At 37.9% G+C, this 52,260-nt stretch overlaps 4 protein-coding genes across 4 annotated transcripts; 3 read left to right on the top strand and 1 right to left on the bottom strand.

Moving 5' to 3' along the window:
* Window positions 1-11,611: 11,611 nt before the first annotated feature.
* LOC115920230 (calcium-activated chloride channel regulator family member 3-like) lies at window positions 11,612-14,993 on the top strand. The gene is made up of 4 exons (XM_030975546.1): window positions 11,612-11,791; window positions 13,583-13,706; window positions 14,435-14,727; window positions 14,988-14,993. Exons 1-4 carry the CDS (start codon window positions 11,612-11,614, stop codon window positions 14,991-14,993), a joined length of 603 nt encoding a protein of 200 aa, XP_030831406.1.
* A 1,921-nt stretch (window positions 14,994-16,914) lies between these two features.
* Window positions 16,915-25,299, top strand: LOC752990 (calcium-activated chloride channel regulator 4A-like). Its single transcript, XM_030975545.1, has 9 exons — window positions 16,915-17,195; window positions 18,249-18,470; window positions 20,010-20,306; window positions 21,033-21,284; window positions 21,875-22,006; window positions 22,611-22,761; window positions 23,355-23,471; window positions 24,067-24,306; window positions 24,738-25,299. The coding sequence occupies exons 1-9, from the start codon at window positions 16,956-16,958 to the stop codon at window positions 25,232-25,234; spliced, it is 2,148 nt and encodes a 715-aa protein (XP_030831405.1). The 5' UTR covers window positions 16,915-16,955; the 3' UTR covers window positions 25,235-25,299.
* Window positions 25,300-34,120: 8,821 nt separating this feature from the next.
* Window positions 34,121-36,813, bottom strand: LOC592297 (insulin-like growth factor-binding protein complex acid labile subunit). Its single transcript, XM_030975544.1, has 3 exons — window positions 36,806-36,813; window positions 36,584-36,748; window positions 34,121-36,265 (listed from the first exon to the last, which is right to left on the bottom strand). The coding sequence occupies exons 1-3, from the start codon at window positions 36,811-36,813 to the stop codon at window positions 34,207-34,209; spliced, it is 2,232 nt and encodes a 743-aa protein (XP_030831404.1). The 3' UTR covers window positions 34,121-34,206.
* A 625-nt stretch (window positions 36,814-37,438) lies between these two features.
* On the top strand, window positions 37,439-43,295 carry LOC115920229 (calcium-activated chloride channel regulator 1-like). Its single transcript, XM_030975543.1, has 3 exons — window positions 37,439-37,460; window positions 42,101-42,340; window positions 42,770-43,295. Exons 1-3 carry the CDS (start codon window positions 37,439-37,441, stop codon window positions 43,264-43,266), a joined length of 759 nt encoding a protein of 252 aa, XP_030831403.1. The 3' UTR covers window positions 43,267-43,295.
* Window positions 43,296-52,260: the final 8,965 nt, after the last annotated feature.

The raw sequence follows: 52,260 nt of genomic DNA, 5'->3' as shown, positions 1-52,260 counted from the left end.
GGAGGAGAAGAAGAAGAAAATAAAGGTATACCATTTCGACGGGGGGGGGGGGCTAATTGCCCCTAGCTGTTGCAGTGCCCTGAACAGTTTGAGGGGGGGGGGGACACTCGCCTATAGTTGGTAGGCCTTTATTGCATAGCGCCGTATACGTTTTATCCATAACAAGGGAGGCTTAATTTATGTCTCAAACATTTTTTCCGGCCCGCGTATATTTATGTTTTATTTTGTTAGGTGCATTATACCCCCACGTTGTATTTCCGAACAGGTTGTGTATCCGGACAGTTGATTTAAAACGGTATTTGAAGAAGTCAAAATTTAATTTTCATAAATCTTCTATAACTATAATGTTCGAAAATACCATAAAGGAAAACTGAAGCATAACCAGGGCCCAAATTAAATTTGTGTCCACGGGGGCTCTTCAAAATAAAAAATAGACCCCGTGAACCTTCTCACGGGGGCTCTTTTAGTGCTGACGGGGGCTCTTATTTTAATACAAATTTCCATTGGATGAAACTCCTAAATTCCTTGGTATTTTATCATTATCATTTATTTAAGTCGGCATTCTCCCTCTTAGAAATTTACTTGTTACATAGCTGTATACTTTTATCCCCGTGATCAGTGGCGGATCCAGGGGGGGGGGGGGGGCGGGGGGCCGTCCTACCCCCCCCCCCCCTGGGAAAAAAGAAGGGGGAAAAGGGGGAAATTTTCTTCTTTCTTTTTTTTGAAAAAAGAAGTGTTCCTTTCCCACTTGTATCACAGAGAAACAACAATTTAAGTTAAGTCTAACGTTAACGTTAATTTGTTATTAAAATGTAGAGTACAGCCCTTGGCCTTAGACCTAATTTAGGTCGTAACTGTTACTGTTTGAAAATCTAAAGTAAAATTAGACAGTTTTCATGGTTAGACCAAGTAATTGAGAAAAAAAGTTTACCCGTCACTGAGACCAGGTCAATCAATCTTCTAGATCCATTATTAGGGTCTAAAGTTAGTAGATATAAGGTAGATGCAGGCGCGGATCCAGCGGGGGTGAGCGGGCCTTGCCCCCCCCCCCCTCTTCCGCAAAAGAGAGAGAGAGAGAGAGAGAGAGAGAAAGAGAGAGAAAGAGAGAGACGGAGAAGAGGGAAAGGGAAAGAGGAGAGAAAGGGAAAGAAAGAAGAGGAAGAAGAAAAGAAAAGGGGGAAGAAAAGAAAAGAGGAAAGAAGGAGATCGGGGGGGGGGGGGGCCGAAAGGGCCTTGCCTCCCAGGCTGTTGCCTCCCCCCAATAAAACAAAATAAGAGAGAAGGAAGGAAGGAAATGGAAAGAAAAAAGGAAAAGAGGAGATAAAGGGAAGGAAAATTGAGGAAGAAGTAAAGAAAAGAAGGGGGATATCATGCAGTTACAATTTTCCCGCCAACAAGTTGCTGATGGGGGTGGGGCAAAAGGCCTTTGCCTCCCCCGCCCCCGCTAAAAAAAGAGAGAGAAGGAAGGAAAAGGAAAAAAGGAGAGCTAAAAGGGACCAAAAAAGAGGAAGAAGAAAAAAAAAGGGCGAAAAGAATTTCGATGCGGTGTTCGAGTAGAATTCTGTGAGATGATGATATACTTTCTCGTAGCTTGATGCTACGAAGTCTCTCTATCCAGATATCTGTTGATAGTATTATAGAATATAGAAGCCTGATATGACCTTCTGCTCGTAACCGACAAGTCACCGCATTAAAATTAAATTGCAAAACACGATGGTGGATGAAACTTTCTAATATTCGAAGATATATGACCTTCAGACCATATTGTTTCATTATTTTTTATTCAATCAATCAACGTCAAAGAATTGATTTATCATCGCACTTCAATTTATTATTTCACCTTTTAATGTACTTTTATTCTTATGCATCACGAAAGAACACTGAATTGGATTCTTCAATGGTTGTTTTGATTAATTTCCTCCCCTTTCCTTCTCCCTGTTTAATACTGATAACATGTTCAATTTTTCTTAATCAAGACAAAATATTATTTTCATATTTTCTTTATGCAAGACAGGGAGAGAGAGAGAGAGAGAGAGAGAGAGAATATGTTAAGTGAGTATTATCGAGTACAACTATCAATTGTATCCTTTTCAATATTATTTAATTCGCTGAAAATCTTTATTTTATAATTGCACGGGGGCGATTTTGAATTTTGCAATCGCCCCCGTGGACAACGTGATGGGGGCGATTATGGAGCTCACGGGGGCGAATCGCCCATCGCCCCCGTGTATTTTGAGCGCTAACTGCATAACTATTAAAGCATTTGATAGGGTGAATCATGGATTGTTATTCAAGAAAATGAGTAACAGGGGCATTTCCCCGTATTTGATTAGAATATTGATATATTGGTATGGTCACCAGACTATGATGGTGAGATGAGGTAACTGCCTCTCTGGCACATTTCATGTTGGTAATGGTGTTCGGCAAGGAGGTATATTTGTCTTCATACTTATTTAATTTGTATTTGGATGATTTATATGTAAAATTGAATAACTGTGGTACTGGCTGTTCTGTTGGTAGTACCAAAGTTAATAATTTAATGTATGCTTATGATGATCGTGTTATGTTTATTCCATCATCTGCAGGTTTACAGAGCTTGCTAAATGTTTGTTCTCAGTTTGGTATAGACATGATGTTAAATGTAATGCGAAAAAGAATCAAGTTATGATTGTGAATTGTAAAGAACATTGTAAGTTGGTATTTCCAGATTTTTATTTGTGTGGTGCTAAACTTGATATTTGTAAAGAGGCTAAGTACCTGGGTCATTATTTAACTGAGGATCTGTGTGATGATAGAGATATTTAAAAACAGTTTCGTAAACATTATGCACAGGGTAACACTTCGTGCAGAAATTTTAAGATTGAATTAGTTTGAGCTTATTGTACACCGTTATATACTGCACATCTTCTGAGTAGGTATAAAGCTGGTATAAAAAGAGCAGTATAAAGAAGCTTACGGTAGCCTATAATGATGCTATGAGGATGATGATGATGATGGATACGAATACCGATACAGTGCGAGTCCAAAAAAAAAGTTTACACCTAGAAAATTGCTAATTATTTAAAAAATCACCAATGAACATTAAATTGTTATATGTCTTATGAAAGAGTGTTTTCTCCCGAATCATTTGGTACCATTTTTGTGTGGTATGTGTTCACGCTTTGATGAACAGGAGACATTGTTTGCGAGAGTGCAAAAATCGACTTGCGCCAAAGTTGCTTATGTGATGTTTGAATAAAACAATTGGGATATGGGTATTAATTCGGTCTTTGCATATCCAAATAACATCCCTAGCAAAATTGATCATGCCACACATATCAAATATCGAATATCGAATATCAACGAACTTTTATTCGCGCGTGTGTGGGTGTGTGTGACTTTGACCTTTGCAAAAAACATATGCAATGCATTTCATTTGATAGATTCAATTCATTCTCTCACTCCGCTAATCCCAATATAATACATACTTTAGACATCATTTTGGCGCAAGTCGATTTTTGCACTCTCGCAAACAATGCCACCTGTTCATCCAAGCGTGAACACCACACAAAAAAGATACCAAATGATTTGGGATAAAACACTCTTTCATAAGATGTATAATAATGTACTGTTCAAAAATGATTTTTAAAATAATTAGCAATTTTCTAGGTGTAAACTTTTATTTGACTCACATGCACGGTATGTGAATGTACCTGCATGTCAAGCTGTTGTAAGATATATAATTTTCAAGTTTATTCAGAGAATTGACTGACACTTCAGAAAATATGGATTGTTAAAATGCAAAGCAGTACAAGGTTCACCTCAGATTTATGGAAGTTCAGGGCCCTGTTTCATAAAACTTGATATCAATAACAAGTTACAAGCTACTGTTATAAGCTACTGAAATCATGGCCGCATCTGGATTGGCTGAGAGCAAATTTGTCATAGAAATCATTTTGTCACAGATAACAAGTTTTATGAACCAGGGCCCTGCAGTGGTTCAGTAGCTTGTTGCCCAGGGGTCTCAGTCAAATATAAATACTGTAAGCAAGCGTGACCAAGAAAACGCGTGTAAAGGGGTGTTTTTATGAAATTGTTAATTGGTTAAAAAACTTCAAATTTTCAAGAAAAAGGGTAGTTTTTCAAAATACTGCTGTACGCGTTTAGCGGTATTTTTCTAGATCCCGACTCCGAATTTAAAGCTGGTCTGGAAGCTGGTTATCTATAACCTTCGGTAACGTAAGCTTGCCAATGTAAAGAAACCACTATAATTTCCGTACCAGCATGTGAATTGCTTTTTTACGACCGGGGTTTACGACGACCCCGAAATGTAATCATTTTTTTTTTGAAGCCAAGGACTTATGGTGGCTGTGCATTAAATCCAATGCCATTTGGAAGTGGAAAGCTAGATGATATTGCTTCTATACTGGAATAGATGTTTACATTGCTAATTTTACATCTGAAGCGCAATTTGATATTTGTATATTTTGTACATTGTCTACAACTTAAATGGTAATCCCTATCGCGCCGTTCAAAATGCTCAAGGCCGGGGCTACACTTTTACAATACTTGTTTAGGAGTACACTTTTGTGAAATACCCGTTTAGGGTGTAAGTTCGGGGAGAAAAACACGAGAAATCCTCGTCTAGGGTGTATTTTGGCTTCTGAGATATAGAGGGTGTCTATATGACTGAGACCCCTGGGGCTTGTTGTCACAGTCCCAGGCGCGTAGCAAGGGGGGAGGGGCGGTGAGGGCGGTCGCCCCCCCCCCAAAACAAAAAGAGAGAAAGAGAAGAAAAAAAAGAAAGAGGACGTAGGAAGAACTTCAAGGGAAAAAAAGTCGAGAACTATACAACGAATCGTCTTCTTTCTCTAATAATTTAATGAAACGTCAAAGCTTCCGCGCTTCGCGCGGGATGGGGAAACTGAGTTCAAATTAAGGCTTAGGAGTCGAGAACGGTACAACGAATCGTCTTCTTTCTCTAATAATTTAATGAAACGTCAAAGCTCTGACATTTCATTAAATCATTAGAGAAAGAAGACGATTCGTTGTACCCTTCTCGACTCTTAATCCTTGTCTAGATTCAGTTTCTTTTGACGTTTCATAAAATTATTAGAGAAAGAAAACGATTCGTTGTACCGTTCTCGACCCTTAGTCCTTTTTCTTACTACGTCCTCTTCCTTTCTTCTTTCTCTATCTCTCTCTTTTTTTTTTGGCCGGTGTTTTTTTTGGGGGGGGGGGGCGACCGCCCCCACCGCCCACCTGGCTACGCGCCTGTCTCCTCTCTCTCTCTCATTATCTCTCTCTCCCACTCTCTACTTCTTTTTTGGACTTTTGCGCTTCGCGCTTAACATTTAGCTCGTTGCTTTAAACGCTGCGGCTTTGCATTTGGCGCACGGCATTTCTATGATGCTGTTGATTGAATAAATTGAATAAATTCATCAATTCCTGATGAAGCCGTGAGCGAGAATTCAATTTATTCTTGTCTCATATACGGTTGTCTCATTTACTTCGTTTTCTCCTTATATATATTCATGTATTCAGGGGCGTCGCTAGACCTTTTTCAGTGAGGGGGGGGGGGGGTATAGAGGCCAACGATTACCGACAAAACAAGCCACCAATTACCGAAAAAATTAAATGTCCCAATATCTACAAATTTAACCCTATAAACCCGGGGCCGAAGGCTAAATTGTTATGCGCAAATGGTCATTTTCGTCGACGACATAAATATACAAATTAGTTCGTCAACTTAGCTTTATCATAGCTATATATTTTAATGCAGGCGCGTAGCTACGATCTTATTTTAGGGAGGGGCGGTATTGAGCAAGCGAATCACTTAAAGAGCGCGCAAAGCTCGCTCCCTAGGTGGGGGAGGGGATGGGTGAAAGGCCTCCCGCGCGAAGCGCGGTTTTATTATGAAAAGAAGACGATTTGTTGTACCGTTCTCGACTCTTAATCCTTGTCTGAATTCAGTTTCCCCCTCTCGCGCGAAACGCGGGAGCTTCGAAGTTTCATTGTCTGAATTTTTCAAAAACGTTTCTTTGTCCTATAAAAATTCACAGTTCAGCGGGGAAAAAATTGCTGGCCGACCGACATAAAAAATCCCACCAAAATTGTACCCCCCCCTTTAGCGACGCCCCTGAATGTAGAGTGGCCAGAGCGGGTAGGCACAGGGCGTGGTGCTAAACTTACGGAGACACTTCGATGAAGACATACTTATTTCATGATTGCGTGTGTTGAACTGCCCTGGGCTTTACAACTTAAACCTCCAGGGTTTACTTTGCATATAGGTATTTACATGTTCATTTATATAATAAAAGGAAATAATGAATATTCAAATATCATAGGTAGCAAATAAAGGATGACTAATGGGGCTTTCACATATACACTCCGGGGTCCGTACGGCGAGTAAAAACAGACATTTTGGGAATTTTCGGCCGGTGTCCGGCCGGCTGCCGACAAGTTCCTACGGGCGCCGGGACAGTTTTCTAAGCCGTACGGGCCCCGTGGTGCTGAGTTGGCTGCTCCCAATTCTCCCGGCGTTTTTAACTGACCGTTAGCCCGTAGAAAACCCGTAAAGGGCCCGTGAGGCACCTTACGGGTCCCGTGCGGGCTCCGGACAGTGCCCGGACGGGCCCCTTACGAATTTGTTCTTCAATTTTAATAAAAAATATTTACGGGCGCCTTGCGGTGCTCAAGGGTTCAGTACGTGTACCCTACGGCGCCCTCACGGGCCCCTCAAGAGCCCCGGGTGATATGCACAACAACAGGCGTCTGCCGTCCGGGGGCCATTTAAAATGAATATTGCCCGTGCGGGTCCCTCACGGCGGCATCTCGAAATGTAAAACGCAGATTTAAATACAGGAGGTACGGATACCAGAGGACACATACAGAGTGAGTCAGAAAAAATGTCCCACTTTTTAAAAGTTGTATTGTTTGAAGTATGAATATTTAATGATGAGTTTTATGATATATGTCTTGATAGAGTTATCCTCCCAGTACATTTAGGTACCATTTTCATTTGAATTTCTGCATGCATGACTGAACATCAGACAATCTTTAAAAGACTGACAGATCTCACTTGTGCCAAGTTGCTAGGTGAGGAACAAAATAATGTTTTGAACAAAGACAGCCATTTTGTTCAATTATCCAATCAGCCAGACAGACAAAAACACACAAATACACGCACCCCCACACACACACACACATATATATATATATATATATATACGAACATGCACAGGCACACGTCCACAAATGAGCATTCCATTCCCGACAAGGCCTACCAAAACTGTTACTTTTTGTCGGGAATTCTTCTTATCGTACGAAAAGTTGAGTGGCCGCTGTCCTCTTGGTGCGTATTGGCGGATGTTGTGCTAGATGATGATGATGGTGATGATGATGATGATGATGATGAAGATTAAGATGATGACAATGATGACATGATCGTGGTAGTGAATGTGTTTAAAAGGGAAAGATTTTTACTTTAGGGTTATGCCACTTAAACATTCAGCGATCTTGATAAAAATCAATGCTCAATCAGAAAAGGGGCAATTATGAAATAATTGTCACCGTGTGTGTTGTGTGTGTTGTGTGTGTGCGTGTTGGTGTGTGCACGTGTCTGACTGTCTTTGTCCAATGCATTGTTTTATTCCTCACCAAGTAACTTGGCGCAAGTGAGATCTGGCAGTGTCTGATATTCAGTGATGCATGCAGGGATTCAAATGAAAATGGTACCTAAATGTACTGGGAGGATAACTCTATCAAGATATATCATGAAACCCATGATTAAATATTAATACTTCAGACAATACAACTTTTAAAAAGTGGGACATTTCTTCTGACTCACTCTGTAGTTCAGTGAACCGCACGGCACCCGGCCTGGCGCCTTGAGGACCCCGGCCGGGCCCCGGCAGGGCACCTTCCGGGAGCCATCGGTACACCTGCTCATCGGACGGAGCCCGTAAGGTTACCGGTCGGCACCCTGCCGGCACCTTGCCGGCACCCTGCCGGCACCCTTAAGGACGCCTTGCATTTCACTCGACCAATTTTCTCCGGGCACCTCCCGGGCGCCGCATAATATGTGACCACACATGCCGTAGAAATGAAAATCGGACGGTTCCCGTACGGTCTCTAAATCTACGGCAAGCCGCCGGGTAGGGAAAATCGTACGGGGCCCGGTTTATATGTGACCTAGGCATTACAGAGGAATGAAAACAAACATATAGGAGAGGACGATCAAGCACAATGATCTGCACCAATCTATAAATGTGAATTACTAAGTAGCCTGTTCACACTATAGCTCTACAATAAAAAAGCATTTGTAGCCTTACTTTTAAGCAGTTGAGGAAATTAATAAAAGTAGGCCTACTTGAAGAAATCGATGAATTGTAAGATATTCAGTGTATTTTTATTAAGTAAGACAAAGTACTAGGTGTTAAAATAACACACGTTTAACACCTTTGGAAAAATAATACCCAGGAACGTGAAAAACAGAACTTTTATTGTCACACATGCCTATAATCGGACATATTTAAAAACTGAAATGTGGCACCACCTAAAAAATATAATTCTGAGATCCTCCTTTGTCTTTAATTTGCACCTGGAAATAAATTCTTTGTTCCTCGTCTATGTCATCGCGGCGAAAAATTTCAGACTTTTCTTCTGTTGAGGAGCACATGCAGCCTCAGACAAATGTGCCAAAGAAATTTTGTCTTCTTGTGTATCTGGAAACAAAGTTTTGGGCAATAGTTTTCAAGTCCAGTTTATCTGTACGAGATTTATATATGTGTAATATTAAGCTTTGGTTGAGCTTCCTTTGGGTCATTGTACTTATCAGATAACTTTTGATCCGTTTCAAGACAGAGAATGTTCTCTCGCAAGTTGCCGTTGTAACCGGGATGGTAAGGTAAATGAGAAGAAGGATGTGCATCTCTGAGAATGATCTCTTATAGATTGGACTGTTGTTGAAAATCTCACAGATTGTTTTAAAGGGATAGTTGAGTTCTGTTGCAGAGGGCGCTACACAAAATAAAATGTTTATATTTGAATGGTAAGTCTGTAGATTATAGATATACATGAGTTTCATGCCTAGAATATAATGATTGGGGAGGAGGGGGGTTAATGATATCCAATCCCCGCAATAAGTATCGGGGGCGGCTCAATGATATCTGAGCCCCACTTAAACTATTGGGGGCTCAATGGTATCTTAGCCCCTAAGGACTCAATGATATCTGAGCCCCCCAATATATATATATATATATTTTTTTTTTTTTTTTTTTTTTTTCCCCAAGCCCCCCGGTTCCTAAGCCCATGTACAGGTCAATGAAGTCTACTTTTTGAAACTTAAAGGGATAGGGTAACTTTGTCTCAGGTTCTGAAACAAAATCCTGGAATGATAGTTATGGCTAGTTCTGACCGGAAAATGACTCAAAGTATGGCTAGCTGCCCCAGGGCCTTGTCCTATATACGGATCAGGGAAAAAAAATACTTCCAAAATTTCGGGAGCTACTTTTATGACTTTCGGGGGCTCTTTTTGGCATTTCGGGGGCTAATTCACCCCGAGCCCCTGATACGGATAAGTGAGTGCCCTGATGGGTCCACTTCTAACTCGAGTTTTTAGCCCTTCTTTCTTTACTTTTTCCTTTCCATTCTTTTTCGTTCCTTTCCTTTCTTTTTTTTTTCAAAGAGGGGGCGGGGGGCGGGTCCGTCGCCCCCCCCCGCGCCTGAGTGACACCCACATAAACTAAACTTATTTATTACCGAACAAAAAAATGAAGAAAGAGCCCCTCGACACCATAGGTGTAAGTATTCAGCCAGTTGCTACCCCGCCCCCCCCCCCCCCCCCCCAACCAAAATAAACCTTAAAAGTGATTTTTTGTTCTAATTCGATACCAGTGATTTACAGATGTTGCCCCCACCTTGGGCCCTAAGACTGGCCCCTGGATGCTCATCTGACCTTAATTTCAATGCCTAAAACCTCTGCGCTTCTGGGGGCTCCGCCCCTTGGACCATACGCCAATTAGTGACCTGCCAGTGACATGAATAAGGTATTAAAATATGCTCATCTGACCGTAATTAAATGCCCCTACCCCCTGAGCATCCGCCCATTTGTGCTACGCTCTACCTTATCTTAAGGACTCTAGCCTCCCCCACTCACTTTCAACCCCATTTTTAATCACTTTTATTTCCATTTAACTCCTTCATTAAACCTCGAAACGCCCCAAATACTTGGGGCGGGGCCTGGATCACGAGTATCAGTAGTGAGTTGGTTGAAGTACGAAGCCACGTACAAAAGTATAATCGATTACAACAGTTGTGGGGCCGATATCACGAGTATGCCTTCATAGAATAAAGGTTTTAAAGAAAATATTCACTTCTACTTTCAAAAGGACTGGCCCATTTGCATTAAAAAAAAATTGAAGAGAGTTATTATTATGTAATTTCTAGAAAAAAATGTCAACCATATGATTTACAATGAGTCTAAATACATTGATTTGCCGATTTGCTTCCTTTTATCAAATATACACATACAACAACGTGAGGACAGACTGTGCGGATATCAAACCGCACGGATCGTCCCTCGGACGATCCGTGCGAGCAGAAAACCCGCATATTATGTCTGACGGACAAACGAAACTGGTAGGACAAACGGCGCGGTCACACCGGATCACGCCTTTTCGCCTTCTCGGACCAAAAAAGCCGAGAAGACGAGGAATTATCTCGTCATCTCGGTGGCACTTTTAAGCTACCGTAGATAACCCAAGCTGAAACTGCGCTATTATACATCACATTCACAAAGCTGTTCTGCTAATTGTTCATGGTTCACTAACAACAAAAGCAGGGATGGGCGGATCCAGTCGGCGGCAGGGGAGGGGGCCAAAGAGGGGTACCAATTCGTGAGCAAATATTTAACGGCGAAAAGGCCAGCCGGTAAATAAGCGGGGAAGGGGGGGAAAGGAGCACTTTGTTTTTTGCCCCCCCCCCCAAAAAAAAGAAAATTGCGCAGGCCGATAATTCGCTCAGAGGGGGGGGGGGGGGGGGGGGGGGGGTAGTGAACACTATTTTTTTTTTAAAGGCCCTGGAAAATTTGAAAATTGCACCCCTCTCTTGAGCACCAGGGGAGGGGGCCCGTCTCCAATAAAAGTAAAATAAACGTGTTTTACCTGTTTTTACCCCGCCCCCTTGATCCACCACTGTGGGCGACAGTAACTTCAGTTTTATAGGGCCACGCGAAGGTAATGATCGAGCTATTGCGACACACGAATAACTAAGGGGAACTTATCCTCATTAAAAAACCATCTGCAATGATAACGACACGCACGTGCACTTTTAGTTCCGCAGAGCATTGTTAAAGATGTTTTTATCGCCAATCTATAAACGTTCAGCTTGACATATCTTGTCTTATACTTCGTGTTGATCTGCGAAAGAAATATCATCATCTTGATTCATTTCTTCAAATCATCTTAGAGATTGTAGAGGTCTAAAACAGATAAGTGACTCCAACATTGATTGATCACAGTGATTAAACAATTTGTGTAAATATAAGACAAGCACTATAGCTTCTGATTTTTTAATGTACACTTTGTATTAAGATACTCTACTTTATTCGACATCAAAAAGCTGCTAAGCAATGCTGGTCGAACGCCCCAGTTTGTCGTTTTATCTCTTGGTCTGCCTGATGGGAACCAAGATCTGCAAGGCACAACAGGATACTAATCCAATCGAGCTAGAGAATGGAGCTTATAACAACATACTCATCGCTATACACAAAGATGTCGAAGAAGATTCAATTATCATTGAAAATATCAAGGTAGGATTTTTTTTCTTGGGGTGCCAAGAGGGTACGTGTGTGAGTGTGTGTGTGTGTGGGGGGGGGGGGGTCACATCCTACTTGTACGATGATATATCAACCAAACCGTCTCCCTAATCCATCCCGATTCATTTATTCAATTAATCGGGGTAGAAACAAATAGAAAATAACAGATTTCAAAGTTGTTTGGTGGTTGGTAACCTAGCCTGGACTTAAAACCTTAAAATCTGTTGCTGGAGTTGCTTTGTAACCACACAGACATTGATGTAACAAGGCTCATCATCATGACGCAGAATACCAAATGACAAATAGAATCTTCAATGAATGGCATGACTTTTATTTTTATTTGATCTGATTTTATTTCGTCGAATAAGCTCCACCGTTTAATTAAATAACATACTTTCCAGAAAACCGGAGAGGCCGGTATTGCTGATTTCTTTAGTTTCCCATTTGTTCAGGATTTGGCAAATATGTGACTCGTTGCGGCTTGCCTTCCCTGCTTCTCTTTCCAGCAATCTCTCTCATATACACTGTTGGTCATAAAGATGGAATAAGTTTGTTTACTCCAATTTATGGAATGATTTGACAATGATTATTCCTAATAGATCTAGATTATAGTTTACATTCTCAGATTTTATTAAATAATAATTTGCGAGTGTTTGTTTTGCGTGACTGCTAAAGCATGTGTATGCTACTTATGCTTATCAACTAGGAGACCCACGTCCCCGGCCCCCCCCCCCCCCCCACTCAGGTTTCAAAATGACCGCATGCGTGTTGCCAAAATGTCCTTTTCGTAACAAAAGAAAAAGGTCGAGCCGTATTGACTTTACACACCGGACTTTTGCTGAAAAGGGGGGGGGGGGGGGTGCGGAAAAAGGCTCGTATACAAAAGAAAAAGGTCGAGCCGTATTGACTTTACACACCGGACTTTTGCTGAAAAGGGGGGGGGGGGTCGGTTGGAACACGCATATGCGTACCCTAAATTACACTGAGGGGGGGGGGGGGGCCGGGCCCACGTCCTTGAGTCATAACTGGCAGTAATAAGGATTAATGCCTCACAAAAGGGCACTAAACTACATCGACATGGTTTTGATCCTGGGACCTCACAGTTACGAGGCCAATGCTTACCCACCGAATCATGACTGTAAGCAGCGGGAGCTAGGGAAGGGGTCAGCCCCCACAAATGAAAAATAAAAAAATAAGAAAATGCGATAAATTATCAATAATCCTCATTACTGTCAGTTATGACTAAAGGACGTAGTTCCCCTAGTTAATAACCAATAAGAAGCATAGTAGCATACACATGCTTTAGCAGTCACGCAAAACAAACACTTGTAAATTATTATTCAAAAAAATCTGAGAATGTATACTATAATCTAGATCTATTAAGTATAAATCATTGTGAAAATCATGTAAACATACACATACACACACACACACACACACACACACACACACGCGCGCGCGCGCGCACACACACACACACACGCATACGTATATTATGCAGCGTATATGTAAATATATGTACGCACAACCAACAAACATTTTAATTCATTAATAAAGATCTGAGGCATAAACTTCATCAAGAACAAACCATATTTTCACAATAACTTCATGAAAAGAGTAATATCCCAGTCACACCCCAAGTGATCACACGTTGAGACAAACCTGATTCGGATTTTAAGGGTACGGTCAAAATGATGGCTTACTATTTCAAATGGTAACCTAGCTGTTTTATAATTTGATATCCAGCTAACCAGAAAGTATTGATGTTTTGTCTTATAAACACAGGATATCTTCAGGGCCGGGTCTTCTGTCCTTTTCTCCGCCACCAATCGCCGGGTCTACTTTGGGACTATCACGATCTTAGTCCCGCCCACTTGGTCCAGAAACTCTGAGTATCAAGTTGCACAACGTGAAGCCTATGAGAATGCTAACGTTCTCGTAACTAATCAACAGTCTTATCATCGTCCTTTGTTGATAACCCATTCAATTGTGGACGACAAGGAAGATTTATGCATTTATCCAAGACTTTCCTCATCGACCAAGGTTTACCCGAAAATCAATTTGGAGATTCTGGTAAGACGAACAGTTCCACCGAAATTTAGTTTTTCAAGTTTGACAACTACTTAGTTTTTTCTCTCTTTCATTATAATACGCACAAACACAATAGAGGACGGGTATGAGATGATGGAATTATAATCCTGAACGTTAAATGTTAACCTGGGAATGTTTGATAAAAAAATGGGATAGAAGCCACATAATCATAAACTTCCAAGTCTTCAACATACCCAGCTTTATTCTTAGAATAGAATATATATAGATCCCCTACTTTGCAGGAAATGAGGATATTCCAATTCCATCACTTTCAAGGGAAGAACCAATTTCAATCTAACTATATTGTATTGCCTATATAATTATATCATATTCTTCTAAAATACGGCTCATATTCTCTTGCTCAACAGGTGACGCCCAAGACTATAAAATTGTACTTGGCTGAATATCTTTGTTATATTAGTGGGAAATATGTATTAAATGCAATTTCAGACATTTATTTCTAAGCATGTATGCTTCATTCATTTCCATGCATAATTTCATATAATTATATGATATAATTGTATGATTTTGATTTGTTCGATGAAGGTAAAGTGATTGCCCGACAGTTTGCCAAACTCCGTTGGGGTGTGTTTGACGAAGATTACGTGCCAGGGACCGATGCTGAACCTTACTACCAATCGAACGCCATAACAAGTGACGGCTTTGAAGGAACAAGATGTTCTTCGGAAGTTCTTGGAAAACTCCTCATTGATGGAGTTGCTGGGGAGGAATGTCGTCCAGATAATTTCGGGGATTTACCCCCACTTTGTAGATTCGTGCCCGATGACTCTGGGCAAACTGCCAGGGCATCGTTATTGTTTGTATCCAACATTTACTCGGTAAGATTTAATGCTTGTAGAATAAGCAACAGCAATAAATTAAAGCTACGTATATTTACACAAACCGTTACGTTGAGATGTTATGCTTATACAAGCATTTTTTTCTCTCTCTCTCTGTGCAAATAAATGCTAAAGCCATATATCGAACCATAAAATTGAAGTGAATAGGCATATTGTGGGGGCGTCAGGAGTGTAAAGTCTGACAGACATGAGCGCTATACAAGAACCCATTATTGTTCTTGTTATTATATTCTAAATAGGTATGAATAATAAAATATGGCAATTTGAGGGGCTTTCCCGTCTGGAGTTATGCTCATTATAAAGTCCCTTTGTTTGACTGATTTTAGAAAAAGGAAGTTAAAAATAAGTTGCATTGTCAAATATTTGCACTGCGCAAATGAGGGATCTCTGAGAGGATGAATAAACCTTGAGGTCGACATTTCAGGCAATTTTTAGATCAGAGAATCCTTTTGAAATGTTCAGATAAGAACCTCGGCCATCCTTCAAGGGCCACTCTAACCCAATTATAAACATAGCTTTTCAAAACATGAATACACCTCTACTTATTCATATTTCAGCCTCTGATTTTTAAGAAAATCTCTTAATTGACAAAAAAACGATAATAGCCATCCATTTTCACAGTCCTCACGCTTCCTAGGCTACGCCCCTCGAAAAAGGTAATACGGTCACATGGCTTGATGACGCATTTGACATCATTGCGGGCATGTCCGATTTGATAATTTGATAATTTAATTATTAGGAATGACGAAATTGCCAGAAGCGTACTGGGATTATCAAGTGCATTTTATTTTTTTGGATAAATGTCATTTTTTTTCTTCAATTAATATCATAGTTTGCCCGTTTCATTTGACATTAGTTTGACATTTCATGCGTAAATCACCCTCCCTTTCACCGGAGAGGCGCCTGCAGTGACGTCAAATGCGTCATCAACGAAACTGGGCTTTTTTCTGCCGTTCTGAGTCGTCATTTTTACAGCTAGATTCCAGAATTTTTCATGATTTCTAATAAAAATCATTGTCATGTTCGGAATCTCCGTCAAAATCTATTCTACATGTCTTTTTTTCATTTTTCTTTTGCCCGTTTTGGTTAGAATGGCCCTTTCATTTGTGAAGAGATCTTTACTCTTAGTACTGCATTTAACTTTTTATTACCAAATCTAGAGAACCAAATCTGAGCCCGAAAACTCGCAAAGAAAACGTAGAATTGTGGTTTTATCTTTAATAGTTGTTATCAGGACATCAGACTGTAGCTCACTAATTAGGGCATAAATATTTCAGGTGGTGTATAGTAACGTTAAAAGAAAAAAAAAGGATCACTTGGTGTTCTGGGATGAAAGTTGGTAATTGCACGCAGAGATCTTTTTGTAATACATAATAATAGCTTGTTTATTAAGAATTTCCCCCATCAAGTCTTTCGTCTTCTTTGTGCATGGCTGATCGTCAACGAAACAGAGTTAAGTCTTTTGTCAACTCTGTTTGTTGCTACGGCAGGCAGTCATTCAAAACGAATTCGTTTAATCAAATTATGGAACTGCAAGCATTACTTTAAACTTGGTTATTCCTGGCTCACCGTCCGCCAAATGACTTTTTGATGCCCTCTCTTAAAATTGTTTTTAATCACTCATGCGTGGAATATGCATCATATGAGTTGCATCAAATGAAAAAGGAGGATCCAAACTTTACAAATATGTGTCATAATACTTAGTATAATTGTGATTAAATTATGATAAAACATCGATAATTTTCGGTTTCGTTTTTTCTTGGACGCACTGTATATTACGATATGAAAGATATGGTAAGGTCAATGTGTTATATAAATTGGTTAACAGTTAAAATTGACGTTGAGTATCATTAGAAGGTGTCTTTATTTTTATTTAAAATGATACCCCAGTTGTTACGATGTTAAGTCATGGACTGGCATAACATCAACATAAGGGGTAAGGTCAAAAGGAAAAAGTTGCAAAATGAATTGCTCTTGTTGGGCTCTGCATCCTCCTTTCTTTGAAGAGTGTAGGGCTGTTGGAGTGCATTGCATAACAAAGCCATAGCTTACTAGTGAATTTTGCAATCTTTCCATGGCTGCAAAAATTGTAAGAAATGTAGGATTAATATTATATTATTGATCATACGTGAGTTTCCATACCTTTTCGAGGGTTTTATCATGAAATTGTCCCACTTCTTCTCACCCTTCTAAATGCACAGATCGACATGTTCTGCCACAACGTCCCAGGCCAGGCGGGGTATCATAATTACGAGGCTCCTAACCTACAGAATAAGAAGTGCGACTATCAAAGCGTTTGGGAAGTGATGCGGAAATCGACTGATTTTCTGTATGGAAACAGTCCTTCCTTGCCAGAGGATACCGACATATCACCAAACTTTATTGTCGTGCAGCCGTCCGGATCTCTGAGGATTGTTCTTGTTTTAGATACCAGTGGTTCTATGGATGTAAGTGTTCATATCTTTAGGCTAGTAATAATCACTTTGCATAATTGGGAGAAAAGACACGATGGTGCAGAACAATCGAGCCATTTATACACAGAGTTTGAGCAAATTAGTCTTACTTGGTCACAACATGGCGTATATAAATATATATATATATATTCGCCAGATCATGCCCAACTTGAACCGGGTTGGCCAAACTCTCCTAACCAATGTGGCTCTCGTGTTACAGCGCCCCCGATCAAAGTCAGCTTGTGTCTTTTTTCTGACTGGAATGTTACCATGCACCTCAATGTCGTAGTTAGTATGACTATTGAGATACCCCAATCAGGAATAGTTCAAATGAATATGGGTTTACAGACCGTGGATTCAATACCCTTAAGAAGCCCTTGAAGACGTATTGATTTAATTGATTTTCCCACCCTTATTCCATGAGAAGCGCTGTGAAATCAATTGTGTAAGAGCCCTATATAAATGAAGATAATTATTATTATTATATCTTATACAATGTAGTTATTTGGAGTAGGGTTGTCACATATGCGACGGCTTTAAGTCATCCGTCAGGGAATTAAAACGATTAAAACAATACATAAAAATGAAGTTTGAACTTAAACTATATTTGATTGCATCCAATGAACACAATCAAAGATTATGCTTTTGCAACTTAAACTTGTAACAAGAGTGTGGTTTCATATCACCAACTTACTCTAAAATACTTCTAAACACGATGCTTTGTCCATATTTACATAATTAATTTATATTGAGTTCAAATTTCTATTTGTCAGTTGTAAATAGTGTAATACCATATTAAAGTTGTACTTATAATTGTCTTGTTAAGTCGCGACTTCATAATTATGATACTGATTAAGATTAGAATGATATTGCCATACGATAATTTGACACTAACTCCATCAATCTCTACAATTCATTCATTTTCTTCCTCTAATTAAACCTGCCGTCAATCTCTCTGAATGTTTGCGTAGACAGTGTTTTATTTATTCGCTGCCTCTACTCGTGGTCTGTATCATTACGGTGCCTGTTCCTCTGCTTTCTAAATAGGGGGAGCGTTTTGACAAGATGATTATAGGGGCCAAGAACTTCATCCAGAGTATAGTACCTAATAGTTACGTGGCCATTGTCGAGTTCAATTACGGAGCCATAGTGGATTCTAACATGACTGAACTCACCAGTGCCATATCGAGGAAAGACTTGGCGTCTCTACTTCCAACATATGCCGATGGAGCTACATGTATTGGTTGCGGTATTCAGACAGCTATCCAGGTAAGAAACTGTAGTAATATTGTGATCTATACCTTAGGAAAACGTTTAATGGCCTAACCTAAGCAAAAAAGCCTAAATGTATTCTGAACAATGGAGAAAGCAGACCGTAATTGGCTCATAGGGGCAGGGTACGGTTGTCGATATATTTTGGAAAGGAAATCATTTTTCCAGATATATATTTATTGACATGCGTGCCCCATCCCCTCGAAAAAAAAACTAATTTTCCTGGAAATTACCCCATTGGACGATCATCCCCCCCAGGACAATTACCCCCCGAAAAAAATTCTGCTTTTATTTAAACTATCTTATCATCAGGGTACACCCCTTTAATGTGCAGGGGGAGTTTAAGTTTCGGGGGGGGGGGGGCGTTGATTGTTCTCGGGGTAATTTTCAAGGGTGTAATTGTCCTCGGGGGGGGGGGGGTATTTTCCGGGGGGTTATTGTCCTTTGGGGTTAGTTTTCCGGGTTGATTGTCCAGGGGGTAATTGTCCTGATACGGGCTTAATATCATGTGCTTTCAAGGGCAAAACAACCTTTGCTATCAGATCATTTGTATATCGGCAGAAAATATGAGAAATAGGATAGCAAGAGTTGATAGAGGAGATGACTAAATCTATGCACATCTTAAACTGTCTATTCAGTCAATCGTTGGTGATGTTTTTATGAACAAATCTCTCCTAGCTAAACAATTGAAAGGTCGGTGTTTACGATTTTGTATTGAGATCTACAAATTATTCCTTTTGTTATACACTAAGGACACTGTCGTTAATTCCGCCCACCCCCTTTCCCGTCCTAAATGATTTTCTCTGTTTGGGGCATGCAGTACTCAAGTGTGTTATAGAGAGCATAAACGAAAAGATTCCACCAAGTAATGCACATTAAAAAAGACACTGAATAATTTTGTCGGAATCATCAGTAAAGTTGTTCCATATTCCACCATGGTGACATCATTTGTATTGTAAAAACAACTTTTGAAAATTCATAACTTTCTAATTGCTGACCGATTGGCGAGTTTGATTGGTAATGTCATCAAATCCTCCATGTGAATCGTATCTGCTGCCATGTCTGAAATTTTTGGTAAGGGCGAGGTCCGGTTGTGGGAGAGCGTTTGCATGGTCTGCCCTGTCGTGCCGGGTTAAATGTCAATCCTTGCTGGCTGTTTTATACAGGATGGTAACCAAAGAAAGCGAACCTGAGATCTGTCGTTGACAATACAGATCTGGGGCCCGTTGCATAAAACTTACCATTGATGGTAACTTTGCCATCAATGGCAACTACCATGGTAACAGGGCTCAACAGCCAATCAAAATCAAGGTTTCCATGGTAGTTACCATTGATGGCAAAGTTATCATCAATGGTAAGTTTTGTTCAACGGGCCCCTGGGGTGTTGTGTTCTTTTGGGCCACCCTGTATAACCCTAATTTCATTCAATGTCGTCCCTGCTGAGCCCTTCTTTATTACAACAAGAGTAAAGCCTTTTATCGAAAATACAAGCAAAGATCATTTTGCAATATTTGAATTATGGCTTCATGATCATAGGTTGCCCAATACAACGGCATGGATTCCCGAGGTGTGTATCTCATTCTTCTCAGCGACGGACAGGAGAATAGTGGAACTCTAATAGCTGACACCCTAGATGACATCGAAGGTTCAGGGGTTATTGTGCATTCAATCGCCTTTTACGAAGCTGACACCCAGTTGGAAGACCTAGCCCAGATGACAGGCGGTATATCGGCAACGTGTGCTGACGGAGGGAGCGCACAATGTATCATCTCCGCCTTTGAGTCAATCATAGCGCAAAGGCCACAGAGTGTTGCCACTTCTGCACCAATACAGGTCAGCACAGTGGCGTACGCAGGATTTTTTTCAAGGGGGGGGGGGGTTAAAATCGGGCCCAAAATTTCGCAACGACTCAGCCAGCCCCTGAATAAGCGGGGGGGGGGGGGGGGGGGGGGTAAGCGGACCCTTTTTTTTTTTTTTTTTTTTTTGGAGTCCCAACAAAAATCGCAACGACTCAGCCAGCCGCTGAATAAGCGGGGGGGGGGGGGGGGGGGGGGGGGGGGGGGGGGTAAGAGGATATATATTTTTTTTTTTGGGGGGGGGTCTCGAAATTTGAAAATTTGACATTTTGTTCCGTTGGGGGGGGGGTAAGGTCACCTTTTTTTTTCAATTTAAAAAAAAAAAAAAAATCTAAAGGGGGGGGGTTCCAAAAAAAACATACACAAAACATACAGATAAAAAACTCAAGGGGGGAGGTTTAACCCCCCCCCCCCCCTGCGTACGCGCCTGGCTCAGCATATGCTTGAATAAGAACAGATTAAACCTTACAACCTCATTTGAATTTTCTTCTGATTTTTGGTTTTGGTTTACACAATAAAGGCTTATATTTGTACATTTCATTTTTACGTATAATTCTTTTGTGACTTTTATACATACTCGGAATGTTTAAACGAGGTGTTTTCCTAAAGTAATAGAAATGATCTATTAATCCTTTATGGGGAACAAAATAAGATACTGTATTTTTGCTTTACTAGCCTACCATCCACATTACACATGTTACAGGTTCAGAGTTCAACGATTACACTAGATGCACTAGCCCCTAGTTCGATCCACACTAGTTCGACCCACACTACCGATGTAGTGATCGACGCTTCTCTAGGACTGAACACGGTCATGACAATTACGTGGATGGTCAACCCCATCATCTCCGTCACAGTCACAGGACCGGATGGTACCGTTATAGACAGCACTGATGCAAGATATGAGGCTGATATCAGCTCTAAAATTATTACCGTTACCATCGAAGAGGCAGAGGTATAATAACTTAAAATAAATTGTTAATTCCATTATTTCATTATGGTACCTCTCTTGACTTTAGATAGCGATTGGTCTCTTGTGCTTTCATGTGTTTGTTTGATTAACACATGTTGACGATTCGCTGTACATTTTCAACCACCACCAAAGGAAACGGGCCGGCTGGTTGTGCGCATTATAACCAACACCTAAAACGTAAATGGCGCTATCTCGTTTTTTCAATGGCTGGTTCAAATTATCGAATATTTAAGGATATTTCAGCCCTCTCTGAACCGATTTTCATCAAACAAAGATGATTTTTGTCATTAAAATTGTATTCTCTTTCAAATTTGACACCCAGTTTTTCATTATCTCAAATATTTTTTTTTGTGTTTAGCCCCCTCTTCCCCCCCCTTTTTTTTTTTAGCGCCCTCTTTACCAAAACTCAGCTTTCCCTTTAAGACAGGAAAAAACAATATTATCTTATCATTTTAATATAAAGCCTTTTACTTTCGTCAACAAACGTCTTATTAATATTCATTTTAAAATCGTATTCAATACAATGCTAACATTCTTTTTATATGTGTGACCTTTGTTCAAATCTAATTTAGGCAGGTGTTTGGAGCATTGAACTCAGTAACGACGGTAACAGTCTTATGGAATACGTTAGCGTGAACGTGATTTCTAAACCTCGTTCTGAAGATGTTTACCCTCCAGTCGTAAATAGCTTCTTAGGGACATCGGTACGTTATAAATCTTGTTCCCAATCATTTATTCTGTCTATCTGTCTCATTCCCATATGTTTCTCGTTCTTTGCGCCTCTCTCTGTCTCCCTCTCGCACTGCGTGTTTTCCTCTCTCTCCTTCTTTCTCTATCTTTTTATGTGCCCCCTCTCTCTCTCTGTCTCCCTCCCTCTCTCACTGTGTGTGTGTGTTGTATATATCTCTTTCTCCCTCTCTCTCCCTTCCCCTACCCTTTCTTTCTTTTTCATTCACCATTTTCCTTCCCTTTACATACCCATCTATTTCTCATACATCCCTCTTTCTTTTTCTATATCACATTTTTCTTCTTCTTATCTTTCCAATAACACATTATAGGACACAGTTGCACAGGCATCCATATGCATTGAAGAATGAGCCGCCATTTTGTTCATTATACTCTTTCGCAGTGTACAGTATTCTCTTTGAGCTTATTAGCAGTGGCATATCAAGAACTAGTAATCTGTGTAAACCGTTATACAATATCTTCATAATTATGTATTCATGCAGCATCTAGAATCTATGTACATGGTTGTAATTGTGCAAAAGTATAACTTTTTTCTGTTAATCTGTTACCCACTCCTTTCAGATAGTAAACTACACCACTGCTCCCCTGTTAGAGGTCTATGCCTATGTCCATATCAACTACGAACCCGTCATCGACGCTACAGTGATTGCTGAAGTAGTCAGCTCGACAACAGGGGATGTGACAACCATTTCGCTACGTGATAACGGACTAGGTTAGAAAGAAATAACAATATGTTACAAGAAATCTTAGGTTACTTTTTTTAAAGAAAAGCTGTTATTTATCAGAAACCATTGGGATAAATCCGAAATCAAAACATTTAGGCCCGAATTCACAAAGCAAGGTTTGAGCTCAGACCAAGGTTTGAGCTCAAACCTTGCTTTGTGAATTCGGGCCTTAATCTTCACAGCAAGCGGTGTACCGCTATAAACAGGAATGTTACAGATATGATATCAACTTTTGAGTGAATCTTATTATACACAACATTGAGTCTTTTGTCATAAGGTAGAGATAGCGAGGAGAAAGGGGAAGAGAAAGAGGAAGAGAAAGAGAGAGAGAGAGAATAGATAACTAATATAGTAGGAAGAGAGAGAGAGAAAGAGAGAGCGAGGGGTCGCTAGGAGAGAGGAAGCGTCAGCGATTGAAACATGAACTCCCCTTTAATAGGAGAGAAACGAACGTGTGCGTGTGTGTGTGAGGGGGAGGTGGGCTTATATCAACCAATTTAGGTTCGAAAAAAGAAAAGCATGTGTATTGATAAGTGACATAATCAAATTCATGTATTTTTCTGTTGTGTACTTTATTCAGGAGCTGATTTAATCTCAGGTGATGGTATTTACTCGGCTTATTTCCTTGACTTCTCATCGAATGGACGATATGGTGTCAAGGTAGATGTAAACGGAAACACCGCCACATCGTCACACAGTGAGTTTTGTAATATTCATGTACCTACCATTGTGTAGACTTAGCGGCCATCTATCTTCCAAGACCACCTGTCTCAAGTGGCCACCTTCATTATTGGCTCCCCGTCTAGAACTTGTAGCGTTTAAAGAACTTTAAAGGGCCACCTGTCGGCAGCGGCCACATTTCGGTACACCCCCCCCCCCTCCTCCTCCTCCTGGCAGTGGTCCTGATAAACTGGTTGGATTTGTTGGACTGTAGACTGTAGACTGCAGAAACTTGTTTATTCATATGTATTTTAATGTACCATGTACGGACATGCTGAAAAACAGCTATGCCCAGCTGAAAGCACGTTTTTTATCACCGTATTTAAATAAATAAACAAAACGAAAAAGAAACTGTTTGAATGTAAATCCTCTCGAAGAAATCAAATACCATCGGGAGGGGAATTGAGAGACATGCAGTTGTATATCATTATGCCAGTTGTCTTGAATAGAACTGTATGATTGCACAATTATATAGTAAAGGAAACCTGTAAATCTTGAATTACATTAAAAATTGGTTACCATGTTCAATTTTTTTGTCAACTCTTTACTCTTTGTTGCCATTCTTGTTCTAGATACTCTGCGATTAAAACGAGAAGTGGGAACACTAACCCCTCCCGCCCCGTCGCTTTTGTTCCAGCGAACGACTACAGCGGGTGTCTTTCAAGTCGAAAACTACTCTCCTGATCTAATTTTTGACATCCTCGCACCATCTAAGATCGCTGATATCACTAGCAGGGAGAGGACTTACGATGCGAACAGAAATGTGACGTTATCATGGTCGGCTGTAGGGGATGATTTAGACCAAGGAACAGGTAAAATACCCCTATCTTGATCAGCAGGGGCATAGCTGGTAGAAAGTGGAGGGGTGTCGGCACTTTTTGCTAACAGTTTGGCTGATGTTTCCAACGAGCAAGGATACAAGGAAAAAATTAGGACTACGTAATGTCAAATTTACCTACAGGTGTATGCTGTCTTTCATTAAGTTAGCCGATTTTGTTCGCTACTCATGTTATTTTACATACAAAGAGTTAAGGGTGAACAATGATTTGATTGTACAATTCTTTTGGACTTTTTGTTCTGTTGGCACTCGAACATAAGTGAAGTAGTGTAGTTTTACGTTGGTGTAGAAAGCAATCATGGCAAAAGCATAATAGTTTAATTAAGTATCTACCTTGCATTAAGAAGTGTTTTTGACATTTTGACATTTGGTTTGATCTTTTATTATTTCGTCTCTACACTGTAGCTGCCTACTACGAGCTCCGTTTCTCAGATAACTTCACCCAAATCCGTACCAACTTTACATCCGCTCCTGCTGTTAACGATACCGATCTCATACTTGGTAACCTCTCCCGAGTCGCTTCATCTGGTACTCTCGAGTCCATCACTATTCTTCTGCCTGGTGAGGACTCAGAGGCTATCTTTTCATTCATGATAAGAGCCTGGGATGAGGCTGGCAACGCAGGTCCATTATCGAACATCGTATCTGTCTCAAGACGTTCCCTACCCCCGACTACCATGCCGACTACCATTCTGAACTCGACATCGGAACCACCATCCACACAATCACCTGGAGTAGCACTACCAATATGGGCTATCATTTCATTATCATGCGTTGCACTCCTCATCGTACTCGCTGTTTCCATTATACTCGGTGTAATGTGTGGGCGTCGCGCACCTAAGAATGCAAGGAGGTCGGATAATGATCACACTAATGCTGCTTATGTGTTTGGTGATCCATGAAGTTACTAGGCTAGTAACTCCATGGATGAACCGTAGCATACAACTGTATGTAGATGTGTTAAAGAAGGCGATTGAATTATAATGTCGAATTTTATTTGAATGTTTTGTATGTCGTAAAACGTATTTTGCACCTAACACCTGAACTTACACCTCAAAACCCTTCATATGCAGATAAAAGAGGTGGTTATCATTAACTTTGTTTTTTTTTTAAAAGAGATTTTCTACGACCTAAGTTCTTTGAATCTTTATTTTTGAGACGGTCAACATAGAATCTAATTGTTATCTGTCTATTTTGAACGTTTTACTTAATTTTTGTTTTCCATTTACACGAAGTTAACTGTATACTCGTTATAATTTAATTGAATGCGCTCATGTTACACGCAAAGTAGTAAATCTCATTTTACAAGGTAAATTTAGATAAAATGCTGTGTGATTTTTATACTTGAAATGAAACGCCATACTACAATCGATTTATAATACTTCCCTTCAACAATATTAGTCTAGAATCAAATCTTCATCAGTTTTGTAATGTCTATGTTGCTTTATAATGCTGTTCACCTATATGCATACGTATATACAGTTTGCTATCAAAAGATCGGTTCAACAACATCATTTATATAGTTATGTCATTTTACCTTAATACTTTTGTAACCAAGATTTGTGCAGTTTGTTTTATTTTGATATTATAGTAGCCTTTTATTTTAATCCCAGCGACTTTTAGTTATTCTCCTGTCTCCATTAGTAGCTGTGGAATGTCAAAGTTAGACTATAGCAATGAATTACATCATCCTGTATGAGGACATGCGTGTAACGCTGGTAACCTGCCGTGTTTGATTTGACAAGTTTGTCGTCAATAATGTCGTATTATCAAGCAATCTGCTTACAATCACAGTCCTTCTTCCGCAAATAATTTTATAATGTGTTATAATGTTTGAGGAAAATTAGTATCTGTGAGAGTTAATCATTTCGTTTTTTGAAAATAACAGTTTATATATATATTTTATATATATATATATATATATATATATATATACATGTATATGTATATTCTAATTTATGATTCATTGTCAGTAAAATACTTATTGTACTTTATATTATTGTTATCGAAAAACTGTAAACTTACGTGAATGCAGAAGAAAATCAAATCAAATCAAATGATATGATTAACTTGATTAAAGAGAAATCGGTGTACTGGTTTTTCTGCTTATGAAGGCATACATGAAAAAGCAAAGGTCAATTTACAATATATATTATAGTTTATGCTAAAATATTCTTATTCGAACGGATTATCATTCCAATGAAGAATGGCGAAGGAGCATCTTTCTAAATGGGACACCAACGAAAGAGACATGATTATGGTTCATACCCCTTTAATTTAGTTAATGTATTATTATATTTTCAAAGACAACTTAATGTTTCTGTCTTCTCGTATTTCAGCATCATGCATTGTGGTTGTGTGCACTGGCCTCGTGAACCCTTAGAAAACAATAACATTTTCTTTTCTAATGCTGAAGGCCGCAGCTTATGTACTTATATCCGGAACAATGAATACGTAAATTATCGTTATTACGCATTTGAAGAATTTTTGTTTTCTTTCTATATTGATTAATTGCAAACTTATTTCGAAAAGTTATATATATATATATATATATATATATATATTATTGTCAATGTATACATCGATAATCTTTAAAGCTTTGTACATGTCTATACTGTACAACCGATTTATTAAAATTGATGATAACTTTATTTAGTTTGCTCGAATCATTGGATGTTTATTGCTACTTGTGTTAGTTTTTATCTATACATTTATATATGTACGATTGAAATAAACAACATTTATCAGTTTCAGTTCTAAATAATGGTCAATTAATGTTTTCAGTTAAAATTGTATGCACTTGATAAGTAGCAGAACAATTAAAATAAATAAATGAAAGTTAAAAAAGATTATTAAACAGAATTACTAATATTTGTATATGTATATAATAGCACTGACTAATTAAACTCAATCATAAATCCAATTCCAATAACAGATCTAAGTTTATAGAATGTAGAATACTGCTTTATTATGTCTGTATATATCTTTTAACATTGTCATGTATAATATCAAATCAAATGTCATATTAGTTGAGATAGCACAATACAAAATGTTATTTGTTGATTGCTATGGTTTATATTTATCAATGCTGATAGCCTTTTTTCTCATGCACTCTGTAAAATCATCGCAAATCGGCTTAGCCGCAGTGATAATTAAAAAAATAAAAAATAAACTATTTATCTATCTATCTACCATAAATCAGTATCCGATGATTTCATTATTTCAATCTTCACATTATATTTTAGGTGATGTGTAATCGTTTGATTTCATTTTTATACATGAAGCTTGTCAAACAAAACAGGGCACTAATCAGAAAGCTGACATGGAAACTTCTGATATAAAATGGCGCATGAAGATACTTTCGAAACATCAACTCGAGGGCAATTTCAATACCCTATTGTATTGTGAGCACAATTTTTTTTTTTTTGGTCCTCGAAAATTTTAAAATTTGCACCCCCCCCCCCCCTTGAGCGCCAGGGAGGGGGGGCCCAACCCCCAAAAAAGGTAAAAATCGCGTGATTTTGCATGATTTTTTTCTCAAGGGGGGGGGGGGGGCCTGGGCCCCCCGGCCCCCCGGCCCCCCCCCCTGGATCCGCCACTGCGTACTTACGTCCCGTTCTCGTGATCGCGTTATCTGAAGAACCGATTGATGGATTCCTGCCAAACTTTGGTCATGTATGTATCTTGCAGAGCCAATGAACTGATTAGATTTTGGGGTCACGAGGTCAAAGGTCAAAGGTCACAGGGCTCATAATGTATGCAAAAACAGCTCGTGATCGCGTTATCTGAAGAACCGATTGATGGATTCCTGCCAAACTTAGGTCATGTATGTTATTTGCAGAGCCGAAGAACTGATAAGACTTTGGGGTCACGAGGTCAAAGGTCACAGCGCACATTATGTATGCAAAAATAGCTTGTGATCGTATTATCATTAGAACAGATTGATGGATTCCTGCCAAACTTAGATCATTTATGTATCTTGCAGAGCCAATGAACTGAGTAGATTCTTGGTTCATAAGATCAAAGGTCATGGGCTCATTATGTATGCAAAAATAGCTTGTGAACGCATTCTCATTAGAACTGACAGATAGATTACTATTTAACTCAGGACATCTTGCAGAGCCAATGAACTGAGTAGATTTTAGGGTCATGAGGTCAAAGATCAAAGGGTCATATATGTATATGAGAAATTGCTTGTAATCCCGATATTCTGAGAACCTGTTAATGGATTACAATTGAACTTGAATTTGAAAAATTTCTTCCGTTTCGGTTTGTAAAATTGCTCTATGACGGAGGCATCATTTTCGACTGCGTGCAGTCGAATTCCATCTAGTTTTCTTTAAAGTCATAACCATCATTACGTACAATTTACTGTTTTAAAAAGAATTCCATGAGATTGTTACTTTCCATATAATACAACTTTACTTCCCATAACCATTTGGACATGTGCTTTCTGAATTACACACAGTTTTCTTCGTAATTAACTTTTCGATTCCAAAGCCCCTTTCACACCGGATCTGCGTCGAGTTGCGCAGTGTGGCGTACCGACTAAGCCGAATTTAGGCTGCGTATTCATAAAAATTTTTGCTTCGGCGTAGTCCCTGCGTAGGTTATGCGTAGGCTGGCGTACGAAGGCGTATGGTTACGTACCCTGTGCTTAGGCACCGCATACCTACGGCGTATGTAATTAATGTACCTACGCGTACGATAGCGTATAACAAGCGTAGGCCTGGCGTCTTACGGTTGATTACTGTATGCGCAAGCTTTAACAGCTTCGTCGGACTGGCCTAGGGTAGCGTACTATTGCGTAGGCTCGGCGTACTGTAGCGTAGTTTTGCGTAGACTTGCGTACAAAATGCGTACTTCCTGCGTCTAGTGTCTACGCCGAAAGTACGCCCAAAAATAAACATGTTAATTTCTGTGCGTCCGTCTCGCGTTCCCCTTTGCGTCCCTCATTGTATAGTTACGTTGGCCAGCGTACGCTCGGCGTAGTCGGTATGCGACACTACGCAACTCTACGCATGGCCCAGTGTGAAAGGGGCTTAATAGTCATACATGTGTGTATTTGATTTCTCATTGCTGTTCTCAGAATGCTATCATATATGTTTCCTGCTTCCTCATCCAGCTGTTTGTTGACAAAGTATTCTTCTCAAAAGTTCAAGAATCTTTCAATGGATGTGTGTGAAATAAATTAAAGGAGAAGTTCACCCTGAAAGCAGAAAACGAGAGAAACATATTAGTGAAAGTTTGAGCAATAAACGATCGAAAAATAGGAAAGATTAATTTTTGAAGTTTTCATCAGTGAAACACAAATTGGCAACACTGTGACGTATCTTGCGAGGTTATGCTCTGTACAGACAATGTAATAAACTTTTATTTTCTTAGTTATTGATGAAGGAATATAAATATTTCTTACAGGGGTTATATAAAAACATATTTGCAATGATTATATTTAGGGTGCATGTATGACTGGAAGTTTTCTTTACGGAAAAAGGAGAAATTTCTATGTTTCTGTTTTGTTTTAGTACAGAGCGAATCGGAGGGGGTCTAGCAGGTTATGACAAAGAGTTACCAATTAATTTTTGTGTTTGATTGACCGCAACTTCGGAGATTCGAAATTTTCACTGACCTATTCCTCTAATTTTTCTGCTTTTTAGGATAGTAACATTTTAGTATCCTAAAACCGGCAATTTGACACTTTTCCGACTACTTCCGGCTCACTAAAATAGAAAGTGAATTTGTTCTTGTACAGTTCTTTTTGTTATATTATGTTGGATTAGTGCCCACAGATTCCCAGTCGGGTAATTTTGATTAATAGAGACTTTAAGATTTACACGACGAGAGCGTGGACTGCCGCGTGTGACATTGTTTTAAGGCACTGGGTCGTGCCAGGCAGTGCCTTAAAAGGATGTCACACGTGGTGGTCCATGCGTTCTCGTCGTGTAAATCTAAAAGTCCCTATTATTTCAGGAAATGTTGCTCCATTTCCTTTCTCTTGCCTCCTGTAAAGGTAAGCACTGTGTACTGCTCGTATTATCAGACGAATGCACTATGAATATGACGGACAAAGAAAGAGGACAAAATATACAGTTCCTCAGGTAGACAAAGGAACATCCCTTCACTGCTATTATGTAAAAATGTGTAGAACAGGTGAATATGCATGTGACACCTATTCTACACATTTTCACATGATGGCAGGGAAGGGATGTTCATTTGTCTACCTGAGGAACTGTATATTTTGTCCTCTTTCTTTGTCCGTCATGTTCATAGTAATGGTAGCGAAAAGTGATTATCATTACAAAAGCATATTTTCCTTTGAAAGTGGCCCGTTCGTTTGCAGCTAGGCAGGAATCTTTTGTCTACGTATCTGCAAGGAAGATCAAGTTAAGCACATGTCTGACATATTTTCTCCCGGCGGCTTCGAGGATGGTACAAAGGGAATGAGCTAGACAAGGCTAATCATTATGACGCAGAATACCAAATGACAAATTGAATGGCATGACTGTTATTGTTATTTGATCTGATTTTTTTTTATCGAATAAGCTCCTTCGTTGAATAAAATAACATACTTTCCGGAGAACTGAAATTCATTCCAAATTACTATTTATTTAAACTCAAATACAAAACATTTCACAAAAACTACTTTACCATGATCATAATTTTACAATAATTAACGAAAATGATATATGTATACACAATGAAAGAAATGTTACAAATGCAAAAAACTTTGGAGACTCTCTTTGAAAAAACCCCACATAATTGTAAGAAATGAATATGAGAAAATAATGGTGCGCAGCTTTTTCAAAGATCCCCACTGTTGTCTTCCCTTTTTAAACTTTTGAAAGGGTCGAAAAACATTTCCGCCTGGAATCGAACCAGTGTCCCTTTTTTAGATTTTGGAATAAAAGGGCAATTGTGAGATCTACGCACCATTATTCTCATCATCATCTCAATCATCATCAAATGCCAGGTCTGTTATATACATGGCCTTCCTTTTCTATCTATCATCTGTTATTCATTTTTTTTAAAAGCTGGTATTGGTGATTTCATTTTTGGTTTCCCAAATACGTGAATCGTTGCCTCCACTGCCTCTCTTTCCAGTAATCCCTCTCATATATATATATATCTGAACACACACACACATGCACACACACATACACGCTCGCACACACACATACATACGTATATATGCAGCGTATATGTACGTACATGCATATATACAGCGTATATTTAAATATATGTACACACAATCAACAAACATTTAAATTCATTAATAAAGATCTGAGGAATAAACTTTATCAAGAACAAACCATATTGTCACAATAACTTAATGAAAAGAGTAATACCTCAGTCACATCGACAAGACCGACACCATACCGAAAAGGAACCGAACAAAAATATTACATTACCATATGGTAAAATAAATAAGTAAGTTTGGAGTTGGTGTGGAGGTGGTTTGACGGTGTGACTGAGGTATTAAGCAAATTTTCGTCCATTAATTCAACAACCTCTTGCTCGTTTAATATTTAGCAAGTTGCTACGCTCTATAAACACAATGATTAAAAGAAGGGAATTAAGAAAGCATTAGAAGATGAGGGGGTTCGGTGGTACAAGGAGGGGTAAAGCAACGGCGATAGTTAAAATGACAGGTGCAGAGACGGGGAAAATAATAATAATAATAATAATGTCAATTTATAAAGCGCACATATCCATTCTAAAAGACTGCTCAAGGCGCTCTTGAACAACATCAAAATAATTATACAATATTAAAACTACGACATAATTATACACTATAAAAACTACGACATAATTTTAAAATATTAAAACTACGACATAAACAAATGGTGCTTAAGTTTCTTCTTAAATATTTCAACTGATGATGATTGTCTTATTTCTAATGGTAAAGTGTTCCATAGTTTGGGTGTAACGTTAGCAAAAGCCCTGTCCCCCCATTTGTTATTGGTTTTGGGTGTACATAACTGGAGCTGTGAACCTGAACGTAAATTCCGTTGTGGGGTGTACGGTTTCAAAATCTGATACAAGTAATGGGGTGAAGAATAAAAAAGTGTTTTGTAAGTAATGAGTAACAGCTTATACATAATTCTTTTTGAGACTGATAGCCAATGAAGAGATTTTAATATATCTGAAATACTGTCTGATCTACTGCGGAGAGTGACGAGCCGAGCTGCCATGTTCTGAACTCGTTGCAGACGGGCTATTTGATTTTGAGGAAAGCCAATATACAATGAATTACACATATCCAAACGACATGTAATAAAAGAATGAACAATCTGAGAAGAGGGGGATGTACGAATGTAGCATCATGGTAGCGAGACTAATCTTAGAGCGACTGTACTTGTATGGTGCAGAATTATTTTATCACTAAATTTTACACGACGTACTGGGATTTTATTAACAATATAGCACACACTTCACTCGGCTATGTTAATGAAACAGTATTCACTTCTGTGAAGTGACTATATACAAGTATATCATTTCATTTCAATGTTGGTTATGGGTATCCAAGAGCCTCGATATTCATCATCATATACATCAAAAGTATTTTACATTGAAAACGATAGCAACTTCTTTTGAAAAAATCAACCTTACGCAATTTCAATGTCATTGTGCGTCACCATTTGATATCTGTGAACATGACAATGAGGTATTACGTAATCTGAACATGATTTTTATTGGACATACAATAAATAGGGTATTGAATTGCACTTGAGTTGAGTTTTCGAAAATAGTTGAGATCGTATATGCGTCGAACAGTGATGGACAGCAAACAGTTACTTTATACACATTTCATAAAAATACAAATTGATATTAGTCACCGGTTGATGGAATATAAGTTTACAAGGCAATTGACTAGGAGGGAATGGGAGGCGTCGTAATTATATATTTTTTCTCATGTTACTTTCTTTCTCCTTCTTTATCTCCTATTCATCTTTTCGCTATGTGTTCAAAAACGTTGGATAGGCCCTTCGTTTGAATGATTTTGGAAAAAGAAAGTTTAACAAAGGTGATAGACTGCCCATTTGCAAATTGGGCTAATAAGAGAAATATGGAAGCTGGAATAAACATTTAGGAAAAGCTTGAAGGTATACTATTCTCTTTGTTTGCGTGCTACCAGCCCGCTCCCATTCCCGGTAGCCGCTTGTTCCACTATGAGAAGAGCAGTTATGCAGTTAAAACGTTAAAAAGACCGATCCCGGGTAGGCGAAATTTTAAAGTCATGGCGTTGGATTGTCAATGAAGAATTAATCTAAAGATCCTAAACTTTCGAAAGACAGAAATGATTTTCTACAGTACATGGAAGCAAATGCCTCTTGGTCAGACAGCGGCTCTTTAGAAGGTTGATCTCTTCAGATCACCAGTAATCAGGCATTCACAATAAACAATTTAATGACAATTGACTGTCAGCTAAGGAGTATCAAAGTCGAATTTCTAAACAACCTCCTTAATCAAGTTAATTGTCATTCCAATCACAGACACATCAGGTGAATAGATTTTGTTTAATAAGAAAAGGTCGTGAAGTTAAAGCAAATCTACAGCGTGCAGATTGACATTTGATTCTGCTTTTGAGCAGGTATCATACGCGATATTAAATGTGACATAAACTTTAAGCAGAAGACAATGTCGTACTTTAGTTAACATATTCTTAATGCACAGTGTAACATTGTTGTTAACAAGCTAGTCTCGTTTCCGTCACTTTTAGTCAACCCTTTCAACGTGTATTTACACAATTAAAGAGTACAGTAAAGAGCACGTGATGGTCAAAATACCAAATAATCCAGAAATAGGGTCATATCGAAACAAGTAAAACATAATTCTCAATCTGCCAAATGAAAAGTGTTGTTGCTGACATCTATCAATCAGGAGGTATCAGGTGATTGCACCTGAGATTGAACGTAAGATCCCGGACCAACTCCTCCCAAAAGTAGTCTCGTCCTCTTTCATCGTCTGGCCAAACCAGATACGGTCGATGATCACTAAGAAACAGTCTGATTAGGAAAGGGAGTTCGTCATCCACAACGTCCTCCACAAATACGAGAATCATCTTCTCTGTACCGATGTCATTGACGTGATCGAGAACGGTTCGGAACTTCATCATGAACCACTGGTCCTGTAAAGCAGCGTGACTGATCACGATAATAGTCTTGAAGCTTTTTTCTGTAGCGTAGTGGACGGCGTCAAGGTAGTACATACCAAGCATGAGCTCTTCATCACCACAAACGATTCGATTGAAGCCTGGAACTCGCTCCAACAGGGCTGGTCTCAAGTGTTGGTTGACCCACACATCGTCGGCTTCGTCGAGCATGATGGCGATATCGTAATGGAATTCTCCTCTGTCGACATTGTCGTGTATCTCTTCGTATCCAATGAAGCAGAGCTTTAGAAGGAACAGTCGATATCTGATCCACCATCGCTGGTAGTAGATCAAACCTAGAGCAAAGATCAGTACCATACCTAATATGGCCAAACAAGAGTAGAGGATGATGTTCGGACCACATTCGTCTTTAGGATCGAAAGTGATTAATTGTTTGCCCCTAAATGGCTCCAAAGTCACTGCATTATCGAGGCATATAGTATGCATCGAATCAATGAGCTCTACTTTCCCTTTTAACCAACCAGGTAACCATTTAAGATCACAATTACAGACCAGGGGATTGAGAGATAGTTTAAGTTTCGTTAGGCGCGCTAGGGGTTCAAACGTGCTACGGTTCAAGCCGGATATCCGATTTACCGAAGCATCAAGATACACCAGATTTGATAAGTACTTGAACAAATTAGAATCAAGGTATGTCAAGTCATTTTCTAACAAAAATAGATATTGCAAATCATATAATTTATCGAACAACCCAGCTGAAATAACCTTTAGATTATTGTATTCCAAACTCAATAAGACAAGGCTATTCAGGTCTATAAATATACCTGTTTCTAATACAAAAAGCGAGCATTTATCCAAACGTAAAATTTGTAGATTCGACAAATTCTGGAAGATGCCCAATGGGATGGAAACCAATGTATTACTTGAAAGTTCAAGTCGCGATAGGTTTTGCAAACCAAAGAAAGAAGATTTGTTGTCGGATGAATCCCATAGCTTTTCAGGCCCAAGCGCATTGTTGATTAGATTGAGTGTTGTTAAAGAGGGCGCTTCATTGCCAAGGTTACCGGGTCGAATCAAACTTGTAGGGCAATATGAAGACTCTAAGATTAAGGTAGCGAGGAAAGGAAGGTGATGAAAAGTTAGCACAAAAATATGTGTGTTGGACAGATCTAACTCACTCAAAAATTGAAAATCGACAAACGTGTTATTTTCAATAGCTTGAAGTTTGAAATTGCCACTCAAGTCTAATGTCTTGAGAGTTTTCAGACCATAGAATGCCGAGCCATTGATTGCTGTTAGTTCATTGCGTGCCAAGTTTAGATGTATGAGTGAGATATTCCACGGGGTAGATTTACTATTGAGAGTTAGGATTCTGTTAGCATCCAATGAAAGGGTACGAAGAGCCATCATTCCGTTAAAGACACTTGGTTCTATCTCTTCCAGATTGTTCGATCCTAGCTGAAGCTCAGAAACGCCTGCTAAACCATCAAAACCATTGTCTTCAATCATATATATGCTATTCATTTCAATGTCAATTTTGTCTAGATTCTTTCCTTTGAGCGGTGCGAACAATCCATTCTGGATGGTGTGGAGTTTGGCGCCTGTAAAATCAAATCCTTTAATGAACATTGATAATCTGATGCCATGAAAGAAATTCGTTAGTTGAGAAACTGCTATGCGCGTATTCATCAATTCAATTTGCTTGACATGGAACGTAGAGATAACGCTGGCTTCAATGAATTCTATTGGATTTGTAGACAAATCTAGCGTATCAACATGGTTGTTAAAAATAAACGACTTTTTTGAAATTTGTCGAAATCTGTTTGAAGCAAGGTAAACATGGCTTAGAAGATTTGAACTGGTCCAGTTTATCTTTCGCAGTTTATTTCCGGAAAGACTCAAGACTGTCCCTTGGGCTAAGCAAGCAGCAATGTCACCTGCAAATGTCTTCAAATTAGAATATGCTGCATTAAAATCCGCCAAGCTCTGAGAACGAAACATTGACTTCTTAAGAGTAGGTAAATATAGGTTATATCCAATCGACAGGCGAAACAAGTTCTTTAAGGGGTTGAATGCACCTTCCTCAATGCGAGATATGTTATTATTATCTAGTGAGAGCACACGAAGGCTGGGATACCTCTCAAACGTCTCATTTGTAAGCGTGGTTAGAAGGTTGTCCTCTAGGTAGAGTTCTCTGAGATCAGGTAAGAGATCTGTAGGAACAGACCTGAATCCATTATCAGAACAGAAGGCAACCTTCAGACTGAAGTCCTGATGACATGATGCTGCCTCAATGGTCTCCCTTCGATGAATAAATGTAAGAGTAATTATGACGAATAATATGGAGTAAAGATCTGACATCCTCATCTTGTTGACGTTTCATGTAACACCTGACCAGTATTTTCCGAGATTGTCCTTCGCCTAATAGAAGAAATGGTATGAAATAGGATAACTTACATGAACAAAGTATGAAAAGAAACGTGTATATAACCGACTGCCACTGTTTTGTAAATGAAAGTACTGTAGTTTAACGGTACATATTCATGTAGAAGGTATTAAGGGGCTTGCTTATATGCCAATAAATATATGTTTTTAATTATTGTTATTATTTGTCGGCTTATTTATAGTATACTTTCTGGACCCAGGTGTATTATCATAGTAAAGGGATATCTTCAAAGTGAAACGAAAGCTTGCAAAAGGCAGGGGCAACCTTAATCTGAATACCGTTCGTTTTTATTTTAACTTGATTTGATCTACATTTGCCACTCTCCACCCAGGTGTTAAATGGGTACCGGTAGGAAGGAATTCCTTAAAATGCTGTGAGCGTCGAAATCGGCAGCCTAGCATAGCCGGGTAAAGTTGGAACGCCTTGAGGACCTTGCAAGGTTGATACGTGCGCTATATAAGAATCCAATATTATTATATTATTATTATTTATTTGTCTTGTTTATTTCTCTCTATTGTCTTTTCCCAACTTTACTTTACAAGCAATATGACTGATGCAACAAAGAAATGTAATAACCCTATAGTATTAAAAGAATCATACAGAAGCATTACCAAACAAACGGAGCTAGGAGACGGGACGTTCCTTTAAAAAAGTATTTAAAACTATTTACCGACCATGTACAAAACAGTCATGGAAAAATAAAGACAGTGTCATAGAAAAACCATAGCTCATTAGTTTTAAATGTTAACATTGTTTTTCTTCTAAATGACCCTTTTCTACCCATGTGCAAGGTTATGTAAGTGGTTAATGTGCAATTATACGCACCAAAATTACTATACATTGCAAATACCATGTTTGAAAGGTATTGTAAAAACGGCGAATGAGGCCAAACGTTTATTCCATGGCCACATGATGGCCGAGTTGATTTAAATCAAGTAGTTTCGATCCTCGTAACAATGAGTCAGGGTTCCCCCCCCAAAAAAAAAAAAAAATAAATAAAATAAAAAATAAATAAATAAATAACCATGACCTAATGGGGATCCACGTTCCTCAGCTCCGAATGGGATGATGGAGGATATGTCGAGAAATTCTTTTATACTTCCCCTCCCCCCCATACTGAGCGACCCTGGAGTCTAGGAGGGATTCCCAAAGACAAATAGCGCGCATTGTATTACATGTACTATAATTGTTATCCACTTTGTACACGATATGAAAGTACACCGATTTCCGACTCTTTTTAAAACCATTTCCGATTTTCATTATTAGTTTGCCCCATGACAGCCAGCGGTTTTAACATTAACAACTGATGTTTTAATTTAAAAAGTAGAAAATAAAAAAGCAAACAAATTAAATGAAAACAAAACAGAACAAACAAAATATGCGATTCTCGTATGTCAAATGCATGTAAAATCGATGTTTCATATAAATCTTTTTTCTTTATCTTTCTTCCTCTCCTTTTTCTTTCTTGAGTAAACCACAAAAATACAAGCACTGCTTTTTAGTGGATTTCTCGATTTACTTTAAATTCTACTTTATTTATGAAAATATTATGCTCATACACTTTGTATCTTTAAATGCATTTATTACTTAGCGACATTTCATATTTTATAATTACAAATAGGTTTCATTTTATATGTTATATTGCAATTGTCATTTGATATTAATTTGACTTTTTTCATGTTTTGATTAAGCTTTGGAAGTCAATTATTTGAATTGAATTGAATTGAAATAGAAAGCAAAAGGATACAAAATTACCTAGACACACGAGGCTTTTTTAATGTCCCAATAATATGACAATTCAAACAAAGAATTTAGATGTTTGTCATTAAGCTAGTTGGGAAGTTATGGATTTCGAGATTTATTCTGAATACGCAAATATTGGGTGAGTTATTTATGAACAATATGTGTTTGTCCCATCATAAAAACGGATTTATTCTGAAAACAAATATTTACTTTTTTCTGACAAAGTACGGAAAATTTGACTGTAAAAATCAGCCCAGCAACCATTGCAAAGGAAGACAGAAGCCCCAAAGCAGAGCGAAAACCCAGGCGCGCCTAGGGGTGATGCCTGGATGCAACTTCCCCGCGAGCCAGTATAGAAAGAGCCAGTCCTCGAATATTAAGGCAGTCAATATTTCTTTTATATACCGAATTGACACAAAAATGACGAAAAGGGGGATACGGGCAAGATATGGGCTCCGTAGACTAATCGCAGGTCAAATGTAATCCAGGCATTTCACATATTCACTCCGGGGCACGTACGGCGAATAAAAACAGACATTTTGGGAATTTTCAGCCCGTGTCCGGACACCGGCTGCCGTAAAGTTCCTACGGGACAGTTTATTAAGCCGTACGGGCGCCGTGACGGGCCCATCAAAATTTGTTTTGGGTCGATTCTCATAAAAATCTTTACGGACGCCTTGCGGTGCCGTGCGTGTACCCTACGGCTCCCTCACGGCCCCTCGAGAGCCCCGAGTGATATGCACAACACCGGGCGTCTGCCGTCCGGGGGCCATTTGAAATTAATATTGGCCGTGCGGGCCCCTCACGACGGCGTCTCAAAATGTACAACGCAGCTTTAAATACAAGAGGAGCGGATGTCAGAGGACACACAGTTCAGTGCACCGCACGGCACCCGACCGAGCCCCGGCAGTGCACCTTCCGGGAGCCATGGATGAACTTGCTCATCGGACGGAGCCCGTAAGCTCACCGGCCGGCACCCTTACGGGCGCCTTGCATTTCACTCGACCAATTTTTCACCGGTTACCACACGGGCGCCGCAGAATATGTGACCACACATGCCGTAGAAATTAAAATCGGTAGGTTCCCGTACGGTCTCTAAATCCACGGTAAGCCGCCGGGTAGAGAAAATCGTAAGGGGCCCGGTTTATATGTGACCTAGGCATTACTCTGGCTAATAACACTCCAAGTTCCCAATCGGTCAGTCTCCAAGTCTACACTCCCAATATCTGCTAGTGTAGGCAATGAGAGTGATATGAAGTTTTCAGATCGACTGCTCGTGTTAAATTTGAAGAAAAAAAAGAAGGATATTTAAGATGGTTAAAATATTCAGAATAAAGGTTTTTCACAATAATTCATCTCAGATGGTTTTCTTTAGAATTATACTAGGCTGTAGCAGGTATTAATATTTGTAATTCCAATTTGATTTCTGTTAGCCTCAGAACACATAGAAATAGTTCAATTCAACTTTACCTTGATGCAATGTTTCAATTCCTACAGGAACACACAGTAAATAGAGCCTTGTTCACCAAGTCAGCTTTATCTAGTTGAAATGAATCCAAGGAAAACCTTTCTCCGAGTAAATCAAAGTGAAAGAAAATTAATAGACACACCCTAAATAGACGCAATAATATATACGGCCCAGCGTGCATCCCCCCTAGCAGATGTATGTAAAAATAATCTTTAACATATTTTGATTAACTTCCTTCCTGGTTTCAGTCATCTGGTGTTTATACTTTTTTAATGGGTAGTTTCTGGTTTTTATTGTGTTTTTGTTTGTTATGGTGAGTGTCTCAATCTGGTTTCCAGAGACCAAAATCGGGGGGGGGGGGGGTATATATGTATATAAGAAAAGAAGGGAGGGAGGTATTAGGTCCCCTGACTGAGCCAGATTCAAAGGCACGGTCTACCCCCTTTGACTGCATATGAACTGGCTGTGCAAAGCAATGGTATCAGTTTTGGAGAGGATTTTCAAAAAAAAAGGTGTTTGAAGTCCAATTTTGATGAAAGAATACAAAATTTAGGCTATACAAAGGAATGTTATGAAAATGATATAAACTTCGAGTGAATATCCTTATACACAAGATTAAGTCTGTTGTCGTAAGGAAGAGATAGTGAGGAGAGAGGGGAAGTAAAAGAAAGAGAGAAGGGGAGAGAAGGGAAGAGAAATAAAGAGCGAAATTGGAGAGGAGAGAGAGAAAGGGGGTAGAGGGAGAGTCAGTGAACATCGCCTCCCCTTTAGGAACGAAAATGTGCGTGTGTGTGAGGGGAAGGGTACGAAAAGCATGTTTATTAATACGTGGCACAATAAAATTCGGCGATGCATGTTTATTTGTGTGCCATATTCAGGAGCTGATTTAATCTCAGGTGATGGTATTTACTCGGCTTCTTTCCTTGATTTCTCATCGAATGGACGATATGGCGTCAAGGTAGATGTAAACGGAAACGCCGATACTTCATCAGACAGTGAGTTGTGTCATATTCATGTACCTACCATGTATAGCCTTTTAGCGGTCATCTATCTTCCAAGACCACCTGTCTTAAGTGGCCACCTTCATTGGCTCCTCGTCTAGAACGTGTAGCGTCTGTAGAACTTTAAAGGGCCACCTGTCTGCAGTGGGAACATTTCACCACCACCCCTCCCTCCCCTCCATCGTCGACCCTCCTGGCAGTGGTCCTGATAAACTGGTTGGACTGTAGACACTTGCACAGGTTGTAAAGTTTGTTTCAATATAGAAAGTTTGAATCTTCATATCAATATGAATTGAATGTAGAAGTGTCGTGGTCTAGTGGAAACATCATCGGACCGTGGATTACATGGTTCGCCGTACCCGTCCCGCTATGGCACTGTTTTCCTTTGTCATGACACTAATCTACATCTGCCACTCTTCACCAATGTGAAGTAAATGGATTCCCGATAGGAAGAAACTTCCTTTATGCTTTTATTTAGCGCCTTATTGTGTTGGCTCAACTACAGCCGGCATCACAATATGATACTTTGTATCAAGCGCAGTAGATTATATTTATATAATAGCTGCGCTATATAAATGTACCTATTATTATTAGTATAATGCACACCATACATGAAACACGTTTGAAGTCTTGATCTAAATTATTATTGTGTTATAATTCAGTCACACAGCCAAACCCACCAAGTTTTTACCATTCTGCATAATGTAATCTTCTGTTCGGTCTGTAGTTGGTCTGGCATCGGTCTCGTTAAATGTTTGAATGTAAATCCTCTTGAAGTAATCTAATACCATTTGGAGGGAACTTAATTACATGCAGTTGTATATCATTACGCCAGTTATAGAACTGTATGATTGCACAACGTTTAGTAGAGGGAAAATTGTAAATCTTAAAGGATTTTCCTCCAAGAGGAACTTAAATTACCCCTAAAATGTGTTACCATCTACAATCAAATTTGTCAACTCTTAAATTTGCTCTTTGTTTTCATTCTTGTTCTAGATACTCTGCGATTAAAACGAGATGTGGGAACACTAACCACTCCCGCCCCGTCGCTTTTGTTCCAGCGAACGACTACAGCAGGCGTCTTTCAAGTCGAAAACTACTCTCCTGATCTGCTTTTTGACATCCTCGCACCATCTAAGATCACTGATATCACTAGCAGAGAGAGGACTTACGATGCGAACAGAAATGTGACGTTATCATGGTCGGCTGTAGGGGATGATTTAGACCAAGGAACAGGTAAAATACCCCTATCTTGATCAGCAGGGGCATAGCTGGTAGAAAGTGGAGGGGTGTCGGCAATTTGCCAACAGTTTGGCTGATGTTTCCAACGAGCAAGGATATAAGGAAAAAATTAGGACTACGTAATGTCAAATTTACCTACAGGTGTATGCTGTCTTTCATTAAGTTAGCCGATTTTGTTCGCTACTCATGTTATTTTACATACAAAGAGTTAAGGGTGAACAATGATTTGATTGTACAATTCTTTTGGACTTTTTGTTCTGTTGGCACTCGAACATAAGTGAAGTAGTGTAGTTTTACGTTGGCGTAGAAAGCAATCATGGCAAAAGCATAATAGTTTAATTAAGTATCTACCTTGCATTAAGAAGTGTTTTTGACATTTTGACATTTGGTTTGATCTTTTATTTTTTCGTCTCTACACTGTAGCTGCCTACTACGAGCTCCGTTTCTCAGATAACTTCACCCAAATCCGTACCAACTTTACATCCGCTCCTGCTGTTAACGATACCGATCGCATACTTGGTAACCTCTCCCGAGTCGCTTCATCTGGTACTCTCGAGTCCATCACTATTCTTCTGCCTGGTGAGGACTCAGAGGCTATCTTTTCATTCATGATAAGAGCCTGGGATGAGGCTGGCAACGCAGGTCCATTATCGAACATCGTATCTGTCGCAAGACGTTCCCTACCCCCGACTACCATGTCGACTACCATTCTGAACTCGACATCGGAACCACTATCCACACAATTACCTGGAGTAGCACTACCAATATGGGCTATCATTTCATTATCATGCGTTGCACTCCTCATCATACTCGCTGTTTCCATTATACTCGGTGAAATGTGTGGGCGTCGCGCACCTAAGAATGCAAGGAGGTCGGATAATGATCACACTAATGCTGCTTATGTGTTTGGTGATCCATGAAGTTACTAGGCTAGTAACTCCATGGATGAACCGTAGCACTCAAAATGTATGTAGATGTGTTAAAGAAGGCGATTGACTTATAATGTTGAATTTTATTTGAATGTTTTGTATGTCGTAAAACGTATTTTGCACCTAACACCTAAACTTACACCTCAAAACCCTTCATATGCAGATAAAAGAGGTGGTTATCATTAGCTTTGGTTTTAAAAAAAAGAGATTTTCTACGACCTAAGTTCTTTGAATCTTTATTTTTGAGACGGTCAACATAGAATCTAATTGTTATCTGTCTATTTTGAACGTTTTACTTATTTTTTTGTTTTCCATTTACACGAAGTTAACTGTATACTCGTTATAATTTAATTGAATGCGCTCATGTTACACGCAAAGTAGTAAATCTCATTTTACAAGGTAAATTTAGATAAAATGCTGTGTGATTTTTATACTTGAAATGAAACGCCATACTACAATCGATTTATAATACTTCCCTTCAACAATATTAGTCTAGAATCAAATCTTCATCAGTTTTGTAATGTCTATGTTGCTTTATAATGCTGTTCACCTATATGCATACGTATATACAGTTTGCTATCAAAAGATCGGTTCAACAACATCATTTATATAGTTATGTCATTTTATCTTAATAGTTTTGTAACCAAGATTTGTGCAGTTTGTTTTATTTTGATGTTATAGTAGCCTTTCATTTTAATCCCAGCGACTTTTAGTTATTCTCCTGTCTCCATTGGTAGCTGTGGAATGTCAAAGTTAGACTTTGAAAATGAGTTAAATATTGGGCAAAACAGTTTCAATCTCTTTCCATTTTCTTTGCTTCTCCAGATTAAGCAACCGTTCGTTATTGTTACTTACATAGCAATGAATTACATCATCCTGTATGAGGACATGCGTGTAACGCTGGTAGCCTGTCGGGTTTGATTTGACAAGTTTGTCGTCAATAATGTCGTATCATCAAGTAATCTGCTTACAATCACAGTCCTTCTTCCACAAATAATTTTATAATGTGTTATAATGTTTGAGAAAAATTAGTATCTGTGAGAGTTTATCATTTCGTTTTTTGAAAATGATAGTTTATATTTATATATATATATATATATATTTATATATATATATATATATATATATATTTATATATTTATATATATATATATATATATATACATGTATATGTATATTCTAATTTATGATTCATTGTCAATAAAATACTTATTGTACTATATATTATTGTTATCGAAAAACTGTAAACTTACGTGAATGCAGAAGAAAATCAAATCAAATCAAATGATATAAGGCACTGGTTTTTTTAACTATGACCAAATACCTAAATGGCCCTTTGAGAGCCTGAAACTTTCCAAAGATAAAGAATTAGAAATCAGTAACAACTTTTTCTTGTAGCATGGACCTAGGTTAACCTCCCATAGCTTAACGAAAAATTTTCATCGTTGCTTTATGCGCATGAGATATCCCTGAACAGCACATTGTTTACGGAATTTTGTAACAAAATTGACATGCCATGTTGGTCGGAGCTGAAAAAATTACATAGCCACAAACGATATTTTTTTTTTCTATTGATGATTAATGAGCATGAGTGGATCTTAAAGAAACTTAACAGTAATCTGAATCAACTCCCCTATTTTAATGGAAAAGTGCAATTGAAAATGGCGTTTCGGACGTTACATTTTCCGTAAACAATTTAGACCCTTATTTAACCCACTAGAACAACAAATTAATGAGATTGCATATGGTTTGAGTGAGTTTATTAGTTGCTCCAAGTGATTATATTAAAAGAAAATATAATTTAATTATAGTAGCGCTTATATTAGAAATATACTCAAAATTTGAAAAAGTTGTCTCATTTTCCGTTAACAGTTTTGTAACGTCCGAAACAATTTTCAAGTTGAAGTAGCAGAAAATATATGAACAGCAGGATATATCTATCATAACATTTTGTTAACATCTCATGGCAGCTACCCACCAAAACAAAGAAATTTGCAATACATTACTACAATACTATTTTATAGTTAGAACCAATTTTCCGTTAACAGTTGTAACGTCCGAAACAAATGTAACGTCCGATACAAAAAATACCAATAAAATGATAATAATCCATATTTTAAGGTATCTAGAGTGAATAAATCATTATGAAATAAGTTGTTATAAGTCTTAACACAAGTCAAAACACAAATCAGGTCTTTCAAATCCATTAATTTGTTGTAATCACAAGAATGGTGTTTCGGACGTTACACAATTATATTGTTAACACAAAGTCGACAAATTTCACCTAATTTTGATCATTATCTGCAAGTTACCATTTCACAATGGACACTCCTGTTAAAAACACTACTTTGATGATTTTATTCAGATTTAAATATAAAAATGTGTAGAAATATGATGCCAGAAATCAAATAATCCGTAAAATATCTAATTTTCTGCAAAATTGACTTATAAAACATAAAATATTGAAGCCACACTTTGTGATGCAAGGCATGGCTGGCTGCTTCAGTATATCCCTAATTGTAATTTATCAGAAAAAATCTCAACAAAAGTGACTCGTAACAAATATTCAGCCACTTTAACCGCACTTTCTGGTATGCTGTTAGCACGTTTCGGACCTTACATTAAACTGTTAACAGACATTTTTATACTTTAACTAGTTCAAATGAGGGGCAATGGTAGATGTGAGAATAGCAAATTTCATTCGTTCAACCTCTCCTTTTGCTATTTACATTGGTGTGTGTTTGCAAATCTTGAGGTTTTCATTTTTATAGAGGTTGTTCAAAATGATGTCATATAACCAAAGATTGTATGGTCAATTTACACTATCTGGTAGGTTACAAAAATCAAAATCACCCACTTAAGCAACACCCAGTGTGCATGGTCATGACATGGATATGATACAGGTATATGAAGTTGATAAAATCAAGAAAATTAAAATGTTTTTCTAAAAAATTATGAGAAATATGTATTTTCATCTGAAAATACATTTTTAAAAGGGCACTCAGTACATGTAACTAATCGATGAAGAAACGGTTACTACTGCTATTATCCAAAACTGGAATTGGCATTTACGCTTAATAATGATAACAATTTATCAAGCAATTTTATGAAATTGGCTTGCACACTACATGACACACTCATTGGTTGCATACATGTACAATTGATGAGCACAAAGGCTTCCATTATAAAACAATAATCAGTAATCAGTATCCGATACCTATTATAGAAACTTGTACAACATAATGTTGACATAGATGTAGATCTGCCAAATTTCCAAATGACAAGAAAATGGATTACCAATTTGTGGGGGTAATTAAAGCATGAACATGAAAATAAGGTGTAGCCTCTTCAAAATTAATTAATTCATAATTTTTTCCTTTCATTGGATGAATTACCCTGAAATGTACTAGCCTTATGTACAAATACTTTTCAAATGCTTGACCCTCATAACAAAATGTACATGTTAATGATCATATCATGATCCTAAAGATATAGTAACTTCCTCAAATTTATGCAAAAATATCGGGATGTACAATGAATTAGGATTCCCATATTTCTTATTACTTAAGTGGCTGGGGATACTTTGTATACTTTTATTTGTTAAAAGTATTTTTGTAATGTTTTGCTTACTCTGTACACACTGTACATGTATGTGATAGTGATATTATTGAATGACACACTACATGAATCTAGTTTAAGGCAAAGTACAAAGCAAGCCGATTAAACATCTATGTTGTAAAGTTTGAAGAAATTGATGATCTGATTGAAATGTTCACATCTTGTAACATCCGAAACAAACTATAGCATATATTGTACACTGTTGTTCATAACCTGCAAAAGAGAGTATGTTTGTATAAAGTGAAATTTCTAGGAGTTGTGATGACTACAATTGTTATTAGCTCCATATTTCACTTTGTTAGATCACATAAGCATTTTTAACTACACGTCCCTGAAATGAACAGTTTACCTTACATAAATTGAGTAGTCGATGAAGACAAACTAGGTATATATGCAAAACTAATTAAAACTGCACAAGTTTTTCAATAAATGTTAAAGAAATATTTTTCTGCAAACAATTAATGTAACTTAGGTCAATAATACCTAAAGAAAAGCAATTAACTTGAATAAAGTTATGATGTTAACAGTGTGTAACGTCCGAAACACCAGTGGTGTGACATATGAAAATTATTAGGCAATGCACTGGTTCCCCAATTTTTTGGGATGTATTTAACTTATATCATCAGTTGTTATAATAAAATAAGTTTGACCTAAGAAAAAAGCATTTTACCTATTGAAATAAAAACTTGTTATTGTCAAAACCCTAATTTGGAGCTATTTTTCACTTTCAAGGGACACAAAATCTGTATTTTTTCAAGATAGAAACTCAAAAATTTGCATGAATAATCTCTGAAACATATTCTTAAAGACCAACATATTTGTTGGTGAAGTTAATAGCAAATGAGTTTTATATCACAGTTATTAGATATGCTATAGTTCACAATAAAATTGTAAAAACTCAAAGTATTCATATCTGGTGAATAAATAAGGAGATAGATTAAGGTCCAAAATTTGCATTTCTCAAAAATATGAATAGTCCTGATCCTAAAAATACATGTTTGAAGTGAGTAAACATGATTTCATTTCAGACCCTATTGTGGACACATTTGGTATATGTTAAAAAAAACCAGTGCCATAATTAACTTGATTAAAGAGAAATCGGTGTACCGGTTTTTCTGTTCATGAAGGCATACATGAAAAGGCAAAGGTCAATCTAAAATATGATAGTTTATGCTAAAATATTCTTATTCGAACGGATTATTATTCCAATAAAAAAATTAGGGGCGTCGGAGCATCTTTCCAAATGGGACACCAATAAAAGGGACATGATTATGATTCATACTTTTTAATTTAGTTAATGTATTATTATATTTTTAAAGACAATTTAATGTTTCTGTCGTCTCGTGTTTTAGCATCATGCATTGTGGTTGTGTGTACTGGCCTCATGATTCCTTAGAAAACAATAACATTTTCTTTTCTAATGCTGAAGGCCACAGCTTATGTACTTATATTCCGGAACAATGAATACGTAGATTATCGTTATTACGCATTTGAAGAATTTTTGTTTTCTTTCTATATTGATTAATTGCAATTTTTTTTCGAAAAGTTATTTATTATTGTCAATGTATACATCGATAATCTGTAAAGCTTTGTACATGTCTATTCTAAACAACCGATTTATTAAAATTGATGATAACTTTATTTAGTTTGCCCGGTTCATTAGATGTTTATTGCTACCTATGTTAGTTTTTATCTGTACGTTTATATATGTACGATTGAAATTTAAAAAAATTATCAGTTTCAGTTCTAAATAATGGTCAATTAATGTTTTCAGTTAAAATTGTATGTACTTGATAAGTAGTTGAACAATTAATATAAATAAATGAAAGTTTAAAAAAGATTATCAAACAGAATTACTAATATTTGTATATGTATATAATAACACTGGCTAATTAAAGTCAATCATAAATCCAATTCCAATAACAGATCTAAGAATATAGAATGTAGAATACTGCTTTGTTATATATGTATGTATATATCTTTTAACATTGTCATGTATAATATCGAATCAAATGTCATATAAGTCATTACTGACAGTAACGAGGATTAATGCCTTATAAAAGGGCACTAATATAGCACATCGGCACGGGTTTGTTCCTAAGGGGTCACAGGAACGAGGCCATTGCTTAGCCACTGAATCATGACTGTACGAAGCGGGGGCTAGGGTACGTCGCCGCCCCCACAAATACAAAAAACAAAGAAAATGCAACAAATTATCAATAATTCATTGACCCCCAACATTAAAAAAAAAAATCCTCTATGTGGGCATGCCTTGAACCATAATGCATGGCCCTACAGAGGAATTAATCGGTCAGTCTCTAAGTCTACACTCCCAATCTCTGCTAGTGTAGGCAATGAGAGTGATATGAAGTTTTCAGATTGACTGATCGGGTTAAATTTTAAGAAAAAGAGAAGACTGGATATCAAAACGGTCTACTAAATTTCATTTTACACAACACTTGCTTTTTTATCACATTCGCGGTATTTGATTGTAAAAATATTCAGAATGAAGGTTTTTCACAATAAACTATCGCAGATAGTTTTCTTTAGAATTATACTAGGCTGTAGCAGGTATCAATGTTTGTAATTCCAATTTGATTTCTGTCAGCCTCAGAACACATAGAAATATTACAATTTATCTTTAATCCAAGGAAACCTTTTTCCGAGTAAATCAAAGTGAAAGAAAATTAATAGACACACCCTAAATAGCCCGAGATGCAATACGGCCCAGTGTGTATCCCCCTTACAGTGCAAGGGGGGATACACACTGGGCCGTATATATTATTGCATCTCAGGCTATTTAGGGTGTGTCCATAGCATGTATCAATGTTTGTAATTCCAATTTTATTTCTGTTAGCCTCAGAACACATAGAAATATTACAATTTATCTTTACCTTGATGCGGTGTTTTAACTCCTACAGGAACAAACAGTAAATAGATCCTTGTTTACCAAGTCAACTTTATCTCGTCGCAATGAATCCAAGGAAACCTTTTTCCGAGTAAATCAAAGTGAAAGAAAATTAATAGACACACCCTAAATAGCCTGAGATGCAATAATATATACGGCCCAGTGTGTATCCCCCCTTGCAGTTGTATGTAAAAATAATCTTTAACATATTCTGTTTAACTTCCTTCCTGGTTTCAGTCATCTGGTGCTTATACTTTTTTAATGGGTAGTTTCTAGTTTTTATTGTTTTTTTGTTGTTTTGTGTGTGATTGTCTCAATCTGGTTTCCAGAGACCGAAATCGGGGGGGGGGGGGTGGGGTATACGGTAGGTGCAGGGAATTGAGACCGCAGTGAATTGAAGGCCACCAAGCTTGAACCCATCACTGTCTGTCTGTGTTGGCTCCAATATTGCTATAGCGCCATTTGTGGCCTTTAACAACACTATTGCATATATCCAATTCATTTCGAGACTACAATATGCTGTTTCTCCGAGAAAATTGGCAAAATTGACCAAGGTAACCAATTTTGATCGTAAAATTGTGCTCTGCTATAAAAACACAATTTCTACTGAATGTTGTGGTGTATGCAGATATTTAGGTGTGGCTCTTAAAGGGTAGTTTTAAAATGAAGTGTATGAAGTGTGCCAACCATCACAGAAAACTTATGGCCATTGTATGTTGTGAATGGGTGTTGCACAGAACATTATGAATGGTGTCTGATCAGAAATGTGTGCATGTAATGGGGGACACCAGGTCCAAGATTTATTATCATTATTATTGTTATTATTCATTTTGGTATATAATGATCGACCAGCAGCACAAGGCTGAAAGGGTCAATTTACAAAGGTACAGTGATGTAAATTATATACATGTACAATAGTATTACGAAACATACTAAATAAATCCGTAACATAATGACAATATATATATATATATATATATATGTTTATTCTAATTTATGATTCATTTTTAGTAAAATACTTATTGTACTTTATATTATTGTTATCGAAAAACTGTAAACTTACATGAATGCAGAAGAAAATCACATCAAATTAAATCAAATGATATAATTAACTTGATTAAAGAGAAATCGGTGTACCGGTTTTTCTGTTCATGAAGGCATACATTAAAAGGCAAAGGTCAATCTACAATATGATAGTTTATGCTAAAATATTCTTATTCGAACGGATTATTATTCCAATAAAAAAATTAGGGGCGTCGGAGCATCTTTCCAAATGGGACACCAACAAAAGGGACATGATTATGATTCATACTTTTTAATTTATTGCTACCTATGTTAGTTTTTATCTGTACATTTATATATGTACGATTGAAATTAAATTTTTTTATCAGTTTCAGTTCTAAATAATGGTAAATTAATGTTTTCAGTTAAAATTGTATGCACTTGATAAGTAGCTGAACAATTAAAATAAATAAATGAAAGTTTAAAAAAGATTATCAAACAGAATTACTAATATTTGTATATGTATATAATAGCACTGACTAATTAAAGTCAATCATAAATCCAATTCCAATAACAGATCTAAGAATATAGAATGTAGAATACTGCTTTAATATAATGTATGTATATATCTTTTAACATTGTCATGTATAATATCGAATCAAATGTCATATTAGTTTATACAAAACAACTTGAGATAACACAATTGATTGCTATGGTTTATATTTGTCAATGCTGAAAGCCTTTTTTTCTCATGCACTCTATCGTTGTAAAATCATCGCAAATCGGCTCTGCCGCAGTGATAATCTTTCAATCAATAAACCAACTATCTATCTATCAACCATAAATCAGTATCCGATGATTTAATTATTTCAATCTTCAAAATTATATCTAAGGCGATGTGTAATCGTTTAATTTCAAAGGCAATTATCAGAAAGGTGAATGGGAAACTTCTGGTAATCCGATCAACATGCTCGCACGCAGATACTTTCGAAAAATCGACTAGAGGGCAATTTCAATACCCTATTGTATATCCCATAGAAATCATGTTTGGATTACGTAACACGTCATTGCTATGTTCGCACGTTTCAAAAGGTAATGGACGGGACTACTGGAAATGTCTTGACTGGACAAATTCTGTGACCAGAGATAAACGTTAGAAAAAAAATAACTGTGTATCAGAGCAAGATTCTCCCTTCCCTCTCTGCATCTGGGAGCATGACTTTGTGAACTTAACTTTTTGGCAGAAAATTGTGAAATCAAACATCTTTCTTGAGGGGAAAATTCTCAATCATGGCTAAGAATCCCACTCTCCTGAGTTTGTTTGTGTGTGTATGTGTACTCGGGCATTTTGTGGGTCATTTGCATGTGTGTGTACAATCCATATAAAACTTTTCTTCCCATAACCATTTGAATTTTGTGCTTTCTGAAAGTACACATAGTTTTCTTCGTAATTAACT

The sequence above is a fragment of the Strongylocentrotus purpuratus genome, unplaced genomic scaffold (genome assembly GCF_000002235.5).
Source record: "Strongylocentrotus purpuratus isolate Spur 01 unplaced genomic scaffold, Spur_5.0 spur5_scaffold_8, whole genome shotgun sequence".
NCBI classification, from domain to species: Eukaryota; Metazoa; Echinodermata; class Echinoidea; order Camarodonta; family Strongylocentrotidae; genus Strongylocentrotus; species Strongylocentrotus purpuratus.
Note: the sequence above shows the minus strand (reverse complement) of the source record. Positions and strands in the feature narration are given on the sequence as shown.

Bases quoted from the DNA above. Each gene is read 5' to 3' on its own strand.
- LOC115920230 (XM_030975546.1), top strand. From the start codon at position 11,612: ATGCTGGTCGAACGCCCCAGTTTGTCGTTTTATCTCTTGGTCTGCCTG. The intron at 11,792-13,582 runs GTAGGATTTTTT...TTATAAACACAG, and splicing joins TTATCATTGAAAATATCAAG to GATATCTTCAGGGCCGGGTC. The intron at 13,707-14,434 runs GTGAAGCCTATG...TGTTCGATGAAG, and splicing joins TGAGTATCAAGTTGCACAAC to GTAAAGTGATTGCCCGACAG.
- LOC752990 (XM_030975545.1), top strand. From the start codon at position 16,956: ATGTTCTGCCACAACGTCCCAGGCCAGGCGGGGTATCATAATTACGAG. The intron at 20,307-21,032 runs GTCAGCACAGTG...CACATGTTACAG, and splicing joins CCACTTCTGCACCAATACAG to GTTCAGAGTTCAACGATTAC. The intron at 24,307-24,737 runs GTAAAATACCCC...TCTACACTGTAG, and splicing joins TGATTTAGACCAAGGAACAG to CTGCCTACTACGAGCTCCGT.
- LOC592297 (XM_030975544.1), bottom strand. The intron at 36,266-36,583 runs GTATCCCAGCCT...TGCTTCAAACAG, and splicing joins ACAAATGAGACGTTTGAGAG to ATTTCGACAAATTTCAAAAA.
- LOC115920229 (XM_030975543.1), top strand. From the start codon at position 37,439: ATGACTGATGCAACAAAGAAAT. The intron at 37,461-42,100 runs GTAATAACCCTA...TTCTTGTTCTAG, and splicing joins GACTGATGCAACAAAGAAAT to ATACTCTGCGATTAAAACGA. The intron at 42,341-42,769 runs GTAAAATACCCC...TCTACACTGTAG, and splicing joins TGATTTAGACCAAGGAACAG to CTGCCTACTACGAGCTCCGT.